Source organism: Quercus suber, unplaced genomic scaffold (assembly GCF_002906115.3).
Source record: "Quercus suber isolate HL8 unplaced genomic scaffold, Cork oak 2.0 scaffold_105, whole genome shotgun sequence".
Classification (NCBI taxonomy): domain Eukaryota; kingdom Viridiplantae; phylum Streptophyta; class Magnoliopsida; order Fagales; family Fagaceae; genus Quercus; species Quercus suber.
In genome coordinates this window covers 1,425,058-1,495,016 of record NW_027069570.1, presented here as the reverse complement: position 1 = coordinate 1,495,016, position 69,959 = coordinate 1,425,058, and the positions used below count along the sequence as shown (strand labels likewise).

At 35.7% G+C, this 69,959-nt stretch overlaps 10 protein-coding genes and 1 non-coding gene across 11 annotated transcripts; 7 read left to right on the top strand and 4 right to left on the bottom strand.

The window, feature by feature from the left end:
- The first annotated feature begins 3,011 nt into the window (after positions 1–3,011).
- On the top strand, positions 3,012–4,243 carry LOC136068233 (uncharacterized). The gene is made up of 2 exons (XM_065775115.1): positions 3,012–3,397; positions 3,760–4,243. Exons 1-2 carry the CDS (start codon positions 3,012–3,014, stop codon positions 4,241–4,243), a joined length of 870 nt encoding a protein of 289 aa, XP_065631187.1.
- Positions 4,244–14,147: 9,904 nt separating this feature from the next.
- Positions 14,148–14,969, bottom strand: LOC112035119 (uncharacterized). The gene has a single exon (XM_024067952.2). The coding sequence runs from the start codon at positions 14,967–14,969 to the stop codon at positions 14,148–14,150; it is 822 nt and encodes a 273-aa protein (XP_023923720.1).
- Positions 14,970–19,007: 4,038 nt separating this feature from the next.
- Positions 19,008–22,636, top strand: LOC136068241 (7-deoxyloganetin glucosyltransferase-like). Its single transcript, XM_065775149.1, has 2 exons — positions 19,008–19,565; positions 21,419–22,636. The coding sequence occupies exons 1-2, from the start codon at positions 19,049–19,051 to the stop codon at positions 22,300–22,302; spliced, it is 1,401 nt and encodes a 466-aa protein (XP_065631221.1). The 5' UTR covers positions 19,008–19,048; the 3' UTR covers positions 22,303–22,636.
- Positions 22,637–27,962: 5,326 nt separating this feature from the next.
- On the top strand, positions 27,963–31,392 carry LOC112000363 (aquaporin PIP1-2). Its single transcript, XM_024032477.2, has 4 exons — positions 27,963–28,393; positions 29,941–30,236; positions 30,734–30,874; positions 31,005–31,392. The coding sequence occupies exons 1-4, from the start codon at positions 28,054–28,056 to the stop codon at positions 31,095–31,097; spliced, it is 870 nt and encodes a 289-aa protein (XP_023888245.1). The 5' UTR covers positions 27,963–28,053; the 3' UTR covers positions 31,098–31,392.
- Positions 29,821–29,893, bottom strand: TRNAK-CUU (transfer RNA lysine (anticodon CUU)). The gene has a single exon. It is a non-coding gene; the product is annotated as a tRNA-Lys (tRNA).
- A 3,350-nt stretch (positions 31,393–34,742) lies between the features above and the next one.
- LOC112000365 (eukaryotic translation initiation factor 3 subunit F) lies at positions 34,743–38,208 on the top strand. The gene is made up of 6 exons (XM_024032479.2): positions 34,743–35,054; positions 35,302–35,381; positions 36,076–36,305; positions 37,277–37,398; positions 37,472–37,585; positions 37,834–38,208. Exons 1-6 carry the CDS (start codon positions 34,833–34,835, stop codon positions 37,921–37,923), a joined length of 858 nt encoding a protein of 285 aa, XP_023888247.1. The 5' UTR covers positions 34,743–34,832; the 3' UTR covers positions 37,924–38,208.
- A 5,321-nt stretch (positions 38,209–43,529) lies between these two features.
- On the top strand, positions 43,530–44,306 carry LOC112000361 (WUSCHEL-related homeobox 5). Its single transcript, XM_024032475.2, has 2 exons — positions 43,530–43,915; positions 44,058–44,306. The coding sequence occupies exons 1-2, from the start codon at positions 43,588–43,590 to the stop codon at positions 44,255–44,257; spliced, it is 528 nt and encodes a 175-aa protein (XP_023888243.2). The 5' UTR covers positions 43,530–43,587; the 3' UTR covers positions 44,258–44,306.
- A 2,349-nt stretch (positions 44,307–46,655) lies between these two features.
- LOC136068240 (26S proteasome non-ATPase regulatory subunit 7 homolog B-like) lies at positions 46,656–47,857 on the top strand. The gene is made up of 4 exons (XM_065775148.1): positions 46,656–46,993; positions 47,090–47,182; positions 47,329–47,410; positions 47,773–47,857. Exons 1-4 carry the CDS (start codon positions 46,807–46,809, stop codon positions 47,855–47,857), a joined length of 447 nt encoding a protein of 148 aa, XP_065631220.1. The 5' UTR covers positions 46,656–46,806.
- Positions 47,858–47,893: 36 nt separating this feature from the next.
- LOC112000347 (26S proteasome non-ATPase regulatory subunit 7 homolog A) lies at positions 47,894–52,422 on the top strand. Its single transcript, XM_065775147.1, has 10 exons — positions 47,894–48,212; positions 48,309–48,401; positions 48,549–48,630; positions 48,993–49,089; positions 49,263–49,338; positions 49,680–49,738; positions 49,917–50,039; positions 51,571–51,628; positions 51,743–51,828; positions 52,037–52,422. Exons 1-10 carry the CDS (start codon positions 48,026–48,028, stop codon positions 52,106–52,108), a joined length of 933 nt encoding a protein of 310 aa, XP_065631219.1. The 5' UTR covers positions 47,894–48,025; the 3' UTR covers positions 52,109–52,422.
- A 479-nt stretch (positions 52,423–52,901) lies between these two features.
- Positions 52,902–54,901, bottom strand: LOC112000349 (uncharacterized). The gene is made up of 2 exons (XM_024032462.2): positions 54,581–54,901; positions 52,902–54,272 (listed from the first exon to the last, which is right to left on the bottom strand). The coding sequence occupies exon 2, from the start codon at positions 53,933–53,935 to the stop codon at positions 53,318–53,320; it is 618 nt and encodes a 205-aa protein (XP_023888230.2). The 5' UTR covers positions 53,936–54,272; positions 54,581–54,901; the 3' UTR covers positions 52,902–53,317.
- A 4,386-nt stretch (positions 54,902–59,287) lies between these two features.
- Positions 59,288–61,213, bottom strand: LOC112000377 (uncharacterized acetyltransferase At3g50280). The gene has a single exon (XM_024032493.2). The coding sequence runs from the start codon at positions 61,115–61,117 to the stop codon at positions 59,663–59,665; it is 1,455 nt and encodes a 484-aa protein (XP_023888261.2). The 5' UTR covers positions 61,118–61,213; the 3' UTR covers positions 59,288–59,662.
- Between the last annotated feature and the right edge of the window lie 8,746 nt (positions 61,214–69,959).

The following is a 69,959-nucleotide window of genomic DNA, read 5'->3' as shown; positions in this document are numbered from 1 at the left end:
TCAGGGAGGAGATATATAATGTGAGAGACCCCTGAAGAAAAGGGGATCGGAAAATCAAGAGAGAAATACTGTAGCAGTCTAGAACCAAACTTGTAAGCAACCCTCGGAAGCAATATAATAGAATCCGTCTCCTCGGATTTGGTCGAGGACGGTTTTTCTTTAATAAACGTCTATCATCCTTTTTTATCCATCACTAAAATCTATTAGCTCGTTGCTTAATTCGTTAAAGCCCAGTTCTTCAATCTGCTCTCTATAAATTTATTACTTTGGGCTTAAGTCCATACTACTTTTGGGTCAGGAGTTCAAATTGGATCCCTACAATTGGCACCGTCTGTGGGGAGAACTTGTGTAATAGTGAGTGCAACAGCTAACAATGGTAGGTTCAGGTCCACAACAGGCAGAATCTATAGGATCCCAATGTGAAAATCCTTTTGTCAACCTCGAATGTAGAAGGGACTCAGAGGGAAGCGTGCACATTGTCCAATCTGGTAAGAGTTGCTCACGGGGTAAGAGCCATCTCTCCTATGAGGAAGGTACCAGAGCCTTGCAACTGGAAGTTGACCGGCTAAAGAGAAAGCTGCGCCATGCATGACAAAAACAAACCCCTTTCAGCTCCAACGCTTCCTCTAATGATGGAGAGGATGCCAATTATAGGCGAAGGTCGAGGACTCACCCAGTGAGTCTTTCTCCTACGAGGAAGAGTGCCACCACAAATGTAGGCATAGGATTCCACCTCGCAAAAGTCTAGGAAACGACGCTATGAGCAGGGCGTTGAACTAGATTTCCAAGTCGCCCTTGATGCACAAGATTGAAGCGACAACGCTTCCTCGGCGTTTCCACCAATCAACGTTCACCATCTACAATGGTCGAACAGACCCTGTGGAGCATGTAAGCCACTTCAACCAAAGGATGGCAATGCACGCCAGAAACGAGGCCCTGATGTGCAAAGTTTTCCCTTCCAACCTGAGGCCTATGGGGATGAGATGGTTTGACAACTTAAGGGCAGGTTCCATTGATTCATTCAAGGAGCTTACCCAAGCATATGGGGCCCGCTTCATAACATGCAACAGGGTCCCTCGGCCTCTAGCCTCCCTACTGTCTTTATCCATGAGGGAAGGAGAAAATCTGAAAACATATTCGGACAGATACTAGGAGATGTTCAACGAGATAGACGGCGACTTTGACGATGTTGCTGTCAGCACTTTCAAGCTCTGACTGCCTGCTAAACACGACCTAAGGAAATCATTGACTGGGAAATCGGTTACCAGTATATGCCAGCTCATGGATCGGATTGACAAGTATGAAAGGGTCGAGGAAGACCAGCTGCAAGGGAAAGGAAAGGAGAAGGTTGTCTATTAGGAGAGAAGGGATTTCAAGTCGGACCGATACAGTAACAACCGGCCGCGAAGAGATTTTGCTGGGCAGTCAATATTTGCCAGTACTCAGGCGGTCAATGCTGTGTTCCGAGAATCAGTACAACAGGTTCTAGAGAAGATTAAGCACGAGCCATTCTTCAAATGGCCAAATAAGATGACAAGAAACCTGCGAGGCGCAACCAAAACCTCTATTGCTAGTACCACCAAGAGCCCGGACACACCACCGAAGACTGTAGGAACTTGTAGGACCACTTGGACCAGTTGGTCTGAGAAGGGAAATTGAAGAACCTCTTACACCATTACATTGGCCAGGGGAACCAGATTGGCCAAGAACCATGGAGAGATGCTTCTACGAGACCTCTTTTGGGCACTATAAATGTTATCTTCGCCACTCTAGGGAGGACCGAGTCCTGCCCTTCCAAGATAATGACTATTGCTCAACTACCTGTTGAGGACTAAAATTTTGAGCCAAAGAGGACTAAAGTAAACGCCCAACCTGTGTTAAGCTTTGTAGAGGAAGATAAAGTTGGAACCATACAGCCTTACGATGATGCTCTGGTGGTCACGCTCAAGATTGGGGGCTATGACATGAAGAGGGTAATGGTGGATCAGGGTAGTGGCACCGAGATCATGTACCCCGATTTGTACAAGGGATTGAACCTGAGACCCGAGGACCTAACAGCCTACAGTTCTCCTCTAGTAAGTTTTGACGGCAAGGTTGTCATTCCAAGGGGTCAGATCAAGCTACCCATACAGACTAGCTTAGAAGTAGTGGAAGTGGATTTCATCATGGTGGACGCATACTCCCCCTACACTACCATTGTGGGCAGGCCTTGTCTTCATACTCTAGGGGCTGTCTCCTCTACCCTACACCAGAAGTTGAAATACCCGTTAGGGGATCAGATTGAAGAGATTATTGGGAGTCAATCCGCAGTTAGGCAATGCCTGGTGGTCGCCATCCGGAATCGGCCCAAGGCCGAGTCTTCAACCCACACCGTAAAAGGTTTATAGCAATTAAAAGCTCCGACGTTGCCTATCGATAGGTCAGCCAAGGAGGCGAAATGTGAGGATTTGGTAAAGATTGTTATTGGTGTCGACCCGGAGAAATTCTTTCAGATCGAGGCTCAGCTACTCACTCTAGAGAAGGAAGAGCAGTTGGAGTTTCTTAGAAGAAACGTTGACCTGTTCGCCTAGAATGCTTACGAAGCCCCAAGGGTGGACCCGAGTTTCATTTGTCATCATCTAAATGTTAATCCCACTATCACTCTCAAGAAGCAACCTCCTCGGTGCTCGTCCAAGGACCACTTTGAAGCTATTAGAGATGAGGCGAAGAAGCTTAAGTAGGCAAGGGCTATCAAGGAGGTATTCTACCCTGAGTGGTTAGCCAACGCTGTGGTGGTAAAGAAGAAGAGCGAGAAGTGGCGAGTGTGTGTAGACTTCACAGATCTGAACAGGGCTTGCCCAAAGGATCCCTTTCCTATGCCCAAGATATACTAGCTGCTAGATGCAACCATAAGGCATCCTTGGATGAGCTTCCTAGACACCTTTCAGGGATACCACCAAATACTGCTCGCCCTAGAAGATCAAGAAAAGACTGCTTTTGTCACTCCCACCAGAAACTACCACTACAAAGTGATGCCATTCAGTTTGAAGAATGTGGGGGCCACCTATCAAAGGATGATGGCTAGGATGTTTAAGTCACAGTTGGGCAAGAGCATTGAGGTTTACATAGACGACATGGTGATAAAAAGCAAGGTAGTGTCCGAACACTTGAGAGACCTCGGGAGCATTTTTGAAGTTTTGAGGAAACACAAGTTGCGCCTCAACACTTCCAAGTGTTCCGTCGGTGTAGGATCAAGCAAATTCCTAGGCTACATGGTAACCCATAAGGGCATTGAAATTAACCCCGATCAGATTAAATCAATCAACAGTTTACAACCATCTCGGAATACCAAGGAAGTCCAGAAACTGACCGTGATGACAACGGCTCTGAATCGGTTTATCTCTCAATCAGCGGATAGGTAACGACCCTTCTTCCTATTGATGAATAAGTAGAAAGGGTTTGAGTGGACCGAGGAGTGTGCCTTGGCCTTCCAGCAGCTTAAAGACTACCTCTCTCAGCCTCCTATCATGTCCAGCCCTGATGTTGACGAAGTCCTATTCGCTTATATTGCTGTGGCCCCTCATGCTATAAGCTTGATCCTAATACGAGTTGATGGCGGCACACAAAGGCCAGTTTATTATGTGAGCAGGTCACTACATGAATCTAAAATCCGCTTCTGCCACTGGAAAAAGCTATTTTGGCAGTGGTACACGCCACACGCAAACTCTCCTACTACTTTCAGACATACACGGTCATTGTCTTAACTCAATTCCCGCTCAGAGCTCTGCTTTGGAGTGTTGATTACATGGGGAAGATTGCTAAATGGGCCACGATCCTAGAGGCTTTTGACATTAAATACATGCCTCGCACCTTTGTCAAGGAACAAGTCCTCGTGGATTTGGTAGTCGAGTTTGCTGAATCCCCGTTAGAAGAAGAAACTGAAACACAATCCATGGATGGAAAATTGGTTGACACGATCTCCCAACAGAGCCCCCTATCTTGGGAAGTGTACGTTGATGGTACAGCAAATCAGAAAAGTTTCGAAGTGGGGTTAGTACTAGTATCCCCCAAAAGGATCACCATCAAGAAATCGTTAAGATTGAGATTCTCGGCCACCAATAACGAAGCTAAGTATGAGGCTCTGCTAATGGGAATGACCATGGTTCGAACAATGGGCAGAAAAGCAATAAAGATATTCTCGGACTCCAGATTAGTCATCAACCAAGTGAAAGGGGAGTTTGAAGTGAGGGACGAGAGGATGTAGGGGTACTTGAGCTAGGTTAGACACCTGCAGTCAGGTTTTGAATCCTTCAACCTGTTGCATATTCCCAGGAGTGGAAATACCCATACTGATTCCCTGGCCACACTTGCAACCTCCTCGGCACAAATCTTACCTCCTATGCAAGCCCGCAGAGATGTACAAAGAGGCGATACATGTCCACCAAGTTAGAATGGGGCCTAGCTGGATGGACCCCATTGTATTGTTTTTAAAAGAGGATACCCTGCCCGAAGAGAAGTCCAAGGCTAATAAAGTGCGAAGAAAAGCTATTTGATTATGGCTGTCTGAGGATCAGAAATTGTACAGACGGTCCTTTTTTGGGCCATACCTTCTATACATACACCTCGAGGCAACAGAATTATTCATCGAAGATTTACATGAGGGAATTTGCGGAAGCCACACTAGGGGTAGATCTTTGGCACACAGAGCCATCACTCAAGGCTACTAGTGGCTGAACATGCAAAAGGAAGCACAGAAATATGTAAAGGAGTGCGATCAATGTCAAAGGTTTACGCCAAACATACACCAACCAGGAGGAGTCCTTAACCCCTTGCCTAGCCCTTGGCCATTCGCGCAATGGGGCTTAGACATTGTAGGCCATTTCCCCAAAGTAGCAGGAAATAAGAGATATATGCTTGTCGGCACAGACTACTTCACTAAGTGGGTAGAGGCCGAGCCCCTGGCAAATATCAGGGATATGAATGCTAAGAAGTTTGTGTGAAAAAATATTGTCACCCGGTTTGGGGTCCTTCATACCCTTATCTCGGACAACGGCCTTCAGTTTGATAGAAAATTTTTCAGGAGATATTACTGTGAGTTAGGAATTACGAATAGGTATTCTACCCCAGCTTATCTCTAAGGGAATGGACAAGTCGAGGCCGTCAACAAGGTCATAGTGAATGGACTTAAGAAGAGGTTGGATAATGCGAAGCAAAAATGGGTGAAAGAGTTGCCACATGTCCTTTGGACATACCGACCCACGCCTCGCAGATCCACCAGAGAAACCCCCTTCTCGATAACTTATGGAGCTGATGCTATTATCCCTCTGGAGACTGGCTTCCCAACGTTTAGAACCAGCTTATTCAATCCGAGCAATAACAATAGGCTACTAGATAAGAGCTTAGACTTGATTGAAGAGAAAAGGGAAAACACAATGGTTCAATTGGCATACTACCAACACAAACTCAAGCAGGGTTATGATGCCAACGTGAAACTGAGATCGTTAACACTTGGTGAACTGGTGTTGAGAAAGGTTCTGGGTACTGCAAAGGACCCGACGTGGGGAAAGTTAGGACCTAATTGAGAAGGACCATATCGCATCACCTCGGCGGCTGGTATAGGAGCATATTTTCTGGAAGATTTAGATGAACATGTAATACCACATTCGTGGAATGTAAACAACCTGAAAAGAAACATAGTTATGCCTGAAGTCCTTAGACCAAATGCTATAGGGAAATTGACACACAATGACAAATTTTATAAGTGTTTAAACTGAAACTCAATCATGCCTGAAGTCCTCAGATCAGATGATGTGGGGAAGTCAACACTCAATGACAACTTTTATAAATGTTTAAACTGAAACTTAATCATGCCTGAAATCCTCAGACCATACGATGTGGGGAAGTCAACACTCAATTACAACTTTTATAATTGTTTAAATTGAAACTCAATCATGCCTAAAGTCCTCGAACCAGATGATGTGGGGAAGTTAACACTCAATGACAACTTTTATAAGTGTTTAAACTGATCCTAGGTTATGCCAGGACTCTCGACCCACATGCATAGGTGAAATTATCACATACATGGTATAATGAACACCTTAATACACCTATTTAAATCTTTTCAAGTATTTGATGAATCATACTTATTCGTTTTTCACTACGTGTCAAACCAAATTCGAAATTATGCCCAAGCTCTCGAATAGGTGGCCTTGGAGCAAATTATGTATCTCCCCCCTGTACAACTTGCATTACAGTGCAAATACGCAATAAGTCTCTTCAAGGATGGTAGTTAGTCAAATTATTTAAGCCGGCAGCCTGATATTAATGTTACTTGTCACTAATTGCAAGGAAATTTGAGAAGCATATAAGATAAGAGAACAAGAAATAGAAACAAAAGTCTATTCATTGATCAAAGGAAGATTCATTACAAAAGGTGGGCATAACGCCATTACAAATAAATATGTACATAAAATTACAAAAGAAAATCCTACGCCTAAGTCTTCGCCTATTGAGGGACCTTCTCAAGATCAGCCTTCTTAAGTTGAGGATCCACTACGTCCTTGGCTTGGGCGACCATATCCTTGATTTTGAGGGAATCCTCGGAAGGCTTGGCCTTCGTCGAAGGCTGAGCCTCCTCGCCCACCCCAGCCTCTTTAGAAGCTTTAGTGTCAAGAGGGAGAGATTAGGTGACAGGGAGCTACTCAAGAGGAACCTCATCCAAAATTTCTCGAATATCCACTGGGTAGAAGATATTCTCGTCCCTCCTCAGCTCGGAGTCTACAAGAACCCCTGCCCGATCCCTGGCCACTCCCCATGACTTAGTGCAGTAGTCCCTGCACACTACAGCTACCTCCTCAGCTAACCATTTCTCCATGTCTACCACCCTACATTTGTAAGATGCTGCCATCGCAGCCTCAGCATCTTCCCTGGCCATCCGAGCCGCATCTTTGGCTTTCTGCAACTCCGCCTTCAGATCCAAAACAGTTTGTTTCTCGATGCCCAAGTTGATCTCAGTGATATGTAGCTTCTAGCGCTGATCCTCGGCCTGCCTCTCTGCAGTCTTTATTCCCGCCTTAGCTCTTAAAAGGGCTTTGTTCGCCTCTTTTAGTTTCTCAGACAGCTTGGCCTGCTCCCGCTTCAAGGCCCCCAGCTGCTTTTTGATCTCAGCCCGGGAATAGGCCTCCGCCTTAGCTTGGTTGCGGGCGTCCTTAACCTACTCCTCAGCCATAAAAATTTGCTGGGTGACCTAAGTAGAAATAACAAAGGAGTGAGGTAGAATAAAGGAATTGCTAAATGCTTAATTCAAGAGACGGGCCGAAACACTCACCATAGCAAGGTCCATTTTTAGGGACAGGAAAAGGTCAGGCTGCTTGTAGCGCTTATAAGCCTCTATATCCCTCCGTAGGAGGAGTGGCTGCTCGAAGGCTTCAGCAACGTAACCTGAGTGCCCCCCTAGAAATTCTGGATCGAGGCATCCTAAGAAATGGAGGGCTCGTCCAGCTCCAAGTTCGTTGCATTGACACACATCAGCCCTGAGTGAATCGACCTTGCTCTCCACAAAGGAGCCCCTCTTTCCTCTTGTGGTTTTTTGATGCTTCCTCCCCTTCGAAGGGACCATTTCACCCTCCTCCACCTTCGACACTTCTGGCACCTTCCTCTTCTTCTTTAAATCTGAATTAAGGAGCAGTCCGACTGGAGCCACAGGAGGGGGAGGAGGAGGCGGGAGGTTGGCAGGAACTTGGGACTTGGGGGCATCCTTGGACAACCCCCCTTGGCCCCTCGCAGCAAGGAGACCCTTTAACCCCTTCCTTGGTTTAACATCTATGTCTTCTTCCTCCTCAGAACTAGGATCGACAGCAGAATTCCTGTCTAGTTCCCCCTCAGAACTCGCAAGTTGAATAATGGGGTTTGCGTGTTCTTCCTCGTCCCCCTTAAAGCGAAATCGATCAATCTCGGCCTTGAGGGACGAATGTGCAGAGGCTACATCCTTTCTCAGAGCAACTACCACCTGAAGGGCACACTGAGTGGGCGGCGGAACGGGCAGAAGGTCTTTCTGAGCCAAAAATCCCAACTTGGAAATGTCTATCTTAACCAACTGAGAGCTTTTAGCCCTTATTGCCTGGCCTGCGTCTTGAAAAATGCGGGACAAGGGCTTATAGTCCAAGATCAGATGAGCGGCCTGTAGCTGTCCGTCCTCGCTTACAAATATCTCCGACCTCAAGAGGTAGTTGAGAGCCTAAACGTTGGTTAGGTTGAGCCTCGAAGCGACGTGGTTCTTATCTGCAAAAAAGTCCGAGAAGAAAATCATGGTCAGAACAAAGAAAATTATGATTAGAGGAGGAATAAGAATAGAAGGGCTAAATCCCTTACCTAAAAAGACTAATCCTAGGGTACACCACTTGGCTCTCCTACCCGAGTTGGGCAAGAAAGAACGTCGTGCCACTCCCCAGAGGCGACCAGATAATCATCCTTCAAGCCCTTATTGGACTTAGGAAGGCAGGATATCAACCTAACGACGTCGGACCGGAACTTGAGATAAAATCCCGCACTAGCAAGGAAATGGCACTCGTACATATGAACGACGTTGTGCCATGTCAGCCCCAAGTTCATCTGGTCGTTCAAAGCGTTTACACACCCTAGGACTCTAAACGCATTGGGAGCGCATTGATAAGGGCATATCCTGTGGTTGAGCAGATAATCTCTGGTTATCCTACCCATGGGAAGTCATTCCTCCCTCTATAAAAGCAATCATCGGAATGACGACTTCACCCACTTCCTTATCGGTAAAAATCTAGTCCGGGGGACAATACTGTAAGCCCACTCCCTGTGGGATATGGTACTTGGCCCTAAAACCCTCCATACCATACGGAGAGTCCACTAAATGCTTAAATCTACCCATCTACGCGAATATGGATGACAAGGAAAAAGTTTTCAAAAAAGGAAGAAGGCCGAGAAGCCCGACCGAGGAGAAATAGAAAGTTTGGAGGGATGGATACTTACGAGAACGGGTGTACTGAACCCTAAACCTTTAAGAAGAATCCTTGGGAAATTTCTTAGGGAAAAGATTTAAGGAGGTTTAGTGACTGAGAGAGCTTTGTGAGTTTGAGCGCTTCGGATCTCTGGAGAGCTTGAAGGTGTAAAATGGGGGAAATGAGTTCTCTGGATGATTTATATAGGGGGTGGGATTGAATGGGAGTTACACCACTCAAAACCCAAGAACGAATGTCAACCATTGAATTTGCGCTTCGACATTGGATGCGGAAAACATCAAGCCGCCTGGAGCAATAAATGATGCCTCGCAAGGCACAAAGCGTCAGTAGCAATTATAGGGCGTGTAAAACGGCACTAACGCACATGTAAGCCAGATAAATAAATGGTTTTATCTCTTAAAGACCAAAACCCCACTTTTTCTCCTCGGATGAGATGGAAAAACCGGAATTTTGAGGGACTATTGTGGGGACAAGGCCCAAAACGATATATTGGGCATTGGGCCTTGTTCAAGGACGTTGGCATGTTCGAGGAGAGACGAATGGTTGAGGGATTCCAGCTTAGTGCCTCACAAGTAAGAAAGGAGAAGAAGGTGGTCTGAAGAGGGATACCTCCTTGGCAATGACAAACATTGCTCCGATCGTGTTGCAGCACCAAAAATGACCTTAATAGAGGCACCAGTGTCAAAAGCATGTTTTATAAACACACAAGAAGGAAGGAAACCCAAAAATATTTAAGGAAAAGGTGCCACCTCCGCATTAAATGCACTGCAGCTACTGGCCACATTTATGTGGAGAATACCCCTGAACAGTGTTTTATTGGTCATCGTAACTCACAGAGAGTCAAAAGAAGTGTCTGATGGGACAAGTACTCGAGTAGTGGCTTGGACGGTTGACAGATGGAGAGCCAAGATCACCAAGGAGGAGATATATAATGTGAAAGACCCCTGAAGGAAAGGGGATTGGAAAATCAAGAGAGAAATACTGTAGCAGTCTAGAACCAAACTTGTAAGCAAACCTCAGAAGCCATAAACTAGAATCAGTCTCCTCGAATTTGGTCGAAGACGTTTTTTCTTTAATAAACGTCTATCATCCTTTTTTCTCCATCACTAAAATCTATTAGCTCGTTGCTTAATTCGCTAAAGCCCAGTTCTTCAATCCGCTCTCTACAAATCTATTGCTTTGGGCTATTTGGGCTTAAGTCCATAATACTTTTGGGCCACGAGTTCAAATTGGGTCCCTACAATAATTATAAAATTGACAATTTAAATAATTATTTTTGTATTATACATGCTATTCAAAAAATGTTATACTATAGTTTCATTGAATTTGCCATTATTTATAGTGTATATTTTATTTCTCATCATTTATTAGGAGGGGAAAAAAAACTTGATATTGTGTGTACAAACAATAGGATATTTTGTGAAAAATAAATAATGTTTATAAGATTCTTAGGAATAAATCAAATATAAAATCTTAGATTTCTAATAAAACCAAACATATATATAAAAAAAAAAAAAAAAAAAAGCATCCAAATTGTGGTATATATCACATTTTGAGAAATCTAGAGGCTAGGAATAATATCAATTACACCAAACCAAATGCCCCTTTAAGGTTTTTCATTTACTAAGAGGATAATTTGAGAAGGAAAAGAGGGAATGAATGACGCTCGCAAGCATAAGCCTCAAGTTCATTTCAATAGGATTGCTCTAATAACTTCCAAAGTTGCTTGGACACTTGTAATTCAATATCTTTGAGACTCATTCATAGCGGTTGAAGCTTTTATTTTTTGTTTGTAAATTAATATTTGAGAAGGAGAAAAGGAAAGGATTTTTGTTTTTAATTTTTTGTTTACTTTAACTATGTCCTTATTTTTTAACCCTAGATTTTCCTTCTTTTTTTTTTTTTTTTTTTTGAGTAAATACTATCTCTGAGTAGAGAATTTTGAACTTGTTGATCACAATTTGCTTAAACAGAGATTGCTCAATGATAATGCAACTTGTGTCACCCAAAACGGCTCTTAAAATAATCCTTTTATATGTTTAGGGTTAGAAGAAAAGAAGGCCCAAAAACATATTCACGGATCCCAAGAAAATCAGATTGGAAATCTGACTTTTTAAATCTCGACAGATAGCAGGTGTCGAGGTAGCTGTCGAGAGGTGTCGAGATTTATAAATTTTGCACTTCAACTTGCTTTCTCTTGGACAGACTTGATGACTTCAACACTTGATCTTGAAACATTGTTTTTTGAAGTATTAAAAACACCTAGAATTACCCAATTACAAGCAAAGTGCGTTTTGTCAAAGGATTAGCCAATTTACATAACTAAGTGACATATGTTCTTAAACAAGTTAAAACATATATGTCCTAACAATATCAATCGGATATTATTTACCATTTGATCTATAAACTCATCTTTTATGTGTTATTTTAAACTACAAAAACTTGAATTTTAACAATTGATTGATGACATGACAATTAATCTTTGATTACTTTAAAATTTTGCAAGCATGGATAATATACAAAGATAATGTAATCTAATAGTGGATTTGTCAATATTCGCATCTAATTAAAAAATATTAAGTGATGTAACATTGCTTAAAGTTACACTAGGTATAATTTGAATCCAACCCATATATATATATATATACACACACACATATATATATTGCTTCCAAAAGGCAAAAATACAAAATTGGAGATGCAACAAACAAATATTGTTTGCAAAGATGTTGTACACATAATTTCCAAGTGAAACGTACAAATAGTCTCAGCTTGTTTCATTACCGTCGGAAATATTAAAGCAAAACAAGAAGGGATTGATACTTTCATTGGCCAAGTGGCCTATTCTTTGAAGAAGCATCCGTTAGTGACATGCATTTGTCTTTTGTCACACGTTCACTGTCAAGGGAAAGAGAAATGAGAAGGCTTGAAGGTTAAAGGTCGGCCTTGCAGTCAATATTGTCAAAAATGGCTAGATTCAAAACACGTTTCATTTTGTAATGAAAGTGTATTTACACATACCCAAATAAAAGGTCGGATTTGTAGCCAAATCTAAAGCAATTTACAAGGGAAAAAGTACAGATAATTATTGCTTCCAAAAAGAAAAAAAAGATGGGGGTAGGGGGAGGAAGAGTTACGACAGATCAATATTTCCAAGTGAAACGGTAAATATACTCTAGGGTTTGTTTCATGAACATTGGAAATATCAAAGAAAACCAGAAGAATTGTATTAATTTATCTCTTCCATTGGCTCTCTTCTTTGTAGAATCAACCGCTAATTACATGCATTCTTGTCTTTTGTCATGCATCACAGAGAAACGAATATACCAGAGGTCTGCTTTGTTGCCAAAAGTGACAAAGTAGCTAGATATGTTGAAACGAATTAGGGCTATTTTATTATAAGATACATTGAAAGTGCATAAGCTCACACACACATAACAGAAAAGATGGAAATGGATTCCAGAACTCTAGGAGTTGATAAGCCTCATGCAGTTTATATTCCATACCCAGTTCAGAGCCACATAAAAGCAACGTTGAAGTTTTCAAAACTAATTCAATTGTTTGTATAATTCAATAGTTATAATGAAGGATGAAATATTTTAATCTTAAATGTCTTTTCTGGAGATACTAGGAGGTGACAACCAGTTGAGTTATAAGGCTTTTGATCATTAAGAAGAAAAAATTAGTTGGAAGAAATTGTATTTTAACCAATTTTCTATTATGTCCTTGTTACATAAGAACCAAATTAATTTTCATAATTCATGAAGATTTATTATAATAATATGAATATACAAAGAATGCAATAATATAATGAATTTTACTAAGCATGATTCAATTTTATTAGAGCCTTTTGTAAATCTAATTAAAATCAATGTTACTTTTGATGCTAATTACTATTATGCCCTCATCATATAAAATGTATATATATTCATTCCACCTATTTATCTATTTCTTATTTTATATTCTATTTAGAAACTCAAAATTTGATTATTGTATTTTGATTCATCTACGTTTATTATTTGATAAAAATCCATTCTTCTATTTTTATTTTTATTATTTGCAAAGATGTTGGCTACAGAATTTCTAAGTGAAACGAACAAATATTCTATGTTGTTTTATGACCATTGGAAATTTTAAAGCAAAGCAGGACGGGTTTTTCTCTCGCAGTAAAAGTGAAAGCTCAAATATCAAGATTGATTGTGAAAATATTATATACGCTTAAGAAAAATCTTCAAAATGAATAATAAGAACGCAATAAAAAAATAAAAGAAAAAAAAAATCAAAAAGAAAAATAGATCCAAACACACGAAGAGAACATCAAGAATTTGTAGCTAGATAATAGTCTAAGTTAAAAAATGACAATGAAGAAAAAATTTCATTAACAAATTTGAAGATTACTAAGATGAAGTAGAAATATTCTCATAAACTCAAATCCTCGAATATATCCAAATAGCTCTTCTTCACAAATGTCAAGATCAAGGTTTGCACCTAATAGAAAGACAAATTTATTTTTTCTACCTAAAATTACTGTACAGCACTCTCAGAACTCAGAAGAGATTTTTCTCTAACTCAAACCAACAAACCAAGTCAAATACAAATGAGTGAATGACCGCACTTAACACTGAAAGTCTAAAACAAAGTCCCACTCACAGACTAATAATAAAAGCTAAGCTGCATAGAACCCATACAAATCCTTACGCCACACATCCAAGAGAGCTAAGAACCAAACCAAATACTAATGGCCGCATTATATGTCTCTCCTGAATACATAATACATTGTGATTGGTGTAACGTTAAGTGAAACACAAAAAATAGAAGAAAGAATTTGCATTCCCGCAATAACTGATTGCGGCACACCCATACTAAGCAATAATAATTAATTAAAAGGCGAAACTTTACAAAAACCTTAAAATTGGCATTACTCCAAGTGGTGTTATTTCAAGCCACATGTCTTCAAGTGGCCTATTCTTTGAAGAAGCAGCCGCTGGGTACATGCACTTGGCCTATGAAAGAGATATAGACATATGATGATTGATGTGGCTTGAATAATGCCACAGGCTCGGTTACATCGTTTTAGTGTGTATGGTTTGAATTAGTCTAGAATCTAGATGTCCCTCATCATTTTTTTTTTGAGAAACCAGACCGCTAGCCTGGGAATTTATTCAAAAGAAACCAGAGTCAATGAACATCATGAAACAAAAAAGGAGCAATGTCAGCAGGAAGGTCTCCCAACCAAACCTGCACACCCTCAACAGAACTAGCTTTCTTGGCTAAAGCATCAGCAACAGAGTTACACAAACGGCTAACTAAATTAAAATCAAAAGACTGAAAAACAGAGACATGTTCCCGAATATCATCCAAAACGTTCCCATAGCAGGTCAGCTCGCCCAACCCTTCTCGAAGAGCCTTAATTACAGCAGTTGAATCCCCTTCAAAAACCACTCGTGTAAGACCAATTTCTGAAGCAAATTGCACAGCTCTCATACATGCTAGAGCTTCCAATTCTGCCACCGAGCTCCCAAGAGGAGTGGGAGCAGACAACGCTCCAATCATAGCACCACTGCTGTCACGCACAACCACTCCCAGTCCTACCAAATTGGAAGACCGAAAAACTGCAGCGTCGAAATTTACCTTACAAACGTCTGTCATTGGAGGACACCAGCGTTGCGGAGAAGGAGGATTAGGAAGGGCTGTTTCTGTGTCCTGTGCAGCCAAAAATTCCTGCAGAAAATTACCAGCGCTGCTGCATATTTGATCCACAGGTAGAGCACTTCGCCCAAAATGCAGCGCAATTCTTCTGTTCCAGATACTCCACGCAGTAGTAACAAAAATCTCAGCACGAAATTCATCCGGACAATACATGAACCTAGACAGGAGCTCGCGAAAACAGAGAGGTTGAACCGGAACAGCTTGATGAAACCACTCAAGAGACAACCAAACACACGAGATCTCCTTGCACAGCCAAAGAGCATGCACGACATCCTCAGGGTCCCTCATCATTTTTTAGGTTTTTGTAATGTTTCGCCTTTTAATTAATTAATTATTATTGCTTAGTGTGTGTTTAGAAAAAAATTAAAAAGTCAGTTTATTTTACTATTCAGTTTATTTTTACTACTATTTATGAGTTCCACTACACTTTTTGGTACTATTCATAAGTCCAACTGTACTATTTCAGTTACCTTTTACTTTTATCTACAATATTTTTAGTAAAAAGTTTTTAGTTTCAATAAAATAAGCGATTCCCAAACACACCTTTAATAAGGGTGTGCCACAAATCAGTTAGTGCGAGACGGGAATGCAAGTTCTTTATTCTATTTTTTGTGTTTCACTTAATGTTCTACCAAACACAATGATGTCGCCATTAGTATTTGGTATGGTTCTTAGCTCTCTTGGATGTGAGGCGTAAGGGTTTGTGTGGTTTCTATGCAGAGCTTGACTTTTATCATTAGTTTGTGGGTGGGGCTCTAGATGTCTCTGCCTCGCGTTTACCGTCAACCTCTTTAATTTGATGGTGCATTTAAGATACAATGAAAGTGAATTTAATTAATTAATTACCTACATCCAAATTAAGGTCACAAGTTATGTAGCAATATTGGTTTTCACCGCATAATGTTTTTAGCAGAGACATCTAGGGTTTGAACTCCACTTCAACTATTGAATTATTAAAAATATTATATATATACCCTGCTTTGTAGTTTTAGTAAAAATAGAATGCCATTTCCAAGTGAAAAAGTACGTGCAAATGGATATTGCTTATTGTAGGGGCCTTTTTTATTATGTTGGGCTAGACTGTCTTCTGCGGTAATAGGCCCAAGTATTCTGAGTAAGGGGAGTTGAGACCGGTCCAACTGTAACTCAATTTGGGCCAACTTGTGCACAAACTATGCCTCGTCTGCCAAGAGTGTGCTTGTAGCAGGCAGAACTGTTTCAGATGAGTCATGACAGGCAGATATAATAACAACAACAAAATAGAGTACTCTAACTATTTAATAGAAAATGACTAAATAATCCCTATTCACGAAACATAATCACAGTAATAACAATGACTTTTACAAAGAAAGTAAAGGGAATAAATGGTAACATGGGTTAATCAAAAGAGACAGAAATCAAGTCAAGTTTGGTCCGCAGGAGCAAAATCAAAGAGGGAAGAATGCCTCCTCTCAAAGCAGCTAATCTCCCAGGGAAAATCTTGCCATGGAGGTTAATGGCTTTAAGGGAACTGAACCTGAATGGTTGGTGCCCAAAGGAATCCTTTTACTTTTGGAAGAGAGCAGGATTTTGAGAGGGAGAGAGGGAAATCGACCTACTGGTTCATGCCCACTAGATTAACTCTCTCTGTTTTTTTCTCTTCTTCTTTCTTTGTTTTTTAGTTTTCCTCTTATCTTTTTTTTTTTTTTACTTTCGTTTTCTATTTCATGATTCTTCCCGTCCGATTCTCGCTCCTTTTTCTGGGCACGGCAAGGGTCTTCTTATAATGCCTGCCATGACCAGATTTTACTATTTTACCTCATTAACTATCTTTGTATGGTTTAGGTGTACTTGCCAACCACTACTGGTTTGTCTGTGTGCCACTCTTCACTTCCAGACAAAGGAAGGCTATTCTATTTATTAGTCTGCCGTGGCACCCTTTCCTGTCACAGTGTGGGTGCTCTCTCTCTGTCCCTCATGGCATGCACCTAGCGGTTCCCCTTCAACCTTGCTTCTTTTGGGTGGTCTGTCATCCCAGTAGGACGTACCCCCGAAAAGAGCTTGGGTAGGAACCACAGAATAAGTTTTTTCCCCTCTCCCCACACCAAACCATACCCCCTTACCTCTGACCTATAACCCCACCACATCCCATATTGGTTGGGTTCAGGCTGGTGGTGCCTAGGCCTTGCGCGTGCCTCCCTTTCATGTATGTTCAAAATCTGTCTGCTGCTCATCATTTGCCGCGGTCTGGAGGCTTGCTTGCACAGTTTGTCGCCCTTCTTCGACCTTTTATGTGGGTTGTTTTACGATTCCCCACTCCCCTTAGGGGCTGGGCTTTATTTGATACTGGGCTTTACGTTTCTTTCAGCCTATTCCTTGACTGCCATCATGTCCTGCCAAACTACTCTGTCATTCCTGCTGTAATGACTTGGTCTTGCTGGGCTTCTTCAAGCCTGCTGTTTATTCTTTCCCTAGTGGCTTAGCATGGCCATAGGTTTTCTTACTTATGGGCTCCTGTGTCCCTTTTGTTTTCCTTTGAGCATCCTCGGCCCATTTGCTTGTCTTGGGTTTCCTCGGCCATTTTTCTAACTTTGTGTTCCCATGAGCTTTTACTAACTTTATTGGGCTTCCTCAATCCAATTACCTCATACTCATCTTTGGGGTTTGTAGGTCTGCCATCAACCCCTTATTCTCTTTTCTTGCATTGTTTTGGGTCTGCCGTAACCCGTTCATACTTTTCTACATCATACACTGCCCATGGATTTGCTATTTGCTATTTCTCTCTTTCCGGGCTTTTTTGAGCCAATTTGCTTCCTCAAGACCCATTTAGTTATTTTATGGACATGTGATCCATTATTCCTGCCGCTTGAACTTAATGGTTCTTCTTTTCTATCTTTTTGCCAACTTCTTTTTGGTCTGTGTTGCTGGGCTCCTTTCCTTCTCTATGACTTCTCAAAAATAGCCCTCAACACTTATGAAAGTTGTTAAGTACATATTTTATGTAATTGGCTAATCTTTTAACAAAATGCACTTTACTTGTAATTGGGTAGATCTAGAATGGGTTTAGTCATTCAAGAAACAAAAGTTCAAGTCAAGTATTAAAGTCATGAAGATTGGACCAAAAAACAAGTAAAGAAAAGTTGTTCATTAAAGCTCGACAAATACCTCGACAGAAACAGTATCTATTGAGATTTAAGAACGAAACTCAACAGAAGCTGAATTTGTCGAGATCTACAAAATCAGAATTTTCATATTTGATTTTCGGCTCATGATGACATGTATGTGTAGGGTTTATTTTCTCTCAACCCTAGACATATATAAGGCTTATTTAAAGTCTGTAATATATGGAGAACACATGCAGAAAGTGACCTAGTGCCTTATTCATTCTGCAAGAAGTTATTGCATCTTTTGCACCTTAGGGTTTTGTAACCAAGTACTTCTTGATCTTCATTGTTGATAAAGTGAAAAACTTTGCAGCCAACAACATCTTCAAGTTGTTGGAGTTAGTCACGTATTGAGATCCGTGTAAAAGGATGACATTTATATATTGAAGAGTTCAGAGGTTTTGAAGCGGTAGAAGGTTTCTGTTGTAAGTTCATTTACGAGAATTGTAGAGTCTAGGGATAAAGGTTTTGTACTAGATCTGAAACTTCTCTTTATTATAGTGAATTGCTTTTCAGGAAGGTTTCCCCCTAGGTTTTTTACTGTGAAATTAGTTTATTTCATTGATTTTCCTAGGTCATCATATCTTGTCTTATTTACTATTCCGCTGTGCATGATATTGATGTTTGTTTGTTTGTTTTAACAAAGTTTATTCATAATAACAACTTGGGTTTAAAACTTGTTAATTCTATCAACTGAGGTCTAAATTTCCCAACAAAAATAAATCAGACACAGTTTTGCTCTAAATTAATTTAGCAAAATCTCATCTAATTTACTATGTGATAATTTATAAAACTATTAGCACGTAGTTTTAGTCATTTAAGCTATTTAACTATTGAAGGTAATCTTTTTCACAAATAATGGTGATGTTATGTATACTAGAATTTCCAAGGGAAAAAAAGTAGTATACACAGTCTAGGGATGATTCATTTACATCAGATATATAAAAGCAAAACAAGAAGAATTGTCTCTTTCTTAGACTAAGTGGCATATTCTTTGAAGAAGCAGCCGTTAATTACAAGCAACCGTACGTCTCTTTCACTCTTATGTCATGCACCTACAATCATGTGGAAGAGATTAGAGAACTAAATTCCAGAGGCACAGTTTGTGGCCAAAATTGACACGAAATTGCTAGACTGAAATAGTGGGTCATTAATCATTTTATAAGATACGTTGAAACTTGGAAAGTGCATATTCACACACACAACAGATAATAGAAAGAAGTAAAAATGGATTCCAAGACACCAAAGGCCGATAAGCCTCATGCAGTTTGTATTCCATTTCCAGTTCAAAGCCACATAAAAGCAATGCTCAAGTTTTCAAAGCTTCTCCACCATAAAGGCTTTCACATAACCTTTGTTAACACTGAGTTTAACCACCAACGTTTTTTGAAAATTAGAGGTTCCAACTCCTTAGATGGTTTGTCTGACTTCCAATTTGAAACCATTCCAGATAACCTCCCTCCATCAGATCCAAATGCCAGCCAAGATGTCTCTTCTCTTTGCAATTCCATTATGAAAAACTTCTTGGCCTCATTTTCTAACCTTCTTGTGAAACTCAACAGTGCAACTTCAAACGTTCCTCCAGTGACTTGTATTATCTCAGACGGTTTCATGCAATTCACCATCAACGCTGCTCAGGAACTCGGAATCCCAATTCTGATGTTCTTCACTATCTCCGCTTGTAGCTTAATGGGTTACATGCAGATTCCTTCTCTCAAGGATAAAGGCATCATTCCACTTAAAGGTGCGTAACAAAAAATGTGAAACTCCATTGAAATCTTGCATTAATTTATTAGAGCAATTGCACTTTTGGATTATTAATTATTATTATTTTTTGGAGAAGAATTATGAATTATTATTATTATTATTATTATTATTATAGTTGAGCATCGGCACTGGGGATTGCAAATGCCAAATGTAAGGAGAATTTGGCATTTCAAGCCCCGAAATGCTCAACATCTTGGATTGTAAAACCCAAGTATTGCAAAAAAAAAAAAAAATTTGCAATATTGCTACAGTGCAATTCTAAAGGTAGCTCTCTCCTCTCTCTCATTATTTTTGTTCTCTTCTCTCTCTTCCTTCTCTGTTTCTCCATCGGCGGGTTTTTTTTTTTTTTTTTTTTGTTGTTGTTGTTGTTGTTGTTGTGACTGGTGCTTAAAGGAAGGCGTGGGCATGGGAGGAAGGCGTGACCGGTGCCCAAAATCTCGTCTGGTGGTGACCGGTGCTTTCTCTGATCTCTCATCCCTTTCTTTCTCTCTCACCTCTTTTTTCTTTTTTTCTATCTTCCCTTGAATCAACCCTCCATGGTGGAAATGTGGCGTGGGACTCACGGATCGGTGGCTGGTTTCATCATCCTGATGTGGGTTTCATTTTTGGAGGTATGGGTTTCATGGATCAGTGGATGGGTTTCATTTTTGGTGGTGTGGGCAGCCGATTTCTTTGTTCCTTGGTTTGGTGGTTGTGGTTTTTGTGGGTTGGTGGTAGGTAATTTGGTGGTGGTGTGGGTAGTGGGTTGATGGTGGTGGTTTTGGTTGTGTTGATGGTGGTGGTTGGATGAGAGTTTTAATTTTGGTTGGGTTGATGGTGGTGGTGGTGGTGGTGGGTTGGGTTGGGTTTGGCTTGGTGGTGGTGGCAATGGGCTGTGTGGGTGGCCGGATTTCTTTGTTTCTTGTTTGGTGGTTGTGGTTTGTGTGAGTTGGTGGTGGGTAATTTGATGGTGGTGTGGGTAGTGGGTTGATAGTGGTGGTTTGGTTGTGTTAATGGTGGTGGTTGGATGAGAGTTTTAATTTTGATTGGGTTGATGGTGGTGGTGGTGGTGGTGGCGGCTTCATGGTGGTGGCAGTGGGCTGTGTGGGTAATTTATTGGGTAGTATAAATTATATTATTTTACTGTGTAGAAATATTATTTTTATGAGTAGAATAGGAAAATAAAAATTGGAATGTTGAGAGTAATGTAAAATGGTATAGTATAAATGATAAGATAGGTTTTAAGATGGTAAAATAAAATAGTTTGAAGAAACCTGATGCAAATGCTCTAACAAGCTTACAATATCCATCTTTACTTCTTTAGTTTAAAATGTAGCAATATCCTATTTTATTTTACTGTACTGATTCTACTGAACAGTTTACTCCTCTATTATATCATTTTATATTAAAAACTCAATTTCTTTGTTAGTTGAAAATGGGTCCGAACCAACATATTAATGACTTTTTCTCTCTTATAACAAACATATCGCATGCGCGCAGTAATACACAATTGACAATTTAAAGGATTATGTGCGTATGTGACGTGTTTGTTATGGGAGCGTATTAGGACCATCATTGTGTTTGTTATTGGATGGTAAATATTAATACCATTAAAGTGTGGGTTTGGCCATGTATTTTTTTTAAAATTGAATTAATTTGAATTAATTTTTTTTATTTGACAAAAACACTATCCTATGGAAAAAATGTTCATTATAACATTGCTATGTTTAAACTAAAATGAGAACATTGCAAATTTCTTATAGTATTAAGGGGATAAAGTGTAATTTTTCTGTTTTATTATGATTAAAAATAAATTTAATTTTAAGCTGAAAATATTTTGTCTTTTTGCAGATAAAAAATATTTAACAAACGGGTATTTGGACACAGTTATAGATTGGATTCCAGGTATGAGAGGCATTCAACTCAAGGATCTCCCAAGCCACGTTCGAACTATAGATCCAAATGATGTTATCTTTAAATTTGTGATCGAAACAGCAGAGAGAGCTCCTGCGGCTTCAGGAATTGTTATTCAAACATTTGATGCATTAGAGCAAGAAGTTTTGGATGCTCTCTTGACCATGTTTCCTCATGTATATGCCATTGGCCCTCTCCAACCACTGCTCAATCACTTACCCAATGACCCTTTAAAATCAATTGGATATAGTTTATGGGAGGAAGAAACTGAGTGCCTCCAATGGCTTAACTCTAAGGCGCCCAACTCTGTAATATATGTGAATTTTGGCAGCATAGTTGTTAGTAAATATTTATTTTTGTGGATAATTAGACCTGATTTAGTTGTTGGTGAATCAGCAATATTACCAACTGAGTTCAAGTTAGAAACTAAAGAAAGGGGATTGATTGCTAGTTGGTGCCCTCAAGAAGAAGTGTTGAACCACCCCTCAATTGGAGGGTTCTTAACACATAGTGGGTGGAATTCAACTATTGAAAGTGTGTGCGCAGGAGTACCAATGCTTTGTTGGCCATTCTTGGCAGATCAACAAACAAATTGTAAGTATACTTGCAATGAATGGGGCATTGGCATGGAGATTGATAATGATGTCAAGAGAGAGGAAGTGGAAAAGATTGTGAAAGAGTTGATGGAAGGAGAAAAGGGTACGAAAATGAAGAAAAAGGCCATGGAGTGGAACAAGTTAGCTGAAGAGGCCACTGAGCCACTTGGTTCTTCATCCGTTAACTTGAACAATTTGGTGAATGAAGTGCTTTTATCGAAATGATAGATATTTTAGAAATAAAAGTGATAAAAATTTTATTATAATTCGTGAAGATTTATTATAATAGCATGAATGTACCAATAATGCATTACATAATTATGTTAAGTGAATTTTACTAATCATGATTCAAATTTATTATAGCCTTTTGTAAATCCAATTAAAATTAATGCCACTTTAGATTCTAATTACTATTAGCTAGACTAGGGGCTGATCAAGAGCTAGATTACATTTTGTTTTCAAGTCCGCCTGTGGACTTTACTAAGGCTTTGGAGGATGATTGTAATGGTATCTTTTTTAATAGACTTTGTACTGAACTAGATGTAGTTTTTTGATTTAATGATATTGTCATTTAACCAAAAAAAAAACTAATCGATTGCACAGAAACTTCTAAAGACTTCCTGCGATACATAGTAATATAAATTATATAATCACTATGGTTCAACCGAAAATGACCGTCTCTATTTAAAATGGATCTATTTTGTAGTTTAGATTAAGTATTATCGATCTAAAATTGTAGTTCAGTGTTATATTATTTAAATTTTGAAATGATACGGCATCTATACACAGATGAATTTAGAAAATAAAATTATAACGGTATCATTTTGTTTGGAGCGAGATGAAGATTATCTTATGTCGGTTCAGACATATACTTGACATCCCACGTTTAGGACTACATAGCTACCTGTGGCATAGGATATATAAGCTCGACTAGGCAGGGTGACTAATTTTATCTTGTTGTCTCTATCATGAAGATTAATTGTTGTATACAAAACAAAGTATCAAATCACCATATTCATTTGGATGAACAAACAAACAGGCTTCAATGCAATGAATTATTGGCATCGAATAGCTGAGTTTGCAATATTGGATTTGTTTCCTCTGGATTAGCTCGTCAATCATCTGCTCTTTTTTTCTCTCTAGGTCTGGCAATTGGCAGAACGTGCTTATTTTAAGGCATGGGATTGGGACTTTTTATTAATCTTCTCAGCAAAAGCTATGGCCCAAATTAAATAGGCGGTTTCAGAGTAAAATATAATTTATCATCAAAGAATTCGGTATTGTGTTTCGTCACCATTTTATTGTATTTTAGTTGGGAATAGTGGTCCATTGTGGAAATGTTATCCACAAATATATTTAATAACTTAAATTAATATTGTCGTGCAACTAATCTGTTAACAAATAAAACAAAAAGAGAGCTTGTGTAATATTAAATTGTCAACCAGTTAAATAATATGCAATGTTCAATAATGAGTTGGATAATCTAATTGTAACTGGAATTTACAATGTGCAATAATCGTATAGATTAAGCTACATAGGCGGTTTCAGAGTAAAATATAATTTATCATCAAAGAATTCGGTATTGTGTTTCGTCACCATTTTATTGTATTTTAGTTGGGAATAGTGGTCCATTGTGGAAATGTTATCCACAAATATATTTAATAACTTAAATTAATATTGTCGTGCAACTAATCTGTTAACAAATAAAACAAAAAGAGAGCTTGTGTAATATTAAATTGTCAACCAGTTAAATAATATGCAATGTTCAATAATGAGTTGGATAATCTAATTGTAACTGGAATTTACAATGTGCAATAATCGTATAGATTAAGCTACACCACTAGCTTCTCAATTTTCTCTCACCCTTTCTGAAATGTGAGGTCTCATTGAGAATGGATTGATTTAGAGAGAGGAATGAAGCCGTCTTTGTAACCAATTAGTTCTCTTAAGATATATACCTTATCCTCACATAGAATGCGTGTATACATTTTGAGGTTAGGTTGGAATTTACGTATGGTGAATTTTTTTTCAATATTATAGCACTTAATAACTTTCGATGCAATATATATATACACGCGGAATATCAAAATAATAAAAAATTAATAACCATATTTCATCTATTGAATGTTTAAATTTCTAGAGTTTTTTTTTTTTTTTTTGGTATTTTAAAATTATACAAAAAATATGAGTTATGATTAGGTGGTAAATTATATTCGATTAATATGAAATTTGGTGGGTTTGTTAAAAACAAATAAAACATGTGTATTTTATTTTGTTTTTTTGGTTAAAAGACGGTTCATTGAATAAAAACTAAGAAACTACATCAGGTTCAAGGCAAAGCCTATTTAAGTACATTTCATTGAGGTCTTTCTCAAAAAACATACATAATGTTCACAAGCAAACAATCAAAAGAAATAAAATCAGGGTCCAGGTCAACACCCATCCTAGCAAGCATATCCATACAGCTGTTTGCTTGACGATAGCAATGCTTAAATTGAATCCGGCAAAACTGAGACACCAGCAGTCTGCAATCCTCCAAAATAAGAAAGACTACGTTATTAAGCGGTGTAACATTAAGCAAGAATTATTTTGAATGTAACTCGATCTCTTTTTTTCTCTCTCTCACACGCACATATGGGAAGACAAATTCAACTAAAACACAGTTCTCCTAAAAACTTTGGTAGCCCCCTAGTGAAATCGACAACTAAAAGTGCTCATGTGGTCCAGATAAGACCCTGGCCCGATATTAGTTGTCGTGAAGTTGCAGAAGTGCATCTCTATTTTTGAACCACATGTATAACAATTGGGCATGCCCCTATTGCCATCAAATTTCTACTCAGTGACAGATGTGGAAGCCTCTACCCTATAGCTTTTTCCAGAACCCGATGATGAAGATAAAATCACAAAAAGATTCGGAGACTACATGGCACAAGACATGCACATTTTAAAGAAATATATTATTCAGGCATGTTACTACAACTAGAGGATTAAACTAAGATCAATTAGTTGACGAGATTAATGTAATCAAATCACAGAAATCCATTATTACAATCAGAACAGTACTGCCAGCATGAATGTCTGCTGTTTTGCATTATGAACAGATAATCATTAGCCCTCGCCTGAGTATATAAAAACAAAACTAGAAGGTATATCATTCAATAGAAAATGATTAATCAATCATTCCTAAAGAGGTGTATATAAATAATTAATAAGTTAATTTTTTTTAAATATTAAATAAATTGCTTTAGAAAGTTAATGCAAACAGTTGGCTATCCTAAGGTCTCATGATATTCATGAGATTCTTAGTTCTAAATCTCTTGCCAACATTTTGGGATTACCTCATGAAATTTCTCTCTGTAATAATCTTGTATGTGTGAAATATGGAGACTACTTATACACCCAAAAGAATATTCAGATACTCGAAAATATCTAAATACTTTCGTGGTCTTATTTGTCAAAAAACAAAATAAAAAATAAACAGACAAAAACCTAATATATGTGGGGATAATAATATGTATCAGTATTATCCAATCTTGTCTTTATTGAAATGTTTGTATTATTGTCGCCATGACCAAGGGTCCAAGGAAATCTCTATTTTGTATTTATAATTACTAGAATTAGGGAATAGGACATTTGAATCCTAATTCTTCTAATAAAAGATAATAAATTATATTACCGAGTTACAAAACTCTTGAAAATTAAAGGGAATTACTCTTTTACAGGAAGGCCAAAAAAGGAAAGGAAGACATTAACTTCTCGGAGCTTCTTGAATTCAAGGGTGCATCTTGCAATAATTATAGACGTTCATGATTCATAATTAATGAGGAGCAAAATCAAACATCCTTTTCTATTTCCAGGATAAGCACGTATGTGTCAATAATGAACAATGTAATGGGCATATTTCGTCCAATCCTTGGTAGCCACGTGTCATGTGTAACACGTGCCAAATGTGATGTGCTGTTATTGCTGTAGCACATATCGCAGTCCTACCAGGAACCGACCCATAGTTTATAAAACTGACCTGGACGTGGACCTAAGCTGAAAAAATGAAACCCAATGTTTTTTGTCATTCTTTAATCCTCCAATTAATTTAAGCACAAATTATGTTTAGACTAAATATAAGTTGTACCCAATGTTTAAATTTTTATTTTTAACATTTTAGATTTATTATAATGGTTTTTTTGCCTCAAGACCAAGAGTTATACTTTGTAATCTTTTTTGGCTCAAGTCTCACATGGGAAAGAAATCCTCCCTCAATCTACCTTATAAGGCATGAACCAAAGGAGTTAGAGTACCACTAGCTTGGTTTACTCAATCTACCTTATAAGGCATGAACCAAAGAAGTTGGAGTACCACTAGCTTGGTTAAAAAAGATTACAAAGTGCAACTCTTGGTCTTGAGGCAAAAATGTCCCCACAATATATATTAAATTCTTCTCTCCAAACAGAGTGTTAGAGGTTAATATGTAGTGGTTTCAATTATAACTCCATGACACAAGTGATAGATTGTGATTGACGTTTTCTACTACTGATTAAGAGTTTCACACCTTTTGGGCAATGGTAATTAGTTATCAAGTTAGGGTTTTAGGTGGCTAATGACAACATTGTTGATGAGATTTGATTAATCATGGAGATTTTAGAGATATAGATTGATAGAAGTAGGTATTTCGATTTGTTTTGAATGTGGCCATACTAGGATGTGATTTGTTTGGGGTTTGTTTTGGTTGTAAACTTGTAATTGGTGTCATGAGGCTAGGGTAGGGTTTAACTTCAATGATGAGGACCTTGCACACCACTTTGGGTGAGTTCAAGTGAAGTGATATCGTTTAATCGTATGCCGCTTGATGTGGTGAGGTATATGATAGTTTTTTATTTTAAGCATCACTAAAAATCGCAGAAAAAATTATTTTTATTTACTTAAAATATATGATTTTACAATATTAAAATTATATAGTTTTTTGAGTTTACACGATATTTAACGATCACACCAATTGATGGAATTGGAAGGTAAAGTTACTCTAGGTCTCAAAAGATCAAGGCAAAGATCAAAATATTTCAACATAAAAAACAAAAACCAAAATTAAAGTATATTATGCATTGCATGCGCCATTCTAGATATGGACGGTGGCCTCATTCGCATAGACACGTGTGTGGACATCATTGTGCCAAATAGGACCATGCAAATTTCGTTATTACCAAACCTATGGGGGGCATTAAAGTCCATTTAAATAAAAACTTATGAAATGCCCAAAAATAAATATAAGACTAAAATGCAAAACTGACCCTCTAACTTTCTTTCGATTTCATTTCAATCTTCTAATTTTACTTTCGTTCATTTTAATCATCTAAGTTTCAGATTTATTCAATTAAAGCCTTTTCGTTAACTTTTGTTAAAAAATTTTAAAAAAAAATCTAAAAATTATTTTTTAATTATTAATTGAAAATTTTTAATTTAAAAAATTTCACGAAAAATTTATAAATTGAAAAATTAATTTTGTTAAAAAATTTTAAAAAAAAATCTAAAAATTATTTTTTAATTATTAATTGAAAATTTTTAATTTAAAAAATTTCACGAAAAATTTATAAATTGAAAAATTAACGACAATATATAACAAAAAATGATAAAAAAATCTTAATCAAATAAACTTAAAAGTTAGAAAATTGAAATGAAAAAAACAAAATTAAAAAACTGAAATAAAATTTGAAAAAACTTAAAGGCTTTTACCTAAATTTAATTGGTCGGCCATAAAATAAGTAAACAAATTCAATTGAAAAACACACCCATAGACATAGGTCCCACCACCTCCCTCACACCCATGGACATAGGTCCCACCACCTCCCTCATTTCTTCATCAACGTAGCTCATAATACTTTATATAATCCCACCACACCCACTCACCACTCTCACACCAGAGTTCAAAGTACCCACTCAACTAAAAACAAAGCAAGAGAGCAAGAGCTAGAGCTAGAGAAAAAAATGGAAGGTAAAGAAGAGGATGTTAGATTGGGAGCCAACAAGTTCCCAGAAAGGCAGCCCATAGGGACAGCGGCTCAGAGCCAAGATGATGAGGGTAAGGACTACAAGGAGCCACCACCGGCACCGTTGTTTGAGCCTGGTGAGCTTACTTCTTGGTCCTTTTACAGGGCTGGGATCGCTGAGTTCGTGGCCACCTTTTTGTTTCTCTACATCACCATTTTGACTGTCATGGGCGTTGTTAAGTCTCCAACCAAGTGTTCAACTGTGGGAATTCAAGGGATCGCTTGGGCCTTTGGTGGCATGATCTTTGCTCTTGTCTACTGTACCGCTGGTATCTCAGGTTTGATAGCTTTAAACCCTTAGTGTTACTTTGCTTAGAATTTCGTTTTATTTGTCTGTTTGTTGTAGTATTATCTTGTTTTCTTTTTATTATGCCTATTTTTACAACTATGGTTATTGATTGTGTCAATAATTTTGAAGTAATTTGGCCTTTAGAGTTCAACCTTTAGAAGTTACCAATTTTTCTTTTAAAGTTATATTTTTGAAGTTTAATTATGTGCTTTAATTATCGATTATGAGCTACGATTTATGTTTTTAAATTCTATCTTGAAATACAATTTATTTCTAAAACTAGAAGTTCAATTTGCTATTGAATTCTTAGATTTAAAGTGGTCTCGCTTTAATATAAAAATAAAAAATAAAAATAAAAATAGATAGATCATCATATTTTTAGTTCTTCGTTAGTAATCATTTCGTTTCAAATATTTGAGCTAATTTGGGGACAAAGGAAAAGTTTGATGCTTTTGTTTTTCCTTGGTTGGTTGTTGGAAAAAATTAATTTATAAATTATATTAAAAGTCTTGGTTAATTGGGTGTTGGAAAAAAAATTAATTTTTAAATTATATTAAAGTCTAGTTTCATTCTTAAATTATGAATTGTATCAAGTATCAGCTAGAAGTTTCCATCAAAAATATATTTATCAACTAGAAGCTCCAAAAAAACTAGAAGCTACAAATATAGTTTTAAAATTATATACTGAAGTCCAATTCAATTTTTTAAAATATAGGCTGCATGTGTCCTTGTGTCAATAATTCAAAGCCGAAATAGTAGTTTGATTGTTGTCTTTCCTTGGTTGGACGCAAAAAAATAAATAAAAATTAAGGGTTTCAACATTCAATTATTGGTTGCCGTTGCATCAATTAGAAGCTGAAAATTTAATTTTAAAATGATATTTTGAAGTGCAAATGTCCAATTCCATTTTAAATTATAGACAGTGTACTTGTGTTGTGTCGATAATTCAAAGCCAAACAGTGGTTTGATCCGTGAGTTTCCTTGCTTGCACGCAAAAAACAAATAAAACAATTTTACTTCTTAAGTTATATTAAATTATAATTTCATCCTTCAATTATTGGTTGCCCTCAAAAATTGAAAGCAAAAATAAAGATTTTACCCTTGGTATTTTCTTGGTTGGTTCATGGTTATAGATTGTGTACTTTTGTTGTGTCAATAATTCAAAGCCAAACAGTGGTTTGATCCTTGCGCGTCCTTGGTTTCACACAAAAAAGTGAAAAACAAATAAAACAATCTTACTTCTTAAGTTATATATTAAATCTTTCTCAAAAAAAAAAAAAGTTATATATTAAAGTACAATTTCATCCTTCAATTATTGGTTGCCCTCAAAAATTGAAAGCAAAAATAATGATTTTATCCTTTGGTTTTTTCTTGGTTAGTTCATGGTGAAAAAAATAAAATAAAATAAAAAGAAAACGCCCACCGTGGGGCTCGAACCCACGACCACAAGGTTAAGAGCCTTGCGCTCTACCAACTGAGCTAGACGGGCTTACGTTCTTTAACTCTGAAATAATTTTTTTGATCATGGTGGTGCAGGGGGTCACATTAACCCAGCCGTGACATTTGGGCTATTTCTGGCAAGGAAACTATCATTGACAAGAGCAGTGTACTACATAGTGATGCAGTGCCTGGGTGCAATTTGTGGTGCTGGGGTTGTGAAAGGGTTCGAGAAGAGCCAGTACGAAGTTTTAAATGGTGGAGCCAACTTTGTTGCCCCTGGCTACACCAAAGGTGATGGCCTTGGTGCTGAAATTGTTGGTACCTTTGTCCTTGTTTACACTGTCTTCTCAGCCACCGATGCCAAGCGTAGCGCTAGGGACTCCCATGTTCCTGTAAGTACATACATTTTCCTCTCTAGAATAGACCAAAATTTAGATTAATGTTACCGACATAACAATTTTCATAAACAGTCGAGTTCCTGTAATACCTACATTTTCCTTTCTAGAATAGAACAAAATTTAGATTAATGTTAACGGCATAACAATTTTCATAACAAAACGGTTAAGTTAGTAGGTTTTCAAAGTTTTCATCTTTATTCACATTTGTGGTTTTAAATTTACTGCAAAATTTGTCATGATCTCTGATTGATACTAGTATATTAGTACCAATAATTGACCACATGAAAACGACAATATTGTTTTTATCATAATTTTGTCACTATGTCCATATGATTCTTACCTTGCACGCCTAAAAAATTCATGATTGGATTGTGATTGTTGATGAGGATTTTATAAAGATTACTTAGCAAATTAATAAGAAAGGGTGAATGTAATATAGTTTAATCATTGTTTTAACATATATATATATATGTATTGAATTTAATGGTCAGATTTTGGCACCTCTACCTATTGGGTTCGCTGTATTTTTGGTCCATTTGGCTACCATACCTATTACTGGAACCGGTATTAACCCAGCTCGGAGTCTAGGTGCCGCAATCATCTACAACAGGGACCACGCCTGGGATGACCAAGTAATTAAACCCATCTCTTCTCTTTGTCTAAGAATCTATAATTGGACCACGTATTGAAAACAATCATATGTCTTTGTAACACTTTTTCGATATGTTCCTAACTCTTTTTTTTCTTAACCTGTGGGTGCAGTGGATTTTCTGGGTGGGACCATTCATTGGGGCAGCACTTGCAGCTCTGTACCACCAGGTTGTGATTAGAGCCCTTCCTTTCAAATCAAAGTGATGATTGATTGATCACAGAACACATGATGCTTCTATTTGTGGCCGTTGATGTTTCAAGATAACGATCAAGCGGAGTTGGTTCAATTTCTCTGTTTTTTGTTTTAATGTGTATGTGTATGTAAGATGTGTAATACTACTAGCATGCTTCTTTTTCAAAGAGCCTTCTTTCCTTGTCTATTTTGTGCAAAGGGAGGTTTCTGATGGGCCCCATCTCTGTTGGTGGGCTTGTATGTTTCGTTGTGAATTTGTGTATTGTCAATTCAGAAATAACACCGACCAAACCTACTTCAATCTCATGCCCTGCTCTCTCACCTATTTTAATCCTAATTATTAGTAGTTTAACGCGAAGATTAGGTACTCATTTGGCACCATCTATATTGGAACAGATTAGTTGGGCAAAAGTAATTATATATCTAGAAAGAAAAACTTTTTTTTTTAATTGTTCATAAGAAACATAAAATAGATTTTAAATAACTTGTAACAATTTGTTTTATTCTTTTTAACTTTTGGTGCATACCTCACACAACTTGGGTTGAAATTGAATATTTAACTTGTTTTGTGAGATTCGTATCACTCACAATTTCATGAACAACAAAATTAGGACCACACAAGTACGGATTTCATATAAAGATTATACGAGTCTCCTTAATAATTTCTCACTCCAAGTTTTAGGATAGATGATAACCTTAAAGAGATGGTCGGAGAAAGAGAACTGCACATTTTGAAAAATACTTTAGTTTTGAATACAGTGGGTGATTTTTTTTTTTTTTTGGGCAAAAATATACCTTTTGGTCCAATCATTTTTAGCCAATTCTTATTTTGATTTCTAAATTGATTTTACACCTACTCCAAAGCATTCTGTCTGCCACGTAATCTTTTATGTTAGTGGATTGATGGTAGGGACCAAAATAGAAACAATTTTCTGTTTTCAAAAACTGGACTAGACGCAAAATTAATTTAGAGACCAAAATGAAAATTGGCCCAAAATATAAAGATAAAAAATATATTTTTGATTTTTTTTTAATTATTATTAGTCTATTGCAGTTGTTACGACGTTACGTATTAACTCTAATTCAAATGCATAATTCATTTTATATTCTTATGTGGTTGCTTCATAATTCTGAGCGAGACAAAATCCAAACCCAACCTAATTTCTAATAATACTGTTCATTATAGGTAGATACTGATATCTACCTAACACTGAGATTGATATTATATTCAAAACTTGTCTAACTCAATCAGTTTCTGCGCCAAAAAGAAATTAATGGAAACAACAAAATAAAATGTCAGAACTCTGAAACTCTATGAATGTCGAATAGGCATTAACAAATTGTCATTGCTAAAAAATTCACTTAAAATATTATTATGCCGTAATGTTTAAGCTCGAGATCACATGAAATAAAAAGTACTCCAAGTAGTCCAAAGTTTGGTCTAAGGGCATATTTCAAGAATGAGGAGGCAAAGTAAGAAGAACATTTATAAAAACAAAGTAAACAAACTTGGAAGTTATATAAGAAATAAGAAAGTTTGGGGGACTAAAATATAAAAGAAAGCACTTTAAGGTTTTGGACCGTGCTTGCCTAGCATGCATGTATCGCCTCCCATAGCTAGGTCCTAAAAATAATAAATTGTAGGACAAGGACCAAAGACATGAATAGTACTAATAAGTTAGGCTAAACTGTCCACCTGGTCTATAAAAATGTGACTTGTCGGAGCTTTGAAAATACAGACTTTTAGATCGGTGGAAAAAGAAGTTCTCTATTTGACGGTGAACATGTTACATGTGGGGAAAAAAATTGGATGATGTGTACCATTACAAATCATTCATCCAGGTAGTTCTAAAATCACACTCTTTCATAATTTTTTGTCACAATTTTGATATGACAGACTTTAGGGCCTATTTGGTAAAAATTTTTTAATAACGTTATTTAAGTATTGTAGAATTATGTGTGAGGTGAAAAAATGTTATGAAAATATGTGTTGTAGAAATACATGTTGTAATGTTTAAACAAAGAAAACCGTTGTTTAAACAACAATATCAAACAAACCCTAAGTGGTTGTTTATCATTTATATATGGATTTATAATTTTCTTCCATCGCTCACACTTTAGCACATTACAATTATTGTAAAGAAATTATGAAATAAGTTGTAATACTAAATTTTCTAATTCAGAAAAGAGGGAGAATGGGTAACCGGCAACAAGATAAGATATAGAAATATAGAATTTGCTTTAGTAATTTTTGGTAGTTAACGTGTCAATCAAACATGTTCGTGAGTACTAGTCTCAAACTCTCAATGCATTTGGGCACTTTCGACAGTGAGACATGAAGAATATTACATGAGATTTTGATTAATGGGCTAACCAATATGTGATAGGGTCTAGCATTTTAGCCCAAACCTTTGTTTACTGGGCCGTTAAATTTCAAAGCCTGATCCAGTCTAAAACAGAACCAACCAGATAAAGGGTCTTTTTTTTTTTTAGTTGGGCTGAATCCTGAATCAAATCAAGCAGATGCCTACACTTTCTTTTTTTTGGGGGGGTTTTTTTTTAGTTTCTCAAGGGGTGTCCAAGCCAGCTTACGTGCACCTCAACTAATTCTTGTTCCAAGTGAGAGCCTGTCGTTGACCACAAGGTGTTGCAACTATTAGGACTCAAACTGGGGAGCAAATCCAATCGAACCCTAGAGCCTTATCCAGTGGTGGACAAGCCACTGGGTCATGCTTGGTGGTTTCAAGAAAATAGTTGTATCTATATGAGTCATTTTTTAATATAACCATGTAGTTGAATTTAATTGAGGAACTTAAAATATAATTTCAAAATATACATGTGTTTTATCATTATAATTTTTGTTTTTTGGGATGGGAGATTTTCTATATGTTTTTTTTGGAACCACAAAAAATGTCAGTCAAGTTGCAAGCTTTTAGCAATTATGTCACAATTCTTATGCTTTGTTTACCGAACCTCCAACACCGAACACCAAAATAATGTCCCCAGTAATTGGACCACCAACACTAGTGGGCAGAACGAGAACCCTCAATGACCAAACCCAAGGCATCGACTGCTAGAGAGGTGACTTTGACCGCCAGATTGGTGAATTAATCACCAGGGTGGGGAGGGAAAGTTACTTTATGTTTTTGTTAAATATTTTACAAAAATTTTAAATGTAAAACGTTTTACAAGTATTTATAAACGATTTTATAATCAACAGAAAATATTTTACAAGTTTGACCATATTTTACCAGCAAACCAAATACCTAAAAAAAAACATTTTTAAAAAAATATTTTACTTCAAAACAAAAGAACATTAAACTTACGAAATATGTTATGTCCATAACATTTTTAAAATAAATTTTATGTGTCAAATTGTTAATTGTTGTTACTAATGGACAAAATAGTAATTTCAATACTTGAAACAGATTAAAACCCGTTAAATCGGTAATAACTTATTACACAGAATTTATTTTGAAAATATTGTGTAAAAATTTAAACTCGGTTGATAGATAAAATAGTAAGCTGAAGTTGGGCTAGAATTAAAAAGGACGCAGGGGCCTCCTAATTTGGGCCAATAAGGGCCCATATTTACACACTCTCAGCCCAATCACAATCGAAATCGAAACTGTCCGGTGTCCAATATCTTGCACTGTATTCTCAGTTTCATCCCTCTTTCCAAAAACCCTAGCTACGCTCTCAATCTCTCTCGCCAGACCAGTCTCGAGCTCAGAGAGAGAGAGAGAATGGCGGCGAGCGAGCACACCGTGTTGCAGTTCGGAACGTCGTCGTCGACCTTGACAGCCAAAATTCACCCTCTGGTCATCTTCAACATATGCGACTGCTACGTCAGACGCCCTGACCAAGCCGAGCGCGTCATCGGCACTCTCCTCGGTTCGATCTTACCTGATGGCACCGTCGACATCCGCAACTCTTATGCCGTTCCTCACAGCGAGTCCGCCGATCAGGTTTTTTTTCTTTTTTAGCTATTTATTGGTTTCTGTTTGGTTGCTGAGAAAATATAGAAAGTAGAAACGGAATATATGCTTCAAATTTTAGAGGTTGGGTTTTCGTTGTTTGGGATCTGAGATAAGGAAACGTTTGAATTGAAATTCGTAATGTGAAGAGCTTTTAGGAATGGAATTTAGTGCTAATGCTTTTGAACATCAACAAGTTTCAGATTTTCTGATGTGGTTTTGTTTATTGGAATTGCAGGTTGCTTTGGATATTGAGTACCATCACAATATGTTAGTGTCCCACCAGAAAGTGAATCCGAAGGAAGTCATTGTTGGATGGTAAATTTCATGATTCTTCTTTTAACTTTTTAAAAATGTTTAGTTATTGATTGTAAATGAGCTCTAGCTCAATTGGCACCTCCTCTGTTCTCGCCTTATAAGTTCTAGGTGGAGGCCGTGGGTTGAAGACCCATCGATTGTGCGAGTAACCAATAATAAAAAACTGTTTAGCTATTGATATTTATGTAGACAGAGTATTCTGATTGCACTTGCTGTAGTTCTAGGCAAAGTTTTAAAATTCAATTGTTATGCTTGTCCAGTAAACCTGCAGTGCACACTGCACACACTAAAGCATGCAGTTTCTTTGACAAATAGGCTCTAGAAGATTAGGAACTTTTTCAAATTTGTTTGATCCTGTTCTACTCTTTTTTTGTATCCTAACTTCTGCATTGGGTGAAGTGAAGTGAACTTAGATAAGAAAAACATGGAAAAATAGTATAAATATATAGTATGGGGATAGTTTCTCAACATTAGACCAATTTCCTATCTACTTTTAGAAAAGCAAAATGAAACCCATGTCTTAACTGCTGATTATAAAAACAAAAGGAAAATTCTGCTTGGGAAACCTTCTCGGATTCATGGTATCTTGAATTTGCTTAGAATTGATGCTTGCTCGCTGCTTACTGGATTATATAGGGTTTTATGTGAAGATAGTTTCTAAAGTTTTCCATGTTACCTCTATTAATGTATGCAGGTATTCAACTGGTCTTGGAGTTACCGGTGGTAGTGCACTGATACATGAATTTTATTCAAGAGAAGTTCCCAACCCTATTCATTTGACCGTCGACACGGGATTCAACAATGGAGAGGGTACGATAAAGGCTTATGTTTCTTCCAATTTGTCACTTGGAGACCGGCAACTTGCTGCGCAATTTCAGGAAGTTCCGCTGGATCTTCGTATGGTTGAAGCTGAACGAGTTGGATGTAAGATTCAATTGAATACACGCTCATTCCTTGTAAAATTGTTGATAATCATTGCCCCCAACCCTTTCCTCTCAACCCCAAAAGCCTGCAGGCACACATACTTAACATATGCATACATGCGTGTGTGCTGTGATTATCTTCCTGAGATGATGTAAGAATTCTTTCTTGAAGTGTTGTTAAAGGAAGTTTTATGGACGTAGATGCAAGATTGCCCTAGATAAGATGAATTTTGAGTCCTCATGCTCAAAACAATAATAATCAGTTCTTCTTGGTTGAGATTATTTCACTTTGTTGTCATAGTGGGACTAGGAATCGTCACCGTCTTATTCCCTTGATATTTATATATGTTAGAAGGCACACCTTGAATGGGAATAGTATGGCCCTTGATGGTGTTGAGCGGGCTAATCATATAGTTTGTCAAATGATTTTGAGGTTTCTTAACTAGTGGATAGCTGTTTAGGGCAGTATCCAATTGTCTTCTTTTGTTGGTCATCTAAGTGAAGTAACAGACTAAAATCACTGCATCTAATTTCCCATACTTGGCAGATTGTTAAAGGCCTCTCTCATGCAAGCAATTTTTCAAAATCCTTTAGCTTATAGATTTTGAAAATGTCTTTAGACCTAGAGGGACTGCATACTTTACTTCATTAGTAAAAAAAAATAAAATAAAATAAACAATTACTCTGCCATTTTTTTAATAGTTGCCAATAGACTTTACTATGTCAAAATGGAATAGTAAATCTCTGAATTTAATCTGACTCATCTTATAACTGCCTGCACTCACCAATGTGCATTTTTGCTGACAGTGCATTGCATTTTATGTCTCAGCTAGATCTGTTGTTAACCTGTTACTGATTTCATGTATGCTTGTTTACGCTAAATCCAGAATTTTCTAGGGAATCATTTGTGTGATTGATTTTGACATGTATTTTTTATGCAAATCTGATTGAGAATAAATATCATGCTGGCAGTTGATATTCTAAAGACAACAATGGTGGACAAACTTCCAAATGATTTAGAAGGGATGGAAGCTTCAATGGAAAGGCTATTAGCTCTAATTGATGATGTCTACAAATATGTTGACAATGTTGTGGTAAGGTGGCACTACCTTCTCCATTCATGCTCACCTATTTTTCGTTTCATATTATAATTATTTTTCTTCTCAGGAAGGGCATGTTGCTCCAGATAACAGCATAGGGAGATTTATATCGGAGACTGTATCATCACTTCCCAAACTGTCACCACCAGCTTTTGATAAGCTTGTAAATGACAGCCTGCAGGTAACGAAATTTATTGGGCTATTTAGTTCATAAAAGTTAAGTTTATGGACCAGCTTAACATTCAAAATGGCTCGGTCCATGGCCTCATGTTATTGATAGTTATGGAACTAGTTTTTAATAGATATTAATGGATGTTTGCATAGTTACATGTTTGTTTCATTCCGTAGGTTCAGTCACTTCCAAATTGGGATATTAGTGTCTTGGGTATTAATCTGATGCTAAGTTTGCTCCCTTTTTTTCCCTCACAGGACAATTTGCTCTTGCTCTATTTGTCAAGCATCACCAGGACACAGCTCAGCTTAGCTGAAAAGTTGAACACAGCTGCTCAGATCCTGTAATTCCAATTGATTCAAAAAATCATGTGCCAAGGCAATTTACAAAAATTGTTCTGCATTTTTGTTATATGGCCAAGTTTGAGGAATGCTGACCTTTTATCCAGAAGAGTTTGTAATATTTCTTGCATGATTTTGAATAGGTAGATTGTCCTCAATTATACAAAGATTGCTTTGTAGCTTTCAGATGTTTTCTAGAAACATGTTAAGTTTGAGCAAATTTTTGTGGTTGATGTTAGTAACTGTTTCTCTATTGGTCTAAGAATGTTACCATAGATTTTCTTTGATTTATTTTTCTCCGCGCGGGAATTTTCAAGCTTGGATGATTGTAACTAGGTTTCATCTTGGATGAGAATATCACTACAAAGCTGCTATAATCTATTTTCCAAATATTGCTCTCTGGTGGTTACAGTTCTCACAGATTTGAGAAACATGCCCTATCTTTAACGTAAATATCTGATCCAAAATGACATTGTAGCTTGCACCCGTAGTCATTCTGCACATACTTGTTATATAAGATTATCAGCTAGAATTATTTAAATAAAAAGATTCCATCTCGGTTTAGTAGAGATTGGGGTAGGAAATATCTCATCCAAATGTTCCACGTGTCTGTTCTAATAATTTTCAAAATGGCGGAAGAGGTTTTGAAGATATAGATATTATATCCGCAGCCGCAAGCATCCAGAAACTGTAGGGTAAAAGTAAATACCTCCTTGGAATTTTACCTCTTGTTCTAATTCAGCGCAGAGTGGCTATGAATTTTTGTGGGCTTGGTTTTTTCTTTCATTATTTTAGTCCAGGATCTGTACTTGGTAAACATGTGTTTATGGGCTTACCACATGCTGCCCCCTGTTTGCAAGATATGAATGTTTCAATTGAAATGCACCACTCGGGAAACTACTGCCAAAGACACATAATTAAAATAAGTAATGCTGCATTGGGTACCTCAAATGCACATGGTGAGGTTGAGTTCTACTTGACGTGCATGGTGCCAGAAGGGTTCATGTTGCACCCTTTTGGCACTAGAATTTGACTCCATAGGATCATACTGTTTTGTTTCAAGCCCAATGCACTGTATCAATCTACTCAAATTTTCACAATTCTCACAATTCATAAAGTTGTATATTGTGATTAGAGAAAGAAAGTGTCCATAGTATTTCTTTTCCTCGCTAGTTGGTTAAAAGTCATGTAGTTCAATTGACACTTTCTAGTTCAATTGACATATTTTCATCACTCACTTTTTGTAGGACTCACACCACTAGTAGCTGTCTGGTTTGATATCCGTTTTCAATTTTCATAACACATAATTCAAAAAATTGAATTAAAGTATTATTGTTGTTTTTGGATTGTCAAAATTGAGTTACCATGCCAATTTCATAATTTCGCTCATCTACATGGGTCATAAAAAACAAAGCATTAATTGCACTCCAATGGGTCTTTCACTGTGCACACACCAGCCTCTTTTTTTTTTCTTTTTTTTCTTTAGTGTTCCTTAGTTTCATTTTACTTTACCTTCACTTTCCTGAACTCATATCTTTTGGTTTGGACCTTCATCTCTTTCCAAAAACTAAAGAGATCTCTTTCCCTCTCGCAATTGAAGAAGAGAAGAACATCTCCGATTGGAATATTGGTCTGGGTCTTGCAAACTCAGAAGATGAAGGGAAAATGGAGGAGAAACTCGTTCAATGCAGTACTCGATAATTGAAAAAAAGAAAAAAGAAAAAAGAAAAAAAGAGGAGAGATAGAGGCAAAGTGAGAGGAAGAGGAAGAGAGGATGGAAAAAGAGAGGCAGAGAAAGAGGGGTAGGGATTTTTAAGAGATATAATAGATTTTGTGAAAACAGATGAACAGGGAGTGAAAAGGTTAAGAAAAGGAGAGAGAAGCTCTACGCGGGTACTCAAAAGAGCCGATTTGTGTATTCTGCAGAACACTAATTTTCATGAGTCCCACAACTTTGCTTAAAGTTGAGTTTTTGAAATGAAAACTCCACTGAGAACTTCCGTTCAAACACATTCCAAGTAGAGTTATGAGAAAAATGTTAATTACAAATATGAGAATTGGGTAATAAATTAGATTGATTAAATTTGAGTATTAAGATATGAAAAATGAGTATCTTCTAATCCAAATATGACATAGGTTCCAAATCCTCTCTTCCAAAAGTAAACAATTGGTAAAAATGAGTTTTGCATCTTCAGTTTATGACACATGGTAATGAATATTCATGCTTGGATCCTGTGGTACCATCACTATTGCTTTTTAAACTGATTATACTATTGTGTCTGATTAGTGACTTTTGCCTTTTGTCCCTGTAGTGGAAGTTTTTCTCTTCTAACCTTAATACAAGGTACAAGACAAACGTGGTGGAGACAAAAGTTCAAAAAAGACGTAGGTATGGGGTGCCCTATATTTCACGCGTGCCCTATATTTCTAGCTTTAAGACTTCTCGAATCTCACTGAATAACATTTTCCTCGTTCATGTCTGTCGGATAGATCTAAACTAAAACCCTCTCTTTCTCTTTCCTTTTCTCAAAGAGATGAGATTGTAGAGTTGCTGTAGCATGGACAATCAGTAAGGACATTAGAACACGACATATGGTCCTTTTATCAATAATAACAAGTCTCCAAATTTTACTAAGAAAGAGAGAAGTTTTGCCCAATAATATCGTGTAATTTAACTGGTATTTTCCGTTGATTCAAGCGAAGACATTTAATGTTTAAAATTCACACTTAATGTTTAAAATTCACATTCATAAAAGATAGAAATTTTGTAGAAAGACATTTAAGGTTTGAGTAATGTGACAGTTACAAATTATTTTACAAAATTTTTACAAATTATTGATGTGACTTAAACATTTTTCAAATAATTATTGGTAAATAAAAATTAGAACTAATAAAAATTTACCAAATCAATAATTTTTAAAAATATTATAAAATAGTTTGTAACTATAACATTACTCTTAAAGTTTAAAATTCACATTCATGAAAAAAAGAAGTTTTATAAAAAGACATTTAAGGTTTAAAATTCACAAAATTCACATTCACGAAAGAGGGAAGTTTCTTGGAAAGAAATTTAAAGATTTAAAATTCACATTAATGAAAGAGAGAAGTTTCATAGAAAGATATTTAAGTTTTAAAATTCATATTCACAAAAGAGAGAAGTTTCGTAGGATTTTGTTGATAGACATGTAACAATTCACTAACTTTCATTCTTCATCAAACTTTGAAACTCTCTGCAATTTTTTTGAAAAAAATGAATTAATTTAACATCAAGATTGTTGTATTTTGGGAATTTATGTTCAATAAGGTAGCTCTAAGAATAGACAGACAGATACATTAAAATATGATAAAAGGCTCCACGGATAATGAGGAGGTTTCGCACAGATATACCTTGTTGTTCGATTTGGTACACAGCCACCTGCATGACATGTAGACTTGGCTTTATTTTAGTCAAAGAAGTCCTAGGAGTTAGATCAAGGCAAACAATAGCGCTAAGTACAAAACGACAAATCTCATGCTCGTGAATAGAACATCATCGGGAATTGTAGAATTGTGCGCAAAACAATTTACCGCTGCACTTTCTTTTCTAAAGTGAAAACAAAAAATTTCAAAAGTGTTCTTCCAATACAGAGCAAAGGATGAATAAAACAAGTAGGAAAACGAGCATTTTTTTTGGGGTCAGATAAAGCCAGTCTCAGAAAAATAAAAGAAAAAAAAAATTGTTAAGGAAGAACAAGCTTTGCTTGTAGAAACTATCTTCTTTTACTTGAACTAACATGAAGTTAATTGAACTTTTCTTGTCAGAAATTTGTAGTCCTAGAAATATTTGTTTTTTAAGAAAGAGCTTTCACTGTATGTATTTCTAATTTTCTAGCTACTTCTTTTGGCCACTTTTTGCCAAACTTAAGGATATAAAAATAACAATAATTGCATGCATTTATTTAAATATTACCACCTTCCAAAGAAAAATAAATAAAAAGAGAGGTTCAAAACGTGACCAAATTTTGGTAATATCGAAACTAACATGGCTTCAGAAACATAAAATAATTCAAAATATTTAGTCTTTTAATTCCCATATCTCATAAGGATTTGTATGATGATTTTGCAATCTCCTCGAGTCTAATCTTCCCAAACTCAATTACTTAAGAGAGGTCCAAAACGTGACCAAATTTTGGTAATATCGAAACTAACATATCTTCAGAAACATAAAATAATTCAGAACATTCAGTCTTTCAATTCCCATATCTCATAAGAATTTGTATGATGATTTTGCAATCTCCTCGAGTCTAATCTTCCCAAACTCAATTACTTAAAGTAATCAAAATCAAATTCCTAGTCACAGACAAGGCCTAAATATAATATATTTCCCACTTACCATTAGATCATTCACCTAGTCACCCATTATCAAATAGAAACTTATCCTCTCTTTTTTTTTTTCTTTTTTAAATTCCCAAACAAAAAAAAAAGGTTGCCTAAGTTTCGAACAAAAAGAAAAAGCAAACAGATGACTTAAAAAATGGCATTGAGTTGCCTGAGACAGGAGCCACATGACATAAGAAAAGCCAAGTTGCTCCCCTTTTGGCTGGTCATGAGTTGTCTCTCCCAAAATCTCTATTTGGTGGCTTCGTTGTCTCTTAGTTTATGTTCCCACACTCTTAAAAGAAGCTTTAACTCTTTAAACTCTTAACAATTTTTCTGACTAAGGGTGTACATATGGTCAACCTAACCGAGTATCTTTGTCGGTCTGTTGTGATCACAACCGTCCAACCCAAATCAGACAATGTGTAACTTTGACTTTCACTTGCATCAATCTCTTTTTGGCCTAACACCCACTTAAAGATATAATAATAATACGAAATTTGAACTGTTCTACATGTTCTTTAGCAGACACCCTTTTGTTTAAAAAACAAAACTCGGATTACTCTCATGTCCTGGTGGAGTTTGGACTTACTAGATTAGTCTCATGAGGCATGTATATAATAGAAGCAAATACCTACTTTACTGAAAAACACAAAGAGTCCTATCTATAATTTATCAGTGTTCATGAACTCAAGGAATTCACAAAGATTTTATATAGAGACCAAGATATAATTTAATCATAGCAAGTGAAATTTACATCTTGTCTGCTCGCCGACCGAAACGTTCAAGAGTGGCAGCTTTTACGCTTGTCTCTCTATTTCTATCTCTCCGCACTAAAAACCGGGCAAAAACAAAGAGATCAAATGCGCATAATTCAATTCTCGGACTCCCTAAAATCAAAGCAAACTGAATTAAACAAAATGGTCTAATTTATTCTGCTATTCCTTGATCTCTCTTATTGAATAAAACAAAAGTTACAAAAGCAAAAACCACAAAAAAAAAAAAAATACAGAATAAACTATTCAATTATGTAGAACAATGCTAGGTTTACAATATTTTTCATGCATGTTGATATGTCTTGTTATGAGTGTAGAAACAATATATACTTTCAATTTTTTTTTTACAATTGTGAGTATGATTTATTCTGATTGATGCATAATAAAAATATTGTTTTAGAAATGTTGTGTTATGTGCATTAGTTTATTGTTTATTGTATTATATATGCACACGAAGTGGCATGCATCTTTTGAGTTCAGAAGCTCAAAGTGAAAGTTCAGAGGCACAGAAGCGCTCAAAGGCACTTGAAGCTGAATCATGGAAGATGGAATGTCAGGTTTTTGCATTAAAGCTCGTGGTGGTGGTAATGGAAGCACTGGAACCAAGTGTGGGCGTTGGAATCCGACTACTGAACAGGTTAAAGTTCTGACTGACTTGTTCAGGTCCGGACTTCGAACTCCGAGCACTGATCAGATTCAGAAGATCTCAACTCAGCTCAGCTTTTACGGAAAGATTGAGAGTAAGAACGTCTTTTACTGGTTTCAGAACCATAAAGCTAGGGAAAGACAGAAGCGGCGTAGAGTTTCCATTGATGATAAAGATTTCATCAGGCAAGATCAGCAGGAAAAAGTTTCATCTGCAAAACGTACGTATAATATGAAGATCGATCTAAGAATATACAAAAAATTTCTTTCATTGCTCTCACTGTTTTCAAAAATCAAGTTTAACACTAATCCTTAACTGTTGCATTAGGCTGTCATTGATTTGATTTATTTTGTTTTTAACAGATTTCGCAGAAATACATGAGGTTTCGGAGCCTGAAAGAGTGATTGAGACCCTTCAACTTTTCCCATTAAATTCCTTTGATGAGTCTGAGAAGCTGAGACTACATGCTAATGAGTATTTCATGGATACTACATCTTATTCATACAATTTTGGGACTGAAATGGATCATCCACCGTTGGATCTGCGCTTAAGCTTTCTGTAAACAGTAATTAAGCTTTGAATCTTAGGCGAAGAAAGAAAAATTGTTCTCATTCACCAGCTGTTTGTCTTTTGGAAGGGAAGGAAAGGGCAATATGTTTTTTTTTTTTTTTTTTATAATATTTGTAGCTGAAAAAATTTACGTAGTGATAGATTTTTCTCTTTGACTTATTGAAAATGCTTCGACATTCTTCTCTACATGCTCACAAAACAATATTGTTTTAATGTTTTATCTCTCTGTGTTTACTCTGTTGGATTTTAGTTTCCGTGAAAGCTTGGAAATCGGAATTCGCTTCATCTCACGAGAGATGTCTTCTTGGAGTGCATAAATATATATACTGCTACACAAATGAGTCATACCTTGGAGTCTGATTCCAACTTTGAATTTTATGTACCAGTACAGTTCTTAGTCAAGGAGGAGACCAAAGTCTTTTGAAACTTTGAATGGGCTAAATTAGTTGTCTTTTTCTTCTTTCTCTACTCCTTTTCTTGGGTTAAGGTTAACTACAGAAGAACTATATTTTTCTGAGTTCTAACTCATTGGTAATGTCTCCTTTCAAATTTTATCAAATCAATCCCCAGAAAAAAACCAATATTCTTATTTTTAATTCATTATTATTATTGAGAGGGTCAAGATTGTAGTTCAAATAAGAAGAGTACAATAAGGTTGCGATGAATTTAAATTCACATTTTTAAATCCACTATGACTCGGGAAGAGTTTGATTTTTATACATATATCAAGTATCCAATCTCAATTATGTAATACCTCTAACTATTTGTTTTTTAAAGTGTACCTCTCTTTCTTTATTAATTAAGATACTATTTAATTTAGTATAAAATTACTTTTGAGAAATAAACAGACACACAAGTGAGAGGTAATAGGATTTTAACATAAAAACTCCTTACAAATTTCACTCAAAAACTATGGTAAGACTATTCAAATGTTCAATTTTAGGTTAAACCAATAGCCAACATAATTTGACTTGTTTGATTGACTAGTGACTCAGATAAATGCAAGGTTTTGGGATATCATGGTTGAAATATACATGGTTTTGGGGATGGAATTCTTAAAATTTAATAGGGATTACCTAAGATTTATTATAAAATTGTTGTGGACCTAGAAATTCTCATACGTTTTTTTTTTTTGAGAAATGTATATTACATTAGAAAAATAAATTAAAATAAAACGAAAAATTATTTTTCACACAAAATATATTGTAAATATAAATTGTAATTTATTTTCAATGCTTCATGTCAATTAAAAGATTTCAACAACAAAAATCAATATATTTTCATCAACAAAATAACTTTAAAATGATTATGAAATATAATATATTTCATTGTAAAAATAAATAAATAAATAAAAAGGAGTGAGGGTGGAAGAAATAATGGATATGGAGGAAGTCTAAAGACCTAACAAAATTTTACAACAATTTTATAATACTCTTATTTTGATTTGTGGTAACCATAGTGGGACCCAATATAAATTGATAGTGTAAGGAAAATGCTTGGAGTCTTATGTCGTCCCTCCTATGCTCCTCCCTAATATGAACGTTGTCTGTCCTTAGTAGTGGACGAACGAGGTTCCTAGGCCCTAATCGTATTGGGCTTTTTAATAACTCAAGTTTTTGCCAAAGGATCCATCAGGGATGGGTTGTGTCATTACGAACCAAACCCTTTGCCAACCGTTATGGAGCACAGGTCCCAACGAAATAACTTCCATGGTAGTTATGGAAGTTATCTTCGAATTTTTTGAATTCCTCAACAATAGGAACGGTTATTAAACAAGTAACTACTCCATGAACAATATATAAGCATTCCCAAATGAAGTGGTAAGGCATTCAGACATTTTTCCATAACTTTCAATAACACTTCCTTCTTACTGTAAATTACAAATCCACTGACTTTATCATCAAAGGATTCTTGCCCGGCCTCCACTAGTCTTCTCTGATTTTGTGCTTGTTTTCTTTCAGGACTTTAAGATCATTAACGCTTGAGATTTTCAGCCTACTAATTTCTAAGGATCCATCATAAATATTTTTAAATTTTATTTCATTTTATTTTGACCTGACAGACATTAACTTCTTTTTTTTTTTGGGAGAATAACAGACATTAACCTATTAGTTGTGATGGTAGAGGAGTGTGGAAAAAAATTAGAGGAAGGCCGCAAGTTAGGCCCAAATCTTAGGAGTCCTAGTTGGGCTTGTAAAATTTTATCGAGCACTAAAATTTCCTCTTATGGGCTGCTTTCGGTGCACCGAATGTTACACAATAAGAATCATATGGACAGTCCAGCCCATATCCTAGCCCCAACCTTTCGACCCAATCCTCTTTCTCAAGTTAAAAAATAAAAAATAAAAAAATAAAAAATAAATAAAAAAAACAACTGAGGAGAAAGCAAAGCAAAAGCTATAATAATATTTTACATTTACATTCAGGTCAGGGTTTCCTGGCGAACAAGCAAGCAAATACAAATCGTAAAAACAGAAGAGGGAGAGAGAGAGAGAGAGAGAGAATCAAAATCGAAGCTGAAATCGAAATCGAATTGAAGCAATGGACGTGATAAAGACACAGCAAATATCTGGGAAATCGATAGAGAAAGTGATAGTACACCCACTGGTTCTGCTTAGCATCGTCGACAACTACAACCGAGTCGCCAAAGACACTCGCAAACGAGTCGTTGGGGTTTTGCTCGGCTCCACTTTCAAAGGCACCGTCGATGTCACCAACAGCTACGCAGGTCAAATTCTACAATTTCGATCTCAAACCTTTTAACAATTTACAGTATTGATTGTGAATTAGGCTGTAAAATTTGATTGTTTTAATATAATTACAGTGCCGTTTGAGGAAGATGATAGGGACCCTAGCATATGGTTTCTTGACCATAACTACCATGAATCCATGTTCTCCATGTTCAAGAGAATTAACGGTAATTACTTCAATTTTGTGTTTTTAACCTAATACTATGTATTTTTATGCTCTCTAAATTCAGATGATTGAGTAATTAGTTTTGTAGTTTTGAGAAACTAATGTGGTTAAAAAAAATTACTTGTTTTGTTTTGTTTTTTTTACAAGCCAAGGAGCATGTTGTGGGTTGGTACAGCACGGGTCCAAAGCTGCGCGAAAACGACTTGGATATTCATGGACTGTTTAATGAGTAAGATGTTATTACTAATTTTGATTTTCAATAGTAACTGTTTCTAACTACTCTTATTTGACATTTTGCTTGTTTAGTTACAACTATCCTAGTTTTGCTTAGTTTCGACTTGTGCTAATCCTATGACTTTTTCCTAGAAGGTTGTTGAATTTGAGGTTGTTACTGTTGTGCAAAAGTTAAGCATTGTTCACAATTAGAATAGTTGAAAAGGATATGGCAATTAAGAAAGTAAATGAGGGTATGAATTTAGATAGAATAGAATGACCGATCCTAATTAGTTTGTTGAGGGTCCATAGCTGACCCCAAAAATCTTAGATTTTGCGTCTTTTCTCTAGTATTAATCAAGTTTTCTTATTTTGCAGCTATGTTCCGAATCCTGTCCTGGTTATAATTGATGTCCAACCTAAGGAACTGGGTATACCATCAAAAGCTTACTATGCTGTTTAAAAAACAACTGTGGAGAAAGCAAAGCAAAAGCTATAATAATATTTTACATTTACATTCAGGTCAGGGTTTCCTGGCGAACAAGCAAGCAAATACAAATCGTAAAAACAGAAGAGGGAGAGAGAGAGAGAGAATCATAATCGAAGCTGAAATCGAAATCGAATTGAAGCAATGGACGTGATAAAGACACAGCAAATATCTGGGAAATCGATAGAGAAAGTGATAGTACACCCACTGGTTCTGCTCAGCATCGTCGACAACTACAACCGAGTCGCCAAAGACACTCGCAAACGCGTCGTTGGGGTTTTGCTCGGCTCCACTTTCAAAGGCACCGTCGATGTCACCAACAGCTACGCAGGTCAAATTCTACAATTTCGATCTCAAACCTTTTAACAATTTACAGTATTGATTGTGAATTAGGCTGTAAAATTTGATTGTTTTAATATAATTACAGTGCCGTTTGAGGAAGATGATAGGGACCCTAGCATATGGTTTCTTGACCATAACTACCATGAATCCATGTTCTCCATGTTCAAGAGAATTAACGGTAATTACTTCAATTTTGTGTTTTTAACCTAATACTATGTATTTTTATGCTCTCTAAATTCAGATGATTGAGTAATTAGTTTTATAGTTTTGAGAAACTAATGTGGTTAAAAAAAATTACTTGTTTTGTTTTGTTTTTTTTTACAAGCCAAGGAGCATGTTGTGGGTTGGTACAGCACGGGTCCAAAGCTGCGTGAAAACGACTTGGATATTCATGGACTGTTTAATGAGTAAGATGTTATTACTAATTTTGATTTTCAATAGTAACTGTTTCTAACTACTCTTATTTGACATTTTGCTTGTTTAGTTACAACTATCCTAGTTTTGCTTAGTTTCGACTTGTGCTAATCCTATGACTTTTTCCTAGAAGGTTGTTGAATTTGAGGTTGTTACTGTTGTGCAAAAGTTAAGCATTGTTCACAATTAGAATAGTTGAAAAGGATATGGCAATTAAGAAAGTAAATGAGGGTATGAATTTAGATAGAATAGAATGACCGATCCTAATTAGTTTGTTGAGGGTCCATAGCTGACCCCAAAAATCTTAGATTTTGCGTCTTTTCTCTAGTATTAATCAAGTTTTCTTATTTTGCAGCTATGTTCCGAATCCTGTCCTGGTTATAATTGATGTCCAACCTAAGGAACTGGGTATACCATCAAAAGCTTACTATGCTGTTGAAGAAGTTAAAGAGGTAGACCAAACTTCTTTATATATAAGCATGGATGTGTTGTTGGTCTTCTCATATTTAGCTATTGATTAGTATATTCTAGTATTCTTGTTGCCTTTAGTGGCAAAAGCTTGTTTTTGATAAAGCCTGATTCATATGTGGACGGAACAAGAACTAATAGTTTTATATGGTTACAGAATGCCACACAGAAAAGCCAAAAGGTGTTTGTGCATGTGCCTTCAGTAATTGCTGCCCATGAAGTTGAGGAAATTGGTATTCTCATTGTACACAAAGCTGAGCTTCAATTAAATTCAATGTGTTCATGTTCTTTTAGTATAAAATGCAAAACACTTGTAAGGTTGTGAATAATCATTTTTTATTTATTTAAAATTCATGCGAAGAAATTGGTATTCTCATTGTACACAAAGCTGAGCTTCAATTAAATTCAATGTGTTCATATTCTTTTAGTATAAAATGCAAAACACTTGAAAGTTTTGAATAAGCATTTTTTTTTTAAATTCATTTGTGCTCATATGTGTGCGTATATGTGTGTGTGTATGAACTAGATCCTTAATTAATCATTTTGATTTACCTTCCACCTTTCCCTCTGACAGGGGTGGAACACTTGCTCAAGGACGTGAAAGATACTACCATTAGCACTCTTGCAACAGAGGTTTTTTTTTTGCTCTCTCTCTCTCTCTCTCTCTCTCTCTCTGCTCACATCTTTGTGTTCTTTTTATTTTTTTACACATCTTGTTTTATCTTGCTGATCAATAAGAATTACACAGTGGTACTTTATGAAAAAGAGAAAAGTGGGAAACAAGATCTTAGCCTTCTTTTGTCTTCAACAGGTGACTGGGAAACTGGCAGCACTGAAGGGGTTGGATGCCCGACTTAAAGAGATACGTAGTTATCTTGACCTTGTTATAGATGGAAAGATCCCATTAAACCACGAGATTCTTTACCATTTACAGGTACATTTCTAGTTTGTCTCATGTATTCTAGATCAAGGACTTTCTTGATCAACATTTACGTGTCTACACATTATTTGAATATATAACAAAATTTATCACCATAAACATAGATCAATTAAAGGACACCTCCTCCCTTTGTAAAGTCCAGAGTGGAGGATGAAGTCCATGGGTTTTATACCTATCAGGTGCAAGAGTAACTTACCAATTAAAAAAGAAACAAGATGTATTTATGGTTCCTAATTTTAGTAAAATCAATTCTAGTTCTACTGTTCATTGGAGGTTAGAATGCTGATTCTGAAAATGTGAGGCATCTCTTTGAGTGAATTAGTTCTTTTTCTTCAACTTATTTGTTGTAGGTGTTCATGTGCCTGCATCTGTTGATTGTGCTTTGTTGCTTATTATATTCTGTTGTTTCCAGCTTGAAAAATTCACACCCATGTTATGCCATGTTTGGCTGCATACAGAAAATTGAAGGGAAGGGAAAGGAAAGATATGGTCCTTTTTTGTGTTTGGTACTTTGGTTAGTTGAGAGAGGAAAGGAACAAAGAAGAGAAGTGTGTCTTTTTACATTTGGATAGGGGAGAGAAAAGAAAGGGGGAGTTGGGGACGCACAATTTTACTTGATTTTTCTTTTATGCCTTTAAAGGGAAAAAATGTGGTAGTAAATAAAGAATTATAAAGGTGTTTAACTAGACTTGTGCCCCTTAACACTCTTATTTAAATTAATTAATTAATTATTAAAAAAATTATTAGGGTGTATAAGTATTTTCAGCTCCAGTCCCATCTTTTCCCTCCCTTCTGGTCCAATTTGGCCAATGGAAAGGGCCTCCCATCAGAAACCCTTCTCTCTCTTTTTTCTGTCTAACCAATCAAAGAAAAGTATGTCTCTCTCTTCTCTTCACTTTCATTCCATCTACTTCCCTTCCCTCCTCTTTCATCCCAACCAAACATTAGCTTAGTGTGTAATTGTTTGGGAGTTTTAATTGGTCTTCTCGAACAAGTTATTGGGACTAAGTCTTTGTTGTTGTTGTTGTTGCTTTTTAGTGATTTATGTTTCCAAAAGGGATACGACTACGTTGTAGGGATTCTTACTAAGCTTCTTACGACATATGTTCTCTCCACGTTCCACAATTCTTCAGTTACCTGATGCATGGATGATTGGGAGAATCAGCATGAATTTTATTTATGGATGCACTCAACTTTGAATTTAAGCCTTAAGTTGGGATTCTATCAAGTTACTATATCACCTCTGTGTATATTTCTGGTCTGCCTTATGCTATATACAGGCAACATATGTTCATCTTGAGTATCATGGGATTGCATGGAACCAACCCTTGAGAACTTCCTGAGAAAATCATGTTCCACTGCTTCTTATATATTCCATTGCTTGATAATCTGACTCTCTCTGTCCTTGTCCACAATTCTCCCCAAATTATTACAGTTGAATGTGTGAAATATCATATGGGTATTTTATATTTTTCTGTTGTAGTCATTCATTATCTTATGTTTGTACCTTTTTGAAATTCTACAGGATGTGTTCAATCTACTACCAAATCTCAATGTGACTGAGTTAATCAAGGCCTTTTCAGGTGAAGTTACTGTGCCACGTGCCACACTTACATTGCTGGATTTTCTGGGATTTTCATTTGTGCTGCTTTGTTTATAAATTGTGGATCCATGCCCTTAATTTGTTTACTGTGCAGTAAAAACAAATGATATGATGTTGGTTATTTATCTTTCTTCCCTTATCCGAAGTGTTGTCGCTCTCCACAACCTGATCAACAACAAGGTGAGATACAGTTCCTGAATCTTGATTCTAGTACGTTATTTTGATATTATGATCAACAATTTGATCTTGTTAATACTCTTGGCTCCAAATCCGCATGTGAACACAATTTTGTTAAAATATAAAAAATAAAAAACAAAGGATTTACATATTCTGACCTCATAATTCTATTTTATGTCCTGATGACTTGAAATTTGGTATATGATTGCAGATACTCAATAAAGAACATGAAAAGGCAGAAGACTCTAAGCCAGTTGCTGTACCAGCTACCGCTGGAAGCTAAATATGAAGAACTGACCAGACTCCAATTCGCGAGGGCCTTCTGACTGTTGACCACCAAATGTCTTCTCATACAGTCTTGGAGAATTCTGCAGTCCAGATGGGGGATACACATAACATTGATCTCATTTGGTAGCCCCTTAGGATTTACTAAGCTCCTAATGAGCCTTGGCCCCATTTGTTGTCTAAATTCCCAGGTTGATAACAGAGATTTTTGTTGTTTTCAGTATTTGATTGCTGCTCCTTTTTTCAAATACTTCTCTTTTGGTTTCCAGTTGTTCCTTATAATTTCATTTGTCATATTAGCCTTATGAACTATTACATAAGTGTGATTTTTTATCTTTTTACCATCAAGAAAGATATCTTGAATGTATGCAATTAATACATAGAAATCTTGACCGAAACAAATGAACCTGAACATCATATGCAAATCAACAAGTCATGATTCAATTAAAATACTGCAAAAAAAGGTCATTAGTTTCTAACTTGGGTAAATCTTTAGTAATGAAGCCTTGAATATAATGCTTTGGCTTGACAGCAAGCTTCTGCTTTCCTTGATATCTTCAAGAAACTCCACTGCTTGCTCAGAAATTTTGTAGCTGGAATTTTTGTGCCAATTGGATACTTGATGTTTTCTCTAGTTGACCTGGTGAATGCAGTTTTGTGGTCAGATAATATTTTCCTTCAAGTATCAGAATGGAATGATGTTAGGGAAACATAATTTGACTGGTGGGGATCTCCATATGTATGATGGTGGTGTCGCCATATTCAAAAGCTTGCACAGATCATGGCCTCTGTTGGGTTAGAACTTAGAACATTACCTTTGACCCTATGATGATGAACCCCATGTCCAAAAATACAACATCCATTGGACAAAAAAAAAGAGAGCAGAAAAGCCTCTTTTTGAAAGGTTACAGCATGCCATTACTTACACTGATAATAATGAATTACATCACTAGGTGCTTCATTGACACAAACAAAATAGCGAAAGCTCCGACTTTGACTGAAATTATGATCAATCAGCAGTATAATGGGGGACTGAATATAGGCAAAATATTTCTCTGGTTAATAACTGAGGTACAAATTTCCTAGTGTGCAAAAATACATCATTCATGATGTACTACACGTTAAAACATGTATTGAACCTGTAGTACAAAGCCAAGAATGCAGTCAATTCAGTAGAGTTTGAATGGTTTCATTGGTTTGTTTCCACTCATTCTTCACTGTAATCAGGTTGAAATGATTGCTCAAACTCAGCATCCATGACGACTCCATCCATAACATGCACAACAATCTCTCCCTTCATAATATCTACCCTTTCTGACCGAATTCTATTAACAACCAGCATCCCATCTATATCCTTTGTAATGTACAATGGAAACCCGGAAATGGAATCATATGAGACCTCCCTACCAACTGGTACCATAACTGATGAAAGAGTCCGAGGAACAGCTGAAAAACCCATAACTCGAGAAACTATTGCGTAAGTGTCATTCATCTTCTCCCCCACCAGACTATCATTCACCCTTAGCCTCAAATCGCGCTCAAAAGCTTTCTGCGAAGGGACAAAGACGGTAAAAGCAAGGTCGTCAGGCAACATCTCAATCATCATCCCCCCAAAACTCCCAATAAACTTCTCATTTTCGGAAACTCTTCCCCTTTTTGCAGTTCGATACAATCCAACTGCTCTACTTCCAACTGGTACTTCAGGAAGCCGAAACATTGAAATAAAAACAACAAAAAGGCAACAAACAGACACAACTATGCATACAAAAGCAATTGAATTCTTCGAAAAATGACCTCTCCTCATCTTCTTCTTTGATAGTTCCATAACTTGCAACTTATATTGAGCATGATTTAATCTCTGAGCTTACAAAATCCAGGTTTGAGTAGTATCACATTCCTGCTCAACTTTAACCATTAAAAAGATGCAAAACCTCCCTAACAAAACAGATTAAACTTACCCAACAACATATTCAACTCTTCCAGCACTTCAAATTGTTCATCTATATTATATTACCCTTCCAACCCTTTTCATATTGCAAGCCAAAGCATATGATTAAATCATTCTTACATCCAAAAAACACCTATATCACAAGAACCTTCAAGTTGACGAGGCCCCACAAAATCACATGTCAAAGCCAAGAACTTAATTCAACAATCAGTTCCTGTTTGGCAGCAGAGAAAACATAGTAAAATGAACAGGAATTTAAATTTGACCCCCCCCCCCCTTTTTTTTTAAGATCAAAACTAAATCCTCAAGCCAAATGAGCTTAGTCTTTTTTTTAAGAATCAAATGATAACAGAAAAAACACTTACTAACTAACTAAAATGAGCTTAGTCTAACTAACTAAAATAACAGAAAAAACAAAACCCAATCTTTTTATTTATTTATTTTTCAAAAACCAAACAGAAGTAAGTGAAAAAAGACAACATAATTCGAAGATCGAACAAGGTTGTTGTTACAAGATGTTACCTGAGATTATTGAGATGTTGAGGGGCAGGTTTATCTTTTCAATAATTTTCTTCTTGTAGATCAAACAGTCTTTCTCCGCCCGTGTTTCTCGACCCAAATCAAAATCACCGTCGATCCCTCCTCAGCTATCGGATTTAAGATTTGGAAGGTGGGAAAACCGTAAACGACAAAATGCTGACCATCTTGCTAGAAAGGTAGCTCAGCAAAATGCTGATTTTTTTTTTTTTTCTGTTTGAAAACCCGCCTGTGGATTTGCTAGCTATTTTCAACTTTGATCTTGCTGGGTTGTATTTAAGCAGGCGTTGCCCTGCTGAGCCTTTGGCTGTTTAGTTTTTGTTAATGCAATTCCTTTCTTACCCAAAAAAAAAAAAAAAAAAAAACACTCCTTCTCAACAAACCAAACGACATGACTCTCTAGTTTGAGTCCAATGTAGAAATAATGGGCTCGAGTTTAAATATCTCATACTTGGGCCCAATTGTTTTTATTTATTGCGCAAAGTGTCCTCTGTATGATAACCCACAGCAATGGCCCAGACATAACGTTTTAATTTTAAATAACTTGTCCAAGGCTCCAAGATTTTATTAAATGGCAATTTGGCTTCTTTTTTTTTTTTTCTTTTTTTAAAGTTTATCCTATCCTATCCCATTCTGTCAATTTTATTTTTTATGTTACCTACACAAGAGGACAAAAATTTAAAAAAAAAAAAAAAGGTTTCTAAGTTTCTTATTGTATTTGAATTGTACAAAACTTAGAAGCACAAATGGGCTCACAGCAAAAAAAAATTCCTCAAGTGGCTTGCTTTCCTTTTTATAATTATAGGATAAGTTATTCAAATAATAATGACATCTTTTCATTTTCCACAAATTCAAAGTGCCATCAAAGTCACAAGGTGCTCTTGCCTTCTCAGAGTTAAAAATGGATTGGAAAAGTGTCTTTCAAATCAATGTTTCAGTGCTAAACGCTGTGACCTGAAATAACCTATCTTCTTTTGGCATAACCTATCTTCAGTAAGTCTACAATGTATATGTACAGCAGGATTAGTGCATCAAAATTCAAACTTTACCGACGAAAAATAGCAAAATGACAAAGAGAGAAGGAAACAAAGTAAAAGAACTAATTAGAAACTAAATTATGGCACAAATGTTACGTTGGGAAAAACATAGTTTGTATTGCATACAAAATATACACAACGAAAAATTAACGGATCTACTTCATTCACAATTGATAATATATACTATATAAGTTTTAGAATTTAAGAATAAGAAAGCGTACCTTAGTGCGGTGAAATTCAAAATCAAAGATTAGAAGTACTTGGGAATGCTTTTAATCTTCACTCTAATTCCACTTCCGCCCAAGAAGTGTGGTCTCTCAATCAGTTTACACGTATGTGTTTAAGGGAGAATAAGAGAGTGGCTTACACTCACATACACACCATTTCATTCCTTATATAACCTTATGAAATTCTGTATGTTTCTCTCCTTATATATAACTGATTATCTAATTGAGTTAGCCTTTTAGACCATTCCAATTGGACTTTAGTATGTGGCTTGGAGTGAGACCAAAAAAGAACAAATAAGACTTTAGCTCCTATGAGCCTTAGGCTTTTCTGTAAACTCTTGACAAGTCCAAAGTTAACATTAACTATATTTAATACCACTATATAAATATAATTACACTCTAAGTCTTATTAATAAATTATATCTCAAGACTTTATTATACATGCAACCCCTTCATTAAAATATTTGTAATAATACAAAGTCATCAATGTTGACTGCCACTTTAAATATTACTACATCTTAATCATTGAGTACTCGCTTTAATCTTTTTAAGTTATTCATCATATATTTATAAAATCCAATTTCATAAATATATACTTTAGTAACTCCTTATTAAAGTAGTTAGGCTTAACACTTTGAATAACCAAACCCATTAAACTTATCTTAATAGAATATTTTATATATCAATTAAGAGATTATAAATTTCATCTTGAGAATATATATTCTATCAACATTAAATGCAGCTGCCTAACATACTAAGGTTTTGATCGTGACTTTAGATCTCACTCTTAATATATCAAAGCAACCTACACTTCATGATCAGATTTATTATTCTCTCAGGATTAAGAGTTCATGTAAATAAAAGTCATGAGATTTATTATTCATTTGACAGTCATTAGGAGAATAATAAATCTCACAGCAGTCCAGTTCAATATGTCTTAACTCTTAAAATATATCAACATATCAACTAAAAGTCTTTACTTCTATGATCAAGACAAATTATCTTAATTGATATGTTATAGTCTTTGCAAATGAAATACCTAATTTCATCACCGACTACGAACTAAAATTCGAACTTGTGATTTATATCTTCTATGATTAAATCACATAAATCACATACTATATATTTCATGGACTATAATAATGTCTCATTAGTTCATCTATAAATAGTCTCATATAATTAAACATTTTAATTATTTATAACATACCAATAAATTGAATTTCGGGCGCAAACCCTAACAACAAACAGATAAACAAAACATCCTGCCTTAATCTTATGGACGTGTGTGCTTGGGTCCAATTCAATGGGTCTGCTTTAATGAATTGGGTTAATTGGACCCTTAGGCTCAATATGGTGCCAATGGATTGGGGTAGGTGTCGAAATATTAGTATTAGTTGGGCTACCTAGTGTGTGTTCACTCACTTTATTAATAATGCGCACAGGCTGGGATTGCTTAGAGAGTCATGTAGCGGAATGGGCATTAACTTGAATGACAAATTGTTTCAATTTTAATAACATGTCCTCCCTTTATAGAATATGGCAATTTGGCATTTAATAAAAGTTTATCTTATCCAGGGGCGGAGCAACATAGTGGCTTGGGGGGGCCCCGGCCCCTACAAAAATAATTTTTTTTCATTAGAGTAGGTAGAAAAAAAAATTGGGCCCCCCTAATATTGGACAGCCGGCCCCACTAATGCCCAATTCTCAACTATTTTCCCAAGTTCAGCTCAAATATTCTCCCAAACCTAGCTTTAGTTTTAGGCCTTATCACTTTTGTACTCCAAATAAAACAAGCTTGCCCGCTCAAGTTCAAACACTAAAAACAAAACTTCACTTTCTCTTCATCTCAAAAAATCCACCCACTGACCCACAAAATCCCTTTCTTTACTTCTTATTCTTTTGTTTGGTCTTCTTTGATACACTTTCATTTGCACTATACCGTTGCCTACCTACCAGCCCCCAAAACTCCAGTCTTCTGTACTCACAGTCCCAAAAAAAAAAAAAAAAAATCTTGACCAATTTTTTCTTCCTTCATCAGCTTTAGTTTTAGAACTTAGTGACTACTTGGTGACTGGTGAGTTTTCTTATTTTTCTTAAGTATTAGACATTCATCTCTTTTTAGTATCTTTTTTTGATTTTCTCAACTATCTACACCTAAATATTCACATGCTCTTTATATTTTCATAAATTTTAAGAGAAATACATGATTGAAGGTATGGGGAGATTGTTTGTGATGAGTCTTGAAGGGAAGATCTAAAGTTAGAGGCAATCAGGCAGAGACAGTAGGCATTGCCACACGGGTAACCCATCTTTGCACTTTGTAAAGACAAAGTTTCTAAGGTAAAATTATTTTGATTTATTACCTATTTTTGATTAGTTAGATATTATGTGGCTGTGGATGTGGTTATTTATGGGTGTTGTTAAATTGTTTGGTTTATGTTGTGTACCAATACTTGTGTGTTTAATTTTTATTTTTGTTTGAGGGGTTATTATTAATTAAAGTCGTATTAAAAATGGGTTGTATATTTAAATTATAGTAGAAATTTTGTTTTTTCTTGAGTATGAATAACATCCATATACTAAGTTAAAATTACTAATTAAAATTTTATTTTTTAAACTTCTTTTCAGGCTAATTTTTGAGTTATATTCTTAAAACTAAAAGAATTATGAACAAATGAAAAAATAATTGATGCATTTTTTAAGAAAAAAGATGTTAACAATTCAGAAATTAGGACACTTGTGGCTGTAGAAACAAAGGTTGATACTTCACTGCTTGATGAACACTCTGACCTCTTCAAATGTTCAAGAATTCAATCTGAAGAGATAGACCGTGATCCAGGATCACATAAACAAATATGTGAATTTCCTATTAACAAACAAGATGAAATCCGATAAGCTTATCTCAAAGAAAATCCATATCAACCTAAAAATATAGACTATCCATACAACGATGATACTCATCATCATTGATTTCAACCTTCATAGTTCGAATCGGCCCCTCCATGTAAAAATTTCTGGCTACGCCCCTGATCTTATCCCATTCTCTCATTGTAGGTTTTTTTTTTTTTATGTTACTTAACCCAGTGACTGAGAGAGAGGTTTCTGGATGTATTTCAACTAGTTGAGATAAGTCTTCTTTAAATAAAGAAAAAAGAAAATCACATTATATAATGATATATTTTCATGTCCCACAAATGTAAAGTGCTCCATCTTTTTCTGGGTAAAAAGTGAAAAAGAATAGAAATAAATGTCTTCCAAGTCAAAGTTCTAGACGCTCTAACTTGAAATAACCTATCTTCTTTTGGCTTTCATCCGATTCTGATGTTTATTACCAAAACAAAATTCAGCGACTGTACAATGTATAGCCGCATTAGTGCACAAAAATTCACACAACCAACAAAAAATTCACAAAATGACAAACAGACAAGTCAACAAAAATTAATCAGATAAAACTAAAAATTATGTCACAAAAACAGGAAAACAAATCACCCCAGCCTCATCCACCCATTCATTCACATCAACCTTTTCTCCCCCTCCATAATACAAAAAGTTGTTGACTTACTAGCAGCCCCAAATTTCATTGATAGAAATGATATGTTTATAACTTTTTTATAATATTTTTATAATAAATTTTAAGTGGTAAATTGTTATTATTGAGGTAAAAAAAGTAATTTTTGTGTTAAATTTAAATTTAAATCAATAATAACTAACCACTTATATTTTATTATAAAAATATTGTGAACATAACATTTTTCTATTAAACATGATTGATTTTGATTTTGATTTTTTTTTTTCTCTTTTTTTTAATTGGACACGTATTGCATGAACTCGGAATCGGACTCAAGTGCAAGCATTGTTTGGGGACTCAAAACAACTTCTAAATCAACGGCTCCGGTGCCTTCTCTTCCAGGAAAAGCAGAGATCTTACCGTCGAATTTATTGGCCCCACCGCTCCTAACAGCCAAAGGTCGGCCCCACCCGAAATCATTGTCGTACATTGGAAATCTGGGCGAGCTGCCCATCGTGATGGTTGCACCGTCGAAGTTCCCCAATGGGAAACACTTGGGGTTGCTAGCCCAATCCCCAACAAAACGACGCACCATCGTGTCGTTGTGTGCCTTCACGTTCACACTCAGCTGGTCCGCGATCCAACGTGGATCCCTGGACGACACGTCACCCACTGACGCATGAGTTACTATGCTCTGAATTGCGTTCCCGAAGTAATACGCGTCCAGCTTCGGCTCTAACCTGTGTCGAACATTCACTGCCATCTTAAACGTTGTCGTTTTCTGACTCGGCAGCTTCCTCGCACGTGTCACTGCTCGCCACAGCAGCGCGCAGAGGGACTGAAACGACGAAATCTCGCCGGTTTTATTGTCGTTTTGATTGTTTTTGTTGTTGTTATTATTATTACTACTCAGCCAGCTTTTCAGGTACGTGTCGTTACTCTGCTTCCCCATTAACTCGACGGCGTTGATGTCTCCGTTATCGCTGCTCCGTTTCTTGTTCGTCGTTGCCTTGAGTTTCTGAATTGCTTCCCTGCTGAAGCTGAAAACTCTCTCGAGTAACGGTTGGTTAGCGTCGAACGTTACTTCCGGTCCGCCTTCGGGTAATTTTAACACGGAGGAGGAAATCAAAGCGGAGTCTCTGGTGAAGTCTGGTCGCTTGTTGATTTTGTTCGCTCCGCGGCAGAGTTCGGCGAAGAAGTTGAAGAAATTCCAAAACGACGTGCCGTCCACCACGGAGTGGCACACGGCGCAGCCGACGAAAACGCCGTCAGCGAGCTCGGTGACCTGAACGGCCAAGATCGGCTTGAAGTGTGCGCTGTAACTAACTGTTCGGTCAAAGTCAAACGGGTAAAACTCCTTGACGCAATCCGGAGTGTGACCCGGAGCCAAAACGTCGCTAACGAATAAATTACCGTTGGCAGTGACGTGGAAGAACTCGGCTCCGGCGTCGTTGCAGGCGATGTACACGTGGCCGTTGGAGTCGGTGACCAATCGGCCGGCGAGAGGAGGGAAGTGAGAGAGAGTTTGAGAGAGGCCGAGTTTGAGGAGAGAGAGAAGGGTTTCGATGGGGAAAGGTGGGAGATTGAAGAGCACACCCTTTTGGATGTAGTGAACGGAGAGCATAGGGAGGTCTGAAACGGTGAGTTTCAAGTCTCCAAGTGTGGACTTTTGGTCTGGAACTATAACACATTTCGACACCACACTTGTTAGTGATGAAGAAGAAGTAGAGAAAGCTGTTGGGCAAGGCATTTTCTGGAAATATATATTATCGGGGCTCTCGCTCTCGCTCTCGCTTCTGTGTGTGTATGTGGGATTGCGAGTGAGGAGTGAGGACAGAGATAGAGTTGGAAATGGTATTTATAGGAACTGAGATGAGTTTTGGTTCATGCACTTGCTGAGATGGTGGGCGAGACTGTTTTAATTTTATTTTATTTTTTAATTTTTGTTTATTTTTTGGGTGTTATCTGGTGCTTTGACTGCAAATATTTTGATGGGTTGGAGCATATGATTGGCAACCACGTGTCATTGTGGAGGTTTTGCCTCTGTATTTGCATTTTGATATTATTATTTTTTTTTTTTTATCGGCTGACATGAGATCAGTTTGACCATCACGATAAGAGCATTCGTATCCAAAAAAGCCATCCTATCATATTTTATCATCCTAAAAAACTACTTTATCATTTATACCATATAATTTTATAACACACTCAACATTCCATTTTTTATTTATATCATCTATTCATTAAAATATTAATTTCACAACCTCTTTCTCTCTCTTCATCTCATCTCTTTGTCTTTTCCCATAGTCTCTCTTCATCTTCATTTTTCTGGGTCTAAAAGATCACCACCATCATAAAACCACTATCACTCACATCCCAGCATACCCACCACGCCACTAATTAGCAACCACCACCACAACCACAATAGCCATCACCACGCCACTGCCATGCCAACCACCAAAACCCATTAAAAAAATCATCAAACCCACCACCAACAACAACCCCCACAAGAAACAGCCACCACAAAAACCACCAAGAAAAAAAAAAACAAAAAACACAAACAAACCACCAAAAATCACAACCAACAACCACAAGAAACAGCCACTACAAGAACCACCAAGAGAAAAAAAAAAAAAAAAAAAAAAAAAAAAAAAAAAAAAAAAAAAAAACAAAGCAAAAACAAAAAAAACCAAAAACAAAAACAAAAACACACACACAAAGCCGAACTAGAAACCTACCACCAGAGATCAGCCACCACCGCTGACCTCGTCGACAACAACCACAACGTCGAACCCAAAAACCCACCACCCATTGCCGCCACGAAACCACCACCTAACAAATACCAAATTAGAACAAATCCATAGCAACTACCACACCATAACCCCCATGGCAAAACCACCACATCAGCCACCTGTTGATCTAAACAAACCCAATCAGCACCCACAGATAACTCCCACATACAACAACAATCCCAAAACAAAAATTTGGAGAAAAACCCACTATCAATCCATGTCGATCTTTGCCATGATCAGAGTTGCCACCTGCCGCTAAACCCTAACTAACCATCACTGATTTGTTTTTCGTTTCACTCAATGAAGATATCTCACAATCCACACTAGTCTAAGCTCCATACCGATCTGAGAGTGAGGACCGTTTGGTTCTCCAAAAAAAAAAAAAACTAAGCTCCAATCTGAGAATGAGGAAGGATAGAGAGACTGAGACACAGAGGGTGGGAAGAGAGTGAGGGAGGGAGGCTGAGATGAGAGGGAAGTGGGAGATAGAGAGAGATGAGAGATGAGAGAGAAAGGCAGGAGTAAAATATTAATATTATTTTTGGCATAGTTATGATGGTACTGTAGCACTATGCCCAAAAATTTACAATTTTCCATGTTTCCACTTTTAGATGTTGAGAAAAAGTGGGCCTTAATGCTAAAATATGCTTACATTTGGCATTTGGCAGCCCAAATGTGAATGCTTTAATATGTCAGAGGGAAAGGCCAAGGAAATACATTGCAAAAATCTTAATAGAGAGACTTTTTTTTTTTTTTTTTTAGTTTCAATTTATAATGTCTGTTTCTAGTAATAGTTATTTAACTTGAAGACACAGTACGCACAAATGAACGAATTCATGCTTTTATGCTATAACAGTATTTTAATGCCAAAGAAATTTATTGAAACAGTTTGATGTTTTTAGTGTATATTTGAATAAGTTTTTTTTTTTTTTTTTAACATAAAATTGTATTTATATTTATTTTTCATAAATAATCTTTTAAGCATAAAGATAAACATGCATGGTATAGGTTCTAAAGTTTCTTTCCCTCCCCTTCTCCACCTCTCCCCTCTTTAATTTAAAAGGGATGAAAAAAGTTATTCCTTTGGTCTTTTTTTTTTTTTTTTTTTTTTTTTTTTGAGAAATCCTTTGGTCTTATTTTGTTTATCTACTATATTCCATACTCCATTTTGAAGTGTTCCCAAGAATAAAAACCATAATTGTAATTAATTTATTAAGATTTCATTTATTTCATTGAAAATTGTAATTCTTTTGGTCATTATAGGCTTTTATTATGAGTTTTAAGTGTCATTTATTAGGGCTTAATTTAGAATTTACGTTATCTTCTTGTCTTAAAAACACCTTTTTAAAGCTTCATTGTTTGTTGGGTATAGCTTAATAAAAACAGTTCATAAAAATAAAATTAAAACTAAAAAGAAAAAGAAAATAAAAAGGACGTATCCTTTTTTCTTTTGGTAAGAAATTGTGCTTCTATTTTTGGCCTGAGTCACTTAACTATTACACTTTATGTCTATTAGACAATTTAAGAATTCCACGAATCAATAGTAAGATAAATTTAACTTAGGAGTTAGGATCACCAAATTTATGTCGCACTCCCATAGTACATACTAATAAGCCCACCACTTCAATATCCCGTTGAGGATGAAAATCATATCCTTGATGATGGATATTGCTAAATGATATTTTTTAAAAATAATAATTGAATTTTTTAAAAAAGACAAACAAAATAGAAACGGGAACATAAATTAAGCACCTAGTCGTAAGTAGGTGAGTGATGTATATCAAAAGAAACACTTGGATGAGTTGAGCACTAAGACAATGAATCCTAATTATATATATGTTAACCACAAATGACAATTGACTATCAATTATCAATATTTAGCATGGTACTAACTTTGATCGCCTTCTTCTTTTTTTAAAGTTAGAATAGCATCAATGCAGCATGGTACTAACTTGGAAGCAATTTGCAAAAGAATTTAAAGCTTTTCACCAAAAGTCACATGCAAGTGTTAAATAAATTCTTACAAATAATCAAATGACATGACATTACATTACATCAAATATTATAAAATATTAGTCTCAAAAAAATTTATAAAATATCAAATTTTGCTAGTATTGCATTATTTTAAATATTAAATAAAGTGATATTTAGAGATTGTTTAAGATGTGATGAAAAGTTCAGCTTATTTAAGTTTTTAGCTTCTTTTTGGTGCTACATATGGGTTTTCATTGTACTATTGAGTTAGTTTTTAACTTTTCTTCTTATATTTTTGGCAAAAAAAATTTAATTTTAGCTAAATAAACTGTTTCCAAATGAACCTTTAATATACTATTAAATACATAAATAAAAACATTTCTTAGATATGGTTATTAATATATATATATATATATATATCTTATAGAAAACAAAGAGTATCTTATTCACAAAAGATCACTAAAAGGAATCAAGATAGTTACTTACTCTTTCTCAAAAAAGAAAAGAAAAAAAAAGATAGTTAATTAAAATAAAAAACAAAATTGCATTTTGAACAATTATTGGTTTACACTGAATTATCAATGTAAAATTTATATTGTAAATTAAACAAATATGCACAATGTTGTACATATTTACATAAAATTGTACATATTTATTTAACTTATACAATAAATTTTATTTAATCTATACGGTAAATCTTACAATGTAAGCCGACGAAACTCACAATTTTCCTTGTATTTTTAGTATTATTTTTATTGTAATGACACGTGTACAGCCACGTGGCATGTTGAAGTTTGGCGGGCGTTAACAAGCAATAGAATGGTGAGACCATGAAGGTGTATGGTGCGACAAATAATGGCCATTTATGGAAAGGGCGGCCATTAGACTCATGAGAGAGAGAGAGAGAGATTGTCTCTGTTTGAGAGGTACTGCAGATACAGTTTGGAGATCAGATTACAATAGAATCTCCAGAAGATTAGATTTTTCTTAAAATCTCAGGAGTATCCCACATCCCACTAGACTCTGCCTTGAGTTACAANATGTGCTTTTTAGCACATAAGTAATGAAGATATTCCCTATTTGGTTGCAACACGTTTACTATTGACTATGTATTGTGCATTCTCCGTTGGATTCCAATTGAATAAGAAATGGAACAAATAAAAATGAAAATAAAGTGTACATGACACAAACGAGATATGTGATTAATGTGTAATCATTTTAAAATGTGTTAGCTCTGTGTCGCCTTCAGTATACAAAAGTATTGAATAAAGTCAAACCTTGCTTTAATGTATCCATAACTTATTAGACTGTGCATTGACATTAGATCGATTGGCGTGAAAATTTGACAAATTATAAAAAGTAATAAAAAAGAAAATAAAAAAGATATGATGTTGTTAAATACTTAAATATATATTTTTGGGTTTATTGTATACTAGAATCATGAACGGGGGCAAGGGACACAAGATTGACGTGTAACCATTTAAAAATATGTGTTCTATGTCACCTTCAGTATACAAAAACATTGAATAAAGCCAAATCTGCTTCAACGTATACATAACATTATTAAATTGTAAATTGACGTTAGATTGATTGGCATGAGAAATTGACAAATTATAAGAAGAAATTAAAAAGAAAAAAGACATGATTTTATTGAATATTTTCGCAACACAACTTCATGGTTTCTTGTATATATACCAGAATCATGAATACTTTTGGCAAAGTCTCTTATCCAATCTGTACCCCATTCGGATACATGGATGTATGGGATGAAGCATTCGGCATATATTGTAGGGGAAAAAAGATTCGGCATAAAATAGTACAAAATTATGAAAATCATTAAATATTCGGCATAAATAGAAGGTGAAAAAAACATTGGAACATTATATTCTCGATTAAAATAAGAAATTTGGGACAAAAAGGGAAACTATATATATTATGGGTTAGGTTCAAGTTACACCTGGTGTAACTCTAAGCAATGTTACACCACTCAATAACTTGTTATTGAATTAATATTTTAAAAATCCAACCGTTGAATTACATGTTCTATATGTTTTTAACATACATGCCAATTTTTATATCAATCGGATGCTATTTACCATTTGATCTATAAGCTAATTTTTTATGCATTATCTTAAACTACAAAAATTTGAAATTTAACAATTGATTGATGACATGACTATTAATCTTTGATCACCTCAAAATTTTGCAAGTATAAAGAATATATGAAGATAATGTAATCTAACGGTGGATTTGTCAATATTCGCATCCAATTAAAAATATTGAGTGGTGTAACATTGCTTAGAGTTACACCAAGTGTAACTTGAACCCAACCCATATATTATATTATATTATCTTACAATAGCTTATTTTCATTTTAATTAAATAAAATACATATTTAAAATACATATTATATGTACATATAATATATGTGCTTCAAAATAATATATTTAAATTATAATTTAATCCCCTAAATTATAGAAAAATGGTAAAACATCAAAGAACAAACTCAAGAATATCAGTGGTGGCTCTAGAAATATTTTTTAGGGTGGTCACTAAGAAACTGAAATTATACAAAATTTAATAAAGATAACTTGAATATATTGATATCACAAAAAAATGAAGTATTACAAGTTTTTCTTACTAACAAAGGAAAAAGAAAAAAATGGATTGATAGAGATAAAGTGAGAATTGAGAATGCTAAGATGAGAATAATAAAGTAAAAGAATTGAAATGATAATAGAAAAGAGAAAGAAAAACTGATGATATTTGCTGTAACTATGAGTTGAACTACGAGCTGAGTCATTAAGGAAAGCAAAATTATTGTAACTGTGAAGTCAAAAGAGCATAATGACCGGCACTGTCAAGGAAAACTCATGACTACAATATTATTCTTGAGTCCCTTTTTCAAGAAAAAATGAAATTAGAGGTTATTTTTATGTAATATGTTGAAAAAGTTACAAATTTGAATAATTTTTTTTTCTTTTTCTTTTTTAATAGGTTTTTTGTTGAATGATTTGTTAACTCATTTTTGTTTGGTCTAGTCTTTTTTTTTTTTTTTTGGGGGGGGGGTTATTTTTGTTGTTATTTGTGTTTTATTTATTTATTTATTTATATTTTATTTTATTTAAGGGTTTTTTTTTGGGGTTGGGGGGGGGGGTGTTTAAGGGGTTAAGGATTATGTTTGTGGGGACATAATTATTTTTGGAGTAATGCTACATCTACTACATATTAAAAAAAAAAAAAAAATCTTATGCAATAATTTTTGATTAGTGGGTTAAAAAATGGTGTCAATATTGAGCCAAAAATAGAATTAGTAACTGCTTTCCACTTATATAAGATTTATTGTGAAATTATTGTTAAAATGTTGTGAATGTAGCACCACTCTTATTTTTATTAAACCAAAATTCTTATAATTTTCAAGTTAGGGTGGTCAATATTTTTATTAGGGTAGTCCAAATATGTTAATTTAGTGTGTGTGTGTATTTTGCAAGTATATATATACATTTTTTGGCAAGTCAGGGTGGACCTGTAACCACCCTAAGTTACAAATAGCGCCGCCCCTGTAGAGTATAATAATAAGAAAGAATATAAAGATGTTAAATTTAAATATAAATAGTAAAATATGGAAGTAATTAAAAAATATTAATTCTAGATAATTATGCATGATGTTGCAGCACATGCGTGTTTCATAAGAGCATTCACAACTGGAAATGCCATCCTATTCTATTTTACCATCTCAAAAAATTATTTTATCAATTATACTATACTATTTTACAACACACCTAACATCCCAACTTTTATTTTCCTATTCTACTCATTAAAATAATATATCTACACAATAAAATATATTTTCCAAAATAATATATCTCCTTTCTCAAATTTCTGTCTCTCTTCCTCCCCTCTCTCTCACCACTGTGAACAAACCCAATACCCCACACAATCACCATCCAAACCCCACCACCCCACCATTGCTGCACCCATGGAAAAAACCTACAAAAAAAGCACCAAACCCACAACTTAGATCAAACCGAGAAAACCATATCCACAAGAAAACCCACAACTTGAATCACCAAATCCACTACCAACCACAACTACAACCACAACCACAAGAAACAGCCACCACAAAGGGAAAAAAAAAAAATTTAAGCCTCCAAAAACCACCAACAACAGCCACATCCACAAGAAATAGCCACCATATAATCACAAAGAAAAAAAAAAAAAAAAAGAAACCGAGCTCCACGCATCCATTACCATGATCTGCATTCTGATCCACCACGATCCTTAGCCCTAGAGCCACCACAACCCACCATGACCCGCCACGATCCACACCGATTCCAAACCCAAACAATGCCACCGGACTTGAGAGAGCCATGATGGACTTGAGAGACCCAAAAACTCATCAAACCCATGTCAGACTTGAAAGACCCACAAGCCATGACCCACACCGAACTTGAGAGAGCCACGACCCACGACACATGCCGGACTTGATGCACCCATGAACCGTGACGGAGCCATGATCCACAGAGAAGACGAGAAGAACAACTAGGCTTGGTTAGGTGGCTTGCAGTGGGGCTTGTGACAATGGGTCCGACCACGGTGGCTTGGTGATGGCATTCATGTCCACTATGGTTTTGTGTCTGAAGAGGAGAGAGCAAACAAGAGAGGGAAATGAAATAATGAGAAAGGAAGAGAGAGAAGAATCAGTCAAATAATAAATAATAATTTTTAATTATACAATCTTGCCATACCATCCTAGAAATAGTAGCAACATTGTAAATTTTTTTACAATTGACACAATTTGGTAGTCCGACTGGAGCATCATTTTAAGGATTTAATGGTAAAATATATCAACATATAGGATATACAAGGCCGGTTGTGAATGTTCTAACATGCAGGCCTTAAGCATTATGCTGCAATTAATTATGAAAGTCTTTCTTTCCACTTGCATTGCATACTTCAATTTTTTTGAGAAAGCATTGCATACTTCATTTTTTTTTTAAGAAAATAAAAAAGAAATCAAACAATTTTTTAAAAGAAAATAAAAATAAAAAGTACAACAAAGTGACAAACCGGTTTTGATAAGTATGTCTGTAGAATAGATTAGAAATTGACTTCCCTTTTGTTTTTTTTTTTTTTTTTTTTTTTTTTAGGGACTTCCCTTGGAGTCTTTTGGCTAAATATTGCCAAAATTAAAACATTTTTACATTATAGGTACTGTTTGAAGTTTTTTGGCAAAATGAGGAGAGAGGTTGAATTTCGGCAACAGCGTTGCCGAAATTCAAGAAAAATGAGGAGAGAGAATGAGAAAAGTGGAGGAGAGAGAAAAACTTGAATTACGGCAATGGTATTACCGTAATTCCTCTGCCCAATCTGCCCGGTTTGTGCATGTGAGGAGTGCAATGTGTGAGTGCCCCCAAAAAAAAAATCCCACAATTTCGGCAATACCATTGCCGAAATTGTGGGGAAATTTTTTTTTTTTTTTTTTTAATTTGTGGCAATGGTATTTCGGCAATACCATTGCCACAATTGTGGGGAAATTTTTTATTTTTTTTAAAAAAGCAATTTTTCTTTTGGCAATGTCATTGTCCCATTTGAAAAAAAAAAAATTTTCCCTAATACTGTTTGGAAAAAAAATTTTATTTTTATTTTTTTAATTGTGGCAATTGAAACAATTTCGGCAATGCGATTGCCACAATTGAAAAAAAAAAAACCCACAATTGAAAAAAAAAAAAAATTTCCCACAATTGTGGCAATGGTATTGCCGAAATACCATTGCCACAAATTAAAAAAAAAAAAAAAACCCACAATTGTGGCAATGGTATTGCC

Coding starts and splice junctions, on each gene's coding strand:
- LOC136068233 (XM_065775115.1), top strand. CDS start 3,012: ATGCCATTCAGTTTGAAGAATGTGGGGGCCACCTATCAAAGGATGATG. Junction 3,398..3,759: donor ATCTCTCAATCAGCGGATAG/GTAACGACCCTT, acceptor ATTCCCGCTCAG/AGCTCTGCTTTGGAGTGTTG.
- LOC112035119 (XM_024067952.2), bottom strand. CDS start 14,969: ATGATGAGGGACCCTGAGGATGTCGTGCATGCTCTTTGGCTGTGCAAG.
- LOC136068241 (XM_065775149.1), top strand. CDS start 19,049: ATGGATTCCAAGACACCAAAGGCCGATAAGCCTCATGCAGTTTGTATT. Junction 19,566..21,418: donor AGGCATCATTCCACTTAAAG/GTGCGTAACAAA, acceptor GTCTTTTTGCAG/ATAAAAAATATTTAACAAAC.
- LOC112000363 (XM_024032477.2), top strand. CDS start 28,054: ATGGAAGGTAAAGAAGAGGATGTTAGATTGGGAGCCAACAAGTTCCCA. Junction 30,237..30,733: donor CTAGGGACTCCCATGTTCCT/GTAAGTACATAC, acceptor TTTAATGGTCAG/ATTTTGGCACCTCTACCTAT. Junction 30,875..31,004: donor ACCACGCCTGGGATGACCAA/GTAATTAAACCC, acceptor CTGTGGGTGCAG/TGGATTTTCTGGGTGGGACC.
- LOC112000365 (XM_024032479.2), top strand. CDS start 34,833: ATGGCGGCGAGCGAGCACACCGTGTTGCAGTTCGGAACGTCGTCGTCG. Junction 35,055..35,301: donor ACAGCGAGTCCGCCGATCAG/GTTTTTTTTCTT, acceptor TTGGAATTGCAG/GTTGCTTTGGATATTGAGTA. Junction 37,399..37,471: donor AATATGTTGACAATGTTGTG/GTAAGGTGGCAC, acceptor TTTTCTTCTCAG/GAAGGGCATGTTGCTCCAGA.
- LOC112000361 (XM_024032475.2), top strand. CDS start 43,588: ATGGAAGATGGAATGTCAGGTTTTTGCATTAAAGCTCGTGGTGGTGGT. Junction 43,916..44,057: donor AAAAGTTTCATCTGCAAAAC/GTACGTATAATA, acceptor TGTTTTTAACAG/ATTTCGCAGAAATACATGAG.
- LOC136068240 (XM_065775148.1), top strand. CDS start 46,807: ATGGACGTGATAAAGACACAGCAAATATCTGGGAAATCGATAGAGAAA. Junction 46,994..47,089: donor TGTCACCAACAGCTACGCAG/GTCAAATTCTAC, acceptor ATATAATTACAG/TGCCGTTTGAGGAAGATGAT. Junction 47,411..47,772: donor ATTCATGGACTGTTTAATGA/GTAAGATGTTAT, acceptor CTTATTTTGCAG/CTATGTTCCGAATCCTGTCC.
- LOC112000347 (XM_065775147.1), top strand. CDS start 48,026: ATGGACGTGATAAAGACACAGCAAATATCTGGGAAATCGATAGAGAAA. Junction 51,629..51,742: donor GTTAATCAAGGCCTTTTCAG/GTGAAGTTACTG, acceptor TTTACTGTGCAG/TAAAAACAAATGATATGATG. Junction 51,829..52,036: donor ACAACCTGATCAACAACAAG/GTGAGATACAGT, acceptor ATATGATTGCAG/ATACTCAATAAAGAACATGA.
- LOC112000349 (XM_024032462.2), bottom strand. CDS start 53,935: ATGGAACTATCAAAGAAGAAGATGAGGAGAGGTCATTTTTCGAAGAAT.
- LOC112000377 (XM_024032493.2), bottom strand. CDS start 61,117: ATGCCTTGCCCAACAGCTTTCTCTACTTCTTCTTCATCACTAACAAGT.